Source organism: Vigna umbellata, chromosome 9 (assembly GCF_029865625.1).
Source record: "Vigna umbellata cultivar VRB3 chromosome 9, Vumbellata_1.0, whole genome shotgun sequence".
NCBI classification, from domain to species: domain Eukaryota; kingdom Viridiplantae; phylum Streptophyta; class Magnoliopsida; order Fabales; family Fabaceae; genus Vigna; species Vigna umbellata.
In genome coordinates, this window is record NC_142173.1 from 3,146,330 (window position 1) to 3,207,277 (window position 60,948).

Consider the following 60,948-nt stretch of genomic DNA (forward strand, 5'->3'; position numbering starts at 1 on the left):
TTAGTGGTATCAGAGCAGTTTTGTTCCTTAAAGGAACACTGTAGGTTATGAGCATACTATGCTTTTGCTGTGTGCTCAACGTCCGTTTGATGAATGATTCAAACTCCTTAAAATTTGCTAATAATTGTTTTCTCTGCTTCTCAGAGAACTAATGGCACCAATACCTCCTTCTCAACCTCAACCAACCGAACGTGATGCATCTGATCACAATAGGCTATTGAAATCAGTAATAGGAGTACTTCAACAACAGAACGCTGCATTAGTGCAGCAGATTACGATCGTTTTACAAAGTTTGGAAGCCGCACGTGCCAATTCTGAAGCGACCCAAGAACAGCTGGTGGAGATCCTAGAAATCACTAAGAATATTTCAGGAGCATCCACTTCCTCTGGGAATAAAAGGACCGAGTGGAGTTTGGAGAGTTTCCTTCAACATCATCCATCTAAGTTCAATGAGAAGTGTCTCCCTGGTGAGGTGGAGAAAGTTAATGTATTAGAGAAGAACGTGACAGAAGTGGAACAACATATGAAGCAACAACAGCGGGTAATGAGAGGACCCAAATCTTCAAGGAATATTACTAATTCAAGGAGGACAAGGAGGACGCCTTACGCTCGTACTGGATTACCATCTACTCCTAATGGGTCTCAAGCACAATCGTTAGTTGCTGCCAATCGGTCTAGACAGCAAAGGGCAGTGAAGTGTTTTCAGTGTGGAGGACCACACTACCGAGCATCATGTCCTAAGTTGTTAGGAGTAAAGTTATGCACTCGTTGTAGGAGGAACGGACATCTAGAACGCGAGTGTAATATGGGAGGACGAGCAGTGATGACGCCTCTAGATGCTGAAAGAAATCAACCAAGGGGCGTGGTCGAACAGACAATCGGTCAGGATTAGGCCATGACAGGCGTTGGAACAGCAAGTTTAGGTACATTCAACAACCACACTTACTTATTGTATGAACGGCCTTGCCGTACATTGTTTTAAATTGTTGTGATAAGGGAGTCGTTTGATCCGGAGATGAAAGTATCAACAATTGAGTTAGTTGGATATCTAACCTGTGAAATAGTACTAATTATTATTTTAAGGAGTGTTGTTTACTAGAATTGACTGATCTAGGATATACTCCATAAAACTAGAGTGTCGACGTTCGTATCTATTAAATTAGATCGTTCGGTAGTGAGGGGGTAACTGAACGGTAATAGTAAACATTTGAATTATAGAGTTCTCCGGAAGAGACGCCCAGGCTAGCTAAAAGTTGAATCTCTTTTTGCGCTAATACCAGATGTCAGGTTAACATCAGTAACCTATTGCAAAGTAGCAATTGCGGAGTGGATGGAACTCAATAACTAGTTTAATTGAAGCAAACATTTCGTTATATAGTACTCTCGTTTTCGTGGTATACAAGATGGATGAGTCAGAGTGAAACATGTGAGCATTGCTAGGAATGTTAGGAACAATAAAGAACTAAGGGTAGAATCGTTCGAAGTATGAATTACTGGATAAGCAATATGCAAACACTAAGACGGGTGTAAGCAGTGATAAACCTAAATTTGGGTTTCGTTGAGAGTTTCAGTAATTGATATTATAAGTAAGGATACGAACGTTAGTAGAGAGTGAAACGATCGGTAGAACCGATCGGTAATACGTCTAAGATACTATTAGATTTACTGAGAGTAGATTGAACAAGAATTTTCGCTTTATAGTTATCAGTTTGAGAAGTTAATGATAAGGATTGGTTTCACAGGACAGCAGGGAAGTGGTTGGATTGTTTAGAATACAATTTAGTAGCAATCCAGGTAGAGATTTTCATTTCATCTCTTGGATCTGTGCAATCATCTAAGAGTAAGTTGGGTAACCAGTTGAGGATTCGTTCAACTTATTACTTCAGACGAACGGCCAAACGGATAGGACAACCCAAAAACATGAAGACCTGGAAGTATGCTCGTTTTGAATCGAATTGGGGTCAGAGGTGAAGTCTAGTTTTCTCCAATGACCAAGAAAATCCACTCTCTGCCTAAACCTAAAATGTTTGATACTCCCTTTAAACCACTCGGGAATTCCTTATATTCCCTTCTCCAAACAGTAACTGTCATTTAGAATCAGCCTTATATTTTATTCATTGCGTTTCTTGTGATTAATCGTTCGGTTTTCGTCTGACAAACGTTCTCTTTCTTCTAAACGTTCGGTTATGAACGAACGTTCGGTTCTTTTGGCTGCTGGGTTTCATTCGTTCTTTAGCGTTCGTTATTTATGTCCTTTATTTGGATTAACTATACAAATATATATAGTTCACCTTGTCTTGTTTTTCATTAATAATTCTATTCCACGATATTCAGATTATTCTTTCGGTGTTTCTCTTCTCTGGTTCGCTGTTTCATATGTTTCATTGTTTCACACTCGACTCCAATAGAAACAAACTCCCATATTAATTCTTTTCCTCTTGAAAGACTTGTGACTTTTCTTAATAGTGATTTTTCTCGTTCGGTAATTATGTTACCGATCGATCAACGTTTCAAAGCCATTAATTCCTTATTTAATTGTTATCAACCGTTTACTTACTTCAGAGTTCTTCTGTAGTTCACTCTCTTTCCATAACCATTCAGCCTTGAATATTTACTAAGGACGCGCGCGGGTAGGTAGAGTCGTTCGCCTTAAAAGCTGTTTCTCAAATTCATTAGTATTACCAAATCTTAAATAGAATCTGGCGAGTTGCGTATGAAGATATCATTGCCTCCTCAATTAACGAATCATCATCTAGTTTTCACGCATCACCTCTCTGGAAGTATATTGGAGACTCGTCTAATGTGCTAGATCTAGAAAACGTTCGTATTTAGGAATACCGATTTGTATAGATCCAACCAGTATGTATTGGAGATACCCCAACCAAGTGTTTCAAGAGAAAATCCATCAGATGGGTGAGAGTGGTCTGGAACGAGAGAAGTTGAAGATTTGCAAGCAGAGACAAAGTGTTCCCGCCTTCCCTTTAGTATCCCTTGATTTTCGAGGACGTGTGTCCTATATCACATGGGCGTTTAGGATGAAATTTTGCCGCTAGTGGAGTTCACGTACAACAATAGCTATCAGTCTAACATAGGAATGACGCCGTTTGAAGGTCTCTATGGGAGGAAGTGTCGAACGCCACTCTGTTGGTTCCAAGAAGGAGAGAACGTGCTAACTGGACCTGAGCTCATCCAGCAAACGACCGAGAAAGTTAAGTTGATCCAAGATAGATTGAAGACGTCCCTGAGCAGGCAGAAATCATATGCGGATAGAAGAAGAAGACCCTTGGAGTTCGCTGCAGGAGACCATGTCTTTTTAAGACTTAATCCGATCACTGGAGTAGGCCGAGCCGTTCGTCCAAAGAAGCTATCCCCCAAGTTCATAGGACCGTACCAGATTTTGAAGAAGATTGGACCAGTGGCGTATGAACTAGCCTTGCCTCCTCAACTATCAAATCTTCATCCAGTCTTCCACGTTTCCCAACTCCGGAAGTACATAGCCAACCCTTCTCATATATTGGAGTTGGAAGAAGTTCCACTACGCCAAGACCGAAGGCTGGAGATGAAGCCAGTTCGTGTTGAAGACGTTCGCACCAAATACTACAAAGGAATAGACGTTCGGCTAGTGAAGATGGTGTGGGATGCGAAGACTGGTGACTCAACGTGGGAAGTAGAGGATGCTATGAGGGACTTGTATCCTCACCTGTCCAATCAGATTTAATGCAATTAAACCACTCTGCCGTGCATTGAAAGACGCACCCACGTTATTACTCAGACCATTAAAATCCATTCACATTCTCTGCCACCCGTCCGCCAAGTGTCACGCTGGAACCTTCTGAGTCTGCAGTGGAAAACAGGTGTCCACATGAGAGTGCACGTCCGGTTGACCTTGGGAAGAAAACAAATTTTTCTTAAAATACTTCTCCCACTCTCTGCAAACACCTTCTTCTCCACCAAGACTCTGACCTTTCTTCTTCTCCAACTTCTCTCTAGAAACCCTTCTACTTCTCTCTATTATTACTCATTCCTTTCTACTCCGATCAACTTTCAGAGACCGTAGGGACGTTCACGGACCAGTGAGCTTCATTTTGAACCAAACCCCTTTCGATTCTATAACCGGTAAGTTTCCAAACCATACGCTCGTTCTGGAGTTCCTACGAACCCTATTTCAGTTGCATGCAAGGATATAAACTGAGTTCTCTGAGTTTTCTTTGGTTAGACTTAGTTAAGGAGCGTAAGAAAGATCTTGGAGAGTAGAAAGCCATAGTTGGGCAAATTCAAGTTATACTGTTAGACGTACACTGCTATCCAGGTAAGGGAAGCTTATATGTTTAATTTATACTTGTGTGTTGTATGAAAGAATGTTATGAAGATATGTATGTGGGCTGTTTGAGTATGCATGAACGAATACTGATTGTATGGATGAATATGAATTCTTATTTGGTTGATCCGCATGTTGGTTTGATACGTATGGAAGATGGATGATTAATGTAATGTATGAGTTATTAATGTGATAAATTCTATAAGATTTGTAGATTAATATTGGATGTGAAGTTATGAAGTATGAATCTTATGAAAAATGTAAAGTTAAGATAGTTGGAAAAATCTGAATATGATAATTCTCTCTATGATAAATTACGTTCGTCATCGTACGGTCTTATACCGTTCGGTTTCCCTGACAAAGACTTAGAGTAGAATTCTTTCATTTGGAAAGAGTTCGGTTTGAGAACGAGCGCCTTCATTGAATTACTATGTTTGAGCGTTCGGCTCAGCATAGAGTTGTAGTACGCTTTAAATTAAATAATATTGAATTAAGAAACGTTCGGTCTTATACCGAGCGTTCGTTCTAAAGAGCGCTCGGTCTTATACCAAGCGTTCGTCCTAAATGGCGCTCGGTCTTATACCAAGCGTTCGTTCTAAAGAGCGCTCGGTCTTATACCAAGCGTTCGTCCTAAATAGCGCTCGGTCTTATACCAAGCGTTCGTCCTAAATAGCGCTCGGTCTTATACCAAGCGTTCGTCCTAAATAGCGCTCGGTCTTATACCAAACGTTCGTTCTAAATAGCGCTCGGTCTTATACCAAGCGTTCGTCCAAAATAGCGCTCGGTCTTATACCAAGCATTCGTCCTAAAGAGCGCTCGTCATATTGAACAACCACTTGGATAAAATAGCGTTCGTTCCAACATTTCATTATTTATCCTCTTACGTTCGTTCAAATACTGGCATCGGTCTTTCATATGTAAAATTCTTCACAGAAAAATTCTAAGTGTTATTGACCATCCTTGGTACATTAAATCTGGTCCAAGATCTATATTATGAAATTTTTCTAAGTATCATTATACCTTCAATAAGAGTCCGTTCATTTAACTGACCAAACAGAGAGTCACGTTCGTCCATCCAGTACTTTATTTGGGCGTTCGTCCTAATTCTTCAAAGGACTGAACGTTCGTCCTTTTATGCTCTTAAAGTTAAAGATGAGAATGATGATAAATTATAATAAATTACAGTGCGAACACTATATTGAGTGATTTTGTGATGATGGATTTTGGACGAGCGTTCCAGGGAGGAACGTCTCATATATGTTAAATATTAAATTTGGTAAAGTATGACTGTGGATAAGTTAAGACTCGCTGTCCATCCTGATGTTCCGTGATACTCATCTTCATGTAGAGGAGGGTAGTCATGCGTGGGAACGACAGGAGGTCCTTAGTCCATAAGTTAACATGGGCGACGTAAGAACGGATTAACCTCGAGTGGCAGCTGTGAGAGTATATCAGTTACTACACCACTCGGGTGCAAGGACGCTTGTAACTACACAGATCATACAGTCCGGACGGTCGTCTTACTTATATATATATATATAAAGTTACATGATGTTACATGTTAGACTATGTGCTTGTGTGGAATGATATGTTCATTGTATGTGTTGTTTGTATGAATTAAATTATATAAGCTTACCCTTTCGTTTTTCCTTGTGTTGTCCACTGTTATGTACGTTCGTCCTGTCTTGCAATGATCATCCGTGTGGATGTGAGCAGAAGGTGAGGCCACTCTGGAGGACGTCATTCAAGAAGAAAACTTAGTTGAAGTGGACGTCATTTTGATTAGACGTTCGTTTCGTTTTGTTCTTCTGTTTTGGACGTTCGGTTATTTCTTTTGTAAAACCGTTCGTTCTAGTTTATTTCCTGTTTTTGTGTTACGCTCGTTATCTTGTATCCAAGCCGTTCGGCTTTTGAACCTTAATCTATTAATGTAAAGACTGCATGGTTTTACTGTTAATTGTAATTAATTCTGATTTATGGTAATTACTATATTTTGGGATGTTACACATAGTGATAATCAATTCATATTATAATGATGTCATTTTATAGGGTAATATTGTCATCCTTAATGATGTAAGAAAATAATATCTACATTATAAAAAAATTATTAAGATATTATTTTGTGAAAAACAAATATAAAAACTTTTTATCATTTAAAATTAGAAGTAATAATTTCTTCAAATTTTATTTGCAGCAATAATTGAGTGAAAAGAATTTCTTGTAAAACTATAAAATATAACGGCAGAATAAGTGAATACCAAGAAATAAGACAATTAGTTGTATTCAGAATGAGTTATGTTTTTTTCTATATCATTAAATCCCAATGATTTTACAACAAAAGGAATTACCCGCAATTATATTTATAAAAAATTATTCCAAAAGCATTTATCTATTTCTTTGTATTATTATTTCTATAATAAAAATATTAAAAATAAAATATTTTTATCACAATTTTAGAATATTATTAAGTTTCTTTTAACATGGTAAACATCTAAATATATATACTATTTTCAATAAAATTTATAGTATCCTAAATATTATCTTAAATTATTTTATTAAAATTCTCTACGAAATCTAATGGTAATTAGATATTCTCAAATGATTATATATATTAAAACATATAGTATATTATTTTATCAATTTATCATCATTAACATATCAATATATATATATATTAAAATCTTGTGTTATGAATATGTTAAAACAAACTAATTGTTTATTATAATTAATGTATGTTATTATAAAATTTATATTTTCTAAATAATACATTATTACCAAATAAAATATGGACCAAGTTAATTAGACATAATATTATTGTAAGAGAAGTTAGCTTGTTTGACTTACGGATAACTATTTAAATAATAAAATAAATTTTAAGTTTTTAAAAATTTGAATTTTTTACTGAAGTTCTTTCTTTTAAATAATAGAAATTTAATTAAAATATTTTAAAAATGTAAGGAAAAAACCTTCAAATGAAAATTTAATTAAAACAATAAAAATTATAAAAAATATAACACATAATTAAATTAATAAATAAATATTATATTTCATGAAATCAAATATTTAATACCATAAAATATATTTAATGAATATATCCTAAACACAATTTTTTTATATTTAATATATATATATATATATATATATATATATATATATATATATATATATATATATATATATATATATATATATATATATATATATATATATATAAAAGGATGTTTTGATGGAAAAAATTTTCTATTAATGATACTCTTTGATTACAACTATAGAATTTGAAACAGAAGATAATAAACTTTTTAGCACATATTTCTTCATCAGTATTAATTATTTTTAAAAACGTTAGATCTCTTAAATAATATAAAAAACTATAAAATAATAATAATGTAACTTCACACTATTATTCTAATGGATTTAAAGGTTTCTTTTTTTTATGATGTGCAAATAAGTTAAGGTATGTTACATGTTACCATAGTCAGTTTTAATTGAGTCTGAATATGTTATGTGCCAAGTTATCCTTAAAAGGAATTTAATCACAGCATAACCTGTTAAATATAGTTTTGACCTAAACTAGACTATTTTACAATTTATAAAATACTAAAACTATTAAAATTGTCACCTTAATCAGATTACACTTTTTGGATAAAATTTTGTCTTAAAATACTATAATAACTCGGAAGGGATGTTACATATTCATAGTTTTAATTCGTATTATATCTCAATTATCTTGCTCACACACCTTAAATATCACTATTTTTTGTTAGAATATTTTGTAATTTTCTTTCTTAATGGAAATTTTATGTTAATGTTGTTAAAACAAATTTTTTTATTTTATTAATTTTATTAATACTCAAGTTTCAATAGTACAAAGGAAGACATAAAATGGAGGAAAGTAGTTACACAATAAGTATAAAAATAATTCAACATTGATCAAGATTATTTCTCAAAATTGTGTAGGAATATAATTTCTTCTATCAATGTTTCACTACAAAGTTCTTCTTAGAAATTACAACTTTTTTGTACACTCTTGCATGCACGTATTCATCACGTTATTTGCAAGATCATGAGCGCCTGATAAGAAAGTAAAGTCAATGGTTAAAATTATAAGCAATAGGAAAGCTAATTAACAAAGTTATCAAAAAAAATAATTAATAAAATGAAATCTAAATAAAAATGTAAAACTATTGAAACAAGTAAAAATTTTGAGAGAGCACGTACCAGTGTTGTAGGCAACGACCTTCATTAAGTCACAGCTAGTAAAACATTTAAATATAGGATCAAGGGATAATTCATTGCAGTGTGATTCACAATCTGTAAGACATTTTTCATATTCAGGAGAGACTTTAAGTTCACATTTTAATGCACATTTAACACTGCATAAAAAAGCATCATTTTTGCTATTTAATTCAGCATGTGTAAAACTCAAAAGAATCATCACCATAACTAAAACTCCAATAGCTTTTATCTCAACTTTTTCCATATCTCTTATGTAAGTTTTCTAAGGATTCAAAATATGAATAGAAGGAAAAGTCTTTGGTATTGCTTTTCAGAAAGCTAACCATGAATTTATAGAGAAATAATTATTATACTCTTTTCCATTAAAAGTTAATTAGTCAATAAAATTGATTTAAAAATAAATATATTAATAACTTCTTTATTATATAAAGATATAATTACTTTAAATGTAAATTTTGACAATGTTTCATATTTAAAATCCAATATTTAAATATAGAAAGCTAAACACGTAAGGAAAAAAAATATTATACTTTTTCATTCTTAAGTATATTTAGTCAATATAATATATTTTGACTTTAAATGTAATTATTTTGACCTTAAATACATTTAAGATATAATTACTTTAAATGTAAATTTTGACTATGTTTCATATTTAAAATCCAATATTTAAATATAGAAAGCTAAATATTTAAAATCCAATATTTAAATATTTAAATCCAATATATGTGTGTTTTTGTGTATATATATCTATAAATTTATATTACTAAATAAAAAATTAATTAATGCAATATTAAAAAAGTTAAAATATTTAATTTATCACTAGGAGTGTTTTGTTCTAATTTATTTTAGAGTTATTTAATGTGTCTATGAGGTTGTAATATGTAACATCCCAAAAATACAGCAATAAACCATATGATAGAATAATTACATTAATAATAAACCAGATTAGTCTTACACTATAGTCGAGCGTACGCTCATGGCCGAACGGCCTTACAGAAAGAGTTACAAATTTAAGCCGTACATCACTACCCAAAACTATCCGACCGGTTTACAAAATAACGACACCGATCGTTCATACATAAACAAAAGGGAAGGTGAGCGGATGTCCACCTTACTATAACTAGACTATTGACCGAACATCCTACTCTTCGGTCTTGACTTTGCTTTCTTCCAAATTTTCTTCTTCTAGTGCCTTTTTCAGCAGCTCGACTCCTTCTGCTCACATCCACACGGATGATCATTGCAATGACAAGGACGGACGTAAAAAAACAGACACGACAGGAAACACAGGGTAAGCTTATGTAATTTAATTCATGCATAAACATACATTTCAAATAATTCAACACCAGATAAATTTCAACGTACGTATCACACAAGCCTATCACTATACTGACTGTCCGGACTATATGAAATCTGCGTAGCTATAGGCGTTCGTGCACCCGGGTGATGTAGTAACTGGAAAACTCTCATTAGCTGCCACCCGAGGTTAGTTCGTTCCGTCCAAAGTACCCCTAAGGACTAGGACCTCCTGCCGTTCCCACACATGACCTACCCTCCTCTACATGAGGACGAGTACTCACGGAACATCAGGATGAACTGCCAGTATTAACATGCCCACAGTCATACTTTACCAATTCCAATATTCATCCCTGGAACGCTCCTTCAAATCCACATCATTTCATTCACATCACATTCTCTTCCTATTTCATTTCTAATCATTTTCAATTTCATCCTTCATTATTACTTTTCTCAAATTCATCTTTCATTACCAATAAGTTAAATTTCATCTTTGTTCAAAGATTCTTACGGATACTCGATACCGAACGTTCAATCCTCACTCAGAACGAGGACAAACACTTGGAACGAGATAGAGAGGTCTTCAGTTCCAGAATAGAATAAGACCGAGAGAGTTACTTTTGGATTTGAGAAACAAATTGAGTACAATAATATACCATATATGACGAACGTTATTTACCACGTAAATCAGTTGAATGACCTGACTCTCGTGAGTTCAGACCAATACTCAAAGAATAAATTAAGTACGGAGGCTCTAGGCCGGATCCAATGGATGTAGACACATCAAGAAGTAAAAAAACCATACTTGGAATAATTCAAATGTAGAAACCTAATGCCAGTCAATGACAGAACATGGTAAAAGAGATTCTACTGAAATTGGACGAATGTTGTTTCATCAAGATTGATAAATTAAAAACGAGTACGAGCGCTTGGTATAAGATCGAGCACTACTCAGTACGAGCGCTAGGTATAAGACTGAGCACTTATTCAGGACGAACGCTTGGTGTAAGACCGAGCACGTATTTGGGACGAGAGCTTGGTGTAAGACCGAGCACATTTAAACTTATAATAAAAAGGCTTAATAAATAGTCTAAAATACTATCGAAACAGTGTTTACGGACAACAAAATATACTGCTAGATATAGAACTTTAGTTTATCACAGGATACCCGGATACAACTGTGCTTTGCCAAATGCTCAAGCATAGTATTACCACACGAGGACGTTCATCCTCAACTAGGATACTCTCCAAATGAAAGGATCACATTTCAACTATGTTTACCAGGAAAATCGAACGGTCAGAGACCGTTCAGTAACGCTCAAAGACCGTTCAGTAACGCTCGTACGTTATCATAGGGAAAATTCATATTCAAATTCATTTACATTCCAATTCATTTCTCAGTATACAACTTCATAATTCCATACGTTCATATTATAGTACATTTCCTATTCCTCATACAATCCATATCATGTAAGTTTCATATATTTCATACATTATACATAACTCAACCATATTTCATTTCCACTCATTAAATCAACGAACGTTCATTCAATCCAATCATATCAACCATCATGCATCAAAATCATTCAGTCCAATAACGAACGTTCATACAATACCACAACATACAAATTAAATTAAATAAGCTTCCCTTACCTGGATACGTGATTGAACTGCCTAAGAGTAGGTTTTTGGTTCGCCCGACTACAGCTTTCTACCCTCAATGATCACTTAACTCTTCCAACTTAAACTGAACAACATCAGAATCACAAATAACTTAGACTACGCCCCTGCATGCAACCAGAACTTGGTTTGCATGTAACAAAAGATGAACAACTAAGGACAAATACGCTTACCCGCTCAAACTTGAAACTCGTTCGGTTCAAGATGAAGCTTGAGACGCCGGGAATGCTCCTACGGTGACTAAACGTTGATCGGAGCAGAGAAAAGATGAGTTAACATAGAGAGAAGGGAGGGTTTTCTAGAGAGAAGAAGGAGAAATGGAACATCAGAGTTTGGAAAGGAGAAGGTGCATGCAGAAGAGAGTCGGTACGAGTTTTCAGAAAATCACTTTTGTTTTCTGATATGATCATAAATGGGGCAACAATGAAGAGCTTTCAAAGTGACAACAAGCATAAAAAGAGAGTAGAATAGGTTTCCTTTGGGCGTGTATTTGCCTTTTGATTTCTTTCTCTTAGTTCTTGTGAATAATTGCTTATAAACTCTTCTTTCTCTTTAAGAACAAGCAATGTGGGACTATCCATGGCTTGATCTTAAAAAGAAGAGAAGAGAAAGTGAGCATTCTAGGCGTGTAGGAGTTAGTAGCATAGCTAGTTTTCATATTTTGAACTATAGGAGAACTAGTTGCCTTATAAACCCTTTGGAGTGGAGAGAATTGAGCAATGTGGGACTCAAAAGTCCCTAGAAGACCTACAACATCTGCTGGACGGACTACACCCTCAAAAGTCCCACATTTCATAGATCTTACATCTTAGCTCACTCCAAAGGTTATATAAGAAGGCTTAGGGGTCTCCATTTTGGACACCTTACCTTGATTCAATGAATTTGAGTTGATTTACAATTTTGCAATCCTCTTTGAGATAGAATTCTGTCTCCAAAGTCCCAAATTTGAGCAGACCTTATCTTGTTCAAGCAAGTGGCGGTCCTCCTCTTGATGCTTATTTTGGAAGCTTGTTCAAGTGGCGCATCATCAAATCATAAGTTTCCTCTTCCTTAATCTCTTCCATTTTTAATTTCTTTCCCATGCTCTTAAATGTCATTTAGTATATTCTCTCTAGGTATGCACTTCCCCATCATGTGGTATCATGAGCCTTAGGTCTTTGATCTCTTAGGAATTGCATGCTAGAGTAGAATAGCTTAGATATGTTCATTTTTGCTAAGCCATTTTCTGTCTCGCCCAGCCTCTGCTTGAAAATACAGTCAACTTGTATGATTTAGTTTAGCTTCATTTCTAGTTCGTTTTCCATGCAATTTTTAGTTCGTTTTCTAGTTCTTCTGGATGTCTAGTTTCATGTACAATTTTTACTTTGTTCAAATTCGTTCTGTGTTGTTCCCAGTAAAATCTTTTCTCCACTATGTCAGTCCAGTGCTTACTGTTGTGTGACTTCTAATCTGTTTGCATTGTTTGCTTGCTGTTTGGTACTTGTGGTGGCTGAATTTGATCTGTGGACGGTGCTAAGGCCTACCAATACTCTTAAGCAAGGATTAAACACTTCATATCACAGTTTGGAGGTGAGTCCCGTGGCTGTCTAAAGCCTTATCCATGGTGACATTTCTTCAAACAGCAACAATGCTATTGGAAGTCTTCAACAAGTATGTGTCCTTATTCCCTTTTGTGTGCTTGTTCCAGCTTTTATTCTTGTCTTGGCTGGACTGTATATGTCTTTTATTTCTTGTTAGCTTTGCTTTGAGTCATATGTTTGTTCCTCTTTAGGTGTTTTCTAGCACAACATTTCTGAAATTGCATAGCTAAGAGTAAATTTTTGCATCTCCATGCTTGTATGTTGAATCGAGTTTGATCACCATAGGATTTAAGTGTGTGAATTTTGCTTATATGTTCTGTATCAATAGAGGCATTCAACAATTCCAAATTTCATTTTAATCAAACACACTTTCCAGTTTGAATGTGCTTGGCCATGACAAAATTTCCACTGCTGCTTGCTGTAAAAGAAAAAATAAAAAATTCAAGCAATTTCAATACTGTTTGCAATTGTATGAGTCTGGCCGAGCTTTGCTGGATGTTTACAGTGTGTTGATCATTCATTCAAAGCCTCTTTTATCATCAAAACATACCGAATATATAGGTTTGAAGTTTGCCAAAATTATTTCCATCATTACTAGATCTTACTCTTTATATATATGCATAGTATGTTGATGTGCTTTGCCTCTTAGTTGTGTCAATTTTTCTTTGCTGTCTTGTTCATTTGTGCCACTGTTTTGCCTCCATTTTTCTTGGTTTTTTGTCTTCAGAAAATCATTAGATTGTTGCCTCCTTATTGTGTGCCAAGTTTCTTGATTTTTAGGTTCCATTTCCATCATTTGTCTTGTAGTTTTCATTCATATTTTTGGCTTCTACCATGGGCTGTCTTGATTTGGCTCCTTTGCATTGAGGGTGGATTGTACATCTTTCCATTTGCTTTGGACTTGAGTTGGTGCTCTCAAAGTGGACTTGTGAGACACCTTACTATTTTGAAAGAAGAGTGCATGTGAGTGGAGTGATCTTGCTTTGTTTTGGCATAAACACCGTGAGTTTTGAGCCTAAATTTTTTGGTGCTACTGCGAGTGAATCTTGGCTGCTGTTTACTTCAGTTTTGTTGCTGTATTTGGACTGTTTTCTAACCTGTTTTTTGTGTAAGTATTGCTGCTGTTTGCCTTTAGAAAACCATGTCTGCAGGTTCAAGACACTCTTCTTCCACTAAAAGTAGTCATCACAGAAGTGCTTCTAGCAAATTTGATTTGATGAAGGCTTTTCAACAAATGCAACATCAACTTGACTCCATTAGTAAACGGTTGGACAAGGACGCGAAAGAAAAAGAGGAGCAACCTCATGGTCATGATCATGGTTCCTACAGGAAAAAGCAAGAAGCTAGAACCGTAAATGTATACCTTCCCTCACCAAATAAGCATCCAAAAGATAAAGCTATGGACCAAGGCCTTACACTACCAAAGTTGAATTTGCCTACTTTCAAAGGGGAAGCCGAGCCGTTTATTTTTCTAGATTGGATAGCTAAAGTAGACCAAATTTTTGATTTGTATACTAAAAATGGACCTTTGCGTGTAAAGTTAGCTTGTTTAGCTTTAGAGGGATACACCAAACAATGGCTAAATAGGAGATACTTAACTATGGCCTCACCCGCGAGTACATGGGAACATTGCAGGGACATTTTGTACCAACGTTTCGTACCTCCATACTACCATAGGGACCTCTTGATTAAGCTCCAACGGCTTACTCAAGGTAGACGAAGTGTGGAGGAGTATGCTCGCGAGCTCAAAGTGCTCCTATATCATACTAACACTAAAGAAAATGATCATGCAAAAATAGTTAGATTTATTAGTGGACTCAATAGAAACATCCAAGATGTTTTGAAACTCCATGATGATGAGACTTTAGATGTAGTGGTTCATAGGGCCACGAAAGTTGAGAAGAAACTCTTGCAAAAAGAGGCTTTTCACAACAAAATTTCAAAAGATGTTTTCTACAAATCTTCATCATCAAAGGATAAAGCCAAGAATGTTTCTAAGGAACCCACTAACAAATCGTTTCCTCATTCTTCTTCTAACCATTCCTCTTCCCCACCTAAATCTCCTTCTAGACCAAGTCACATTAAATGTTTTAAATGTTTAGGACATGGTCATATAGCCTCTGCCTGCCCCACCAAAAAGGCAACATGCATTGAGGGTGAAGTAATTATGACTAATGAGTCTACCTCTTCCTTAACTTCACCAACCTATAGCTCTTCTTCCTCATCAAGTGATGCCAAAGAGAAGGTCATGCTTACTTGTTTAAATGAAGAAAGAAAAGAAAGAGAGGAGAGAGTAAAAGAAGAGACTGAGAGAAAAGAAAGAGAGGAGAGAGAAAAGAAAGAAAAAGAAGAACTTGTGAGAGAAATGGAGAAGGACAAAGTCTTAGTCAAAAAGGAAGTGTTACTGAAGGCACCATCCACTCCCATCATTCAAATAGATCTAAACCATGACAGGGGAGTTTTTCAATCCTTCTACTTTTCTCCTTTTACTAAGTTTTCTTTCTTTGTTCCAAAAATATTTTGCACAACTTTTTCACCTCCCTCTTTCCTTCTTTCCAACTATTCCATAAACATTTGTGAAACACATCATGAGTTGGTGTTACCCCTTTGGGTCCATTCAACTCAAGACAAAAATAATTTTTTCTCCAAAAATGGTCTCCTAGTTTTCACCACTAAATGCAATAAAAATATCAGGAGACTTTCTTTTACTATTACTTGTTTATATACATTGATTGGTCAACATAAATTCATTCACAAAATGTTTAATGATTTTTGCAGGTTGACATTTGATCCAGGAGGAGTTGCTTTGGTTTATACACGAAATATGTCACTAATCTCTCTTTGTTGCAGGTTTTTCAAGATTCGAGGTTGAATCCTCTCCAACCTGGGGGATGATATGATCATAAATGGGGCAACAATGAAGAGCTTTCAAAGTGACAACAAGCATAAAAAAGAGTAGAATAGGTTTCCTTTGGGCGTGTATTTGCCTTTTGATTTCTTTCTCTTAGTTCTTGTGAATAATTGCTTATAAACTCTTCTTTCTCTTTAAGAGCAAGCAATGTGGGACTATCCATGGCTTGATCTTAAAAAGAAGAGAAGAGAAAGTGAGCATTCTAGGCGTGTAGGAGTTAGTAGCATAGCTAGTTTTCATATTTTGAACTATAGGAGAACTAGTTGCCTTATAAACCCTTTGGAGTGGAGAGAATTGAGCAATGTGGGACTCAAAAGTCCCTAGAAGACCTGCAGCAGCTGCTGGACGGACTACACCCTCAAAAGTCCCACATTTCATAGATCTTACATCTTAGCTCACTCCAAAGGTTATATAAGAAGGCTTAGGGGTCTCCTTTTTGGACACCTTACCTTGATTCAATGAATTTGAGTTGATTTGCAATTTTGCAATCCTCTTTGAGATAGAATTTTGTCTCTAAAGTCCCAAATTTGGGCAGACCTTATCTTGTTCAAGCAAGTGGCGGTCCTCCTCTTGATGCTTATCTTGGAAGCTTGTTCAAGTGGTGCATCTTCAAATCATAAGTTTCCTCTTCCTTAATCTCTTCCATTTTTAATTTCTTTCCCATTCTCTTAAATGTCATTTAGTATATTCTCTCTAGGTATGCACTTCTCCATCATTTTCTCCCGTCCAAACGGACGTTCGCTCTCCTGCTGACACCTGCCTTCCACTATATGATTTTCGAAACTTCGCGGGTTGACACCTGGCGTCCGCTTAGAGGGGTTTTGGGTGCGTTTTTAATGAGATTAGACAGGTGGGGTTTGGGTGGGGTTTTCCAAGGTCTGACATAATATAATTCTTATTCTTTAAGCAAAGTGTTATTTTTATTTCTTTTATTAAATGACACCCTTATAATATCAGTGATATGTGGCAACGTATAATTGTTGCATAGTGGATAATCAATTCATATTATAATGATGTCATTTTATAGGGTAATATTGCATCCTGAATTATGTAAGAAAGTAATATCCAAATTATGAAAAAATTATTAAGAGAATATTTTGTGAAATACAAATATGAAAACTTTTTGTAATTTAAAATTAGAAGTATTAATTTCTTCAAATGTTATTTGTAGCTGTAAAACTCAGATAGAAGAAAAATATTTTTTATTGTTATTTTATAATTTTAAATATGAGATATTTAATTATGGTATGGAATTAGGTGATTAAAGTATTTAGGAGTAGTATAAAAAGTTATTTATTAGTTTTAGTTTTATTTTCAAATTTTCAGAATGGGTTCAGACAAGAGAGTAAGTTATTTTTTATATTAATTATATGATCCTTTAAGTATAGGAAAGAGAAAACTTCTGTTATAGGTAGTCTTGCGCATATATCATGTGCATTGGGTTTGGATGATTTTCTTGCGCTTATTCTTGTGATGGTTGTTTTCAGTGCATTTACCATGTAATGGTTGTTTTACGATACCTTAATGAATTTCAGTTTGCTTATGTATTGAGTGGGGAGTAGGGTTACGGGTTGTAGAGAAATCAATGACTCAAGGTTTCTGTTTGGGTTGCGTTGGAAAAAGAAGGAAAATAGGGTATTAGGTTTCGAGTTTTGATGGGAGTAGTCTCTGGAAAATGAGAAAGATTTGGGAAAAAAGGGGATGGTTCACATGGAGGAGAGAGTGAGCGAGGGTTCATTAGGGGTTTTGGTGGTTCTGCAAGGGTTGTTTCATGGGGAGAAAGGAAGAGTATTCGAATGTTTTAGATAATAGAGGAAAGAAACAGGAGAGAAAGGAGGAAGAAATAAAGAAGAAATAGTGGGAGGAGTTCGGTTTGTATGGAGAGAAAACAAAATTGGATTGATGTGTGGAGGGGTCTGTGTTTAAATGGAGCAAGATGTGAGCTAATATATATGTGTGCGTGAATGATAGAAGAGTGTGGTGTGCCAGTTTGTTTAGGAATTGAATAGAATGGTTGGGATTTAAGGAAACAGAGAAAGTACGACCACATCAGCATGGACTTAACGCCGTTGCTGTCAACTTAACAGACATGACCTTATTCATACACTTTTTATAACATAGGGACCCAATGTCTTCATTTTTAAAACCGGGTACTAAACAAAAATTCACCTCTTAACATGAGGACGAAGTAAGCATTTAAGCCTATTTTATATGGTAAAACCTTGTGTTTGACGAGTTAATATGTATTAGTGAGAAGTGTGGAATGTATTGAGAATATGTATTTATGAGGTGAGCGTTTGGAAGTTAGTGGCATGGGTTGGTGGTGTTTTGGTTAATGGGTTGTTAAGTTGATTTACTTAATTGAATAATTATTTTGAGTTGTGAAACTTTGAAACTGATGGATAAAGGTTATGTTGATAGTACTTATGAAAGGTAATGTGGTTGTGTTATAAATCTTTTAATTGTGGGGAAAGGCACACTACAAAAAAGTAGGGTATTACCGAAGGCCAGAAGCCCTCGGAAAATGCCAAAGGCCGTCGATAATGGGTGTTTACCGAAGGCTTATCGACGGCCAAAAATCCTTCGGTAAATCTCTTGTCGCTAACAATTACCGAGGGCTTTTGCCCTTCGGTAATTACCGAGGGCCAAAAGCCTTCGGTAATTACCGAAGGCCAAAAGCCCTCGGTAATTACCGAAGGGCAAAAGCCTTCGGTAATTACCGAAGGGCAGAAGCCCTCGGTAATTACCGAAGGGCAGAAGCCCTCGGTAATGGCCATTCGAGGGTATTTACCGAAGGGCAAAAGCCTTCGGTAATGACCTGCTTTGGGCATTTACCGAAGGGCAAAAGCCTTCGGTAAAATGCAGAGCAGGTTTCAGAGAAATCTGATTCCTGTGCAACCCACACCTGTATATTAAATTCCAATTACAAACAGACCTGCATATCAGTTTTCAAGCACATACAAACATGCATAATGTGCATCTCAAAGATGCAATCAATTATCAATATCCATTGAACATCAATTAATCGATAGAACATCCATTAAGGTATAGATTATGTAATTATAGTTCAAATATAAAACAATGTAACAAAAGGATGTTCTAACATCCAAAGTCTGAAAATAGATCGAAGTAACACTGAAATGATATCAACTCAAAATGTTCTAATATCCAAATGTTTGTCTAACAAGTAATAAGAAAATGAAACCTAATAATGTACATAACTATCATCAGAATGATTTTCATCATCCTGCTCCTCTATTGATGGCTGGACTGGTGTGGGTTGGACTGATGAGGGTTGGACTGATGAGGGTTGGACTGAAGTGGGCTGCTGAGTGGCAGCAGGTGATGAGGACGGTCGTGATTGGGTGGGAGGGATATTTTGTAAGTCCTGTGAGGTTTGAGGCAAGACAGTCATGACCAGGGCCTTAAAATTTGTAAACTCTGCTCTGAGATCAGTGAGCTCCTGGTCACGTTGCTGGAGTTCCTGCCTGAGTTGAACAACCTCTTCAGCAGCAGTACTGGTGGAAGAAGAAGGCTGGTGCTTCAGAGTACCTCCTCTAGATGCTGTATAGTTTGCTGCAAGCTGTCCCGCACCATACACTCGTCCCTTTTTCTTCCCACCAACGGTGTCGATCCAGCACTGCGTCCTACGGATGTCATCATCTGCATTACTGGCATCATCCGGTGTAGGAGCTGACTCATGTTCAGATCTAACTTGTGAAAGTCTCGTAGAAAAGTCTTCCTGTTGAAACATTAAAAGCAATGTCAGGGAACGATAGTATAACATAAATGAACAATTAGTAATAGTGTTATTTGCTTACATGAGTCTTCCGAGATCTTTCATCAACAAATTGATTAGTTCCCTTCCGAACATGAGTCTGTGCAAAGACCTCATCAACATGCACCGCCCGTCCTAGAGCCTGTGCCTGTAACATAATTAAGAATTACAAGCGTACATATGAAATACAATATACATAACTTATTTATGAAAGAAAAAGTTATGTAATGAGATTATACCATACGAATGGCATGCTCATGAATGGTGATCGACCCACCAGTATGCAGGGTGCCACCCCTTTCAGACGCTCTGTTCCGCTGGGCTTTGGCACACTTATTGCGGAACTCTACTGTATTCCAATGGGCCAGTAAAGAGTTCCAAATGTGCTCACCCAGCCAGTTAGGGCGCTGTCCTGCATTCCGGGCATCCCTAAACATCTCTGAGAGCCGATGAGATGCTTTCATGTGGAAATTTCTGTGTATCTGAGTTTCATGTTCAGGTTTCCACTGCACCTTCATCTGTAACATTAAAGAGAACAAACATTGATTACAGAACATACTAAAATAAGACGGACAATTAGTTTAGTGGATTGGTCACCTGAAAACGCTCCCAGAATGGCTTTCTGTCGTCGTGAGGTATTGCTCCCCAAGTAGGCCATGGAGTTAAAAACTACTGCTTAATTGAACGTGTGATGGCCTGGGAAGCAACCCTAGATGGAATAATATTCAACACAATTCAAAAGTGATTTTCAAAACTTGATCTTCTATCCACCTTTCCTTCTCAACACAATTCAAAAGTGATTTTCAAATCTTTTAAAATTGTCTATCAAGAAATAATATTCCAGTATATGATATCTCCAACTCAAACTCCTCTTATGGGGATTGCTCTTGCAAGGTTAGTTTTTCTCACACATTTCCTTTTGCCCTCTTTTTTCAGCATAACTAAAGAGTTCCCCTGTTGAAGAGGGGGTGAGAAAAGGAATCAGGAACTTCTTATTTGATGTTACATACACCTCACTGAGCATTACTCCCTGCTGAAATATACTCGGTCTTATGAAAGTTATTCTTCTATAATGTGCAATAATAATTGATTCTAGATTTCATTTTACCAAATCTAATTCTGGTAACAATCTAAGGCATGCCTTGTTTTGATATGATGGATGACCTCAATGATGAAGGTGGTTTCTCTCATGCTCCGGAATATCTAACATATGGTGTTCACATGAAACAAATAAGGTGGTGTGGCATCCTTCAGGTGATTTTTATAATTTTTTCCACCTCATTTTCTATTAGAGTATATTTTAGCTGATTAGTCTGATACAAAAGTATGGTTCTGGTTAATTGCAAATGTTATATGCTTTTGAACATTTAGTTGTTCAAATTTCAGCCTAGTGGGGGCTTCCATACTTGCTGTTTACTTGGCTTTACTTTATGGAATGTATGTTCCAGACTGGCAATTCACTGTCCATAATCCAGACAGCATATACAATGGAACAACTTTAACTGTAAGCTTCCCGTTGGTTGTCTCTGATACTCTCTGTACACTCATGAAGGGGGAATACAAATTAAACACTATTCATACTCTCTCTGTATACAATCTCTCTTTTATCCTTCTACATCAATACTTTTATCCTTCTACATCAAGTAGTAAGATTAAGGGTAAATCAATCCTAAGTTCAGTAATGTGCTTAATTCACTCCTTCTATTGTATCAATTATTTGTATTAAAAGAATTACATTATTGAGGTACTATTATTATTAAACAGAGAAATAGCCATGACATGAATGAGATGTCCAGCAAAAAGAGAAGGAGCAAAATTGCATTTATTTGTTTCACTTTCCATCATACAAAAAACTAACACTTCTAAATATCATACAAACATTACCCAGTAGCAAATTTCAGCAATCACTAAACAAGTAACTGAAAACCATACTGACAAAGACGAAATGAATGCATGAAATTAAATTTGTGATGACTTGAGGAAGTAAGTACCTGGTTGAGGCTCCAACACCTGTTTGAAATAAGTGCAGAATGATTGTGAAAACTTAGGCAAACTGAACAACTCACTATGCTCCACCACCAGCTGCAAGAGCAAATCACCTACAAGTATTATTGTTGTTGATAGCCATCACTTTCCAGACCAAATCAATGCACTAGAACAAGTACCAAGAGAGTGAGGTGTTGGGTTAACTTCAACAACACTTTTAAACCATTCAATCAATATCAAACTTCATTTCTAATAAACACTTTTAAGTAAATTAAAAACCACATAAGCTCTACAACCATACAATTCAAATAAGTAATGAGAATTGAAAATGAGAATCAATTAACAGTTAGCCAAACAATATGTTGAAACATATTTTTTTGGTGCAGGGAGAGGAACTGAAGCTCTTCTTCCTCTGCTCCAACTCTCCACTTCACTAAGGATTGTCACATTCTTTCTTTCACAATGAAGAAAGCATCAATTAATCTCTGGCAAAGCAATGAAACCAGACATGTTGTTATCACTTCTCTTCCTCTGGTTGCATAGATTTTTACTTATATGTCTACTTTGACTAAATCCAAATAAGAAAACAAAGTCCTGTAGACTAGTTGCCTTTCAATATATATATATCCCTCCATAACTTTTGAACCAACGAAAACACTATTGGTTGCTTAAGTAATAGAAAAAAACCTCTTCCTAACATGACATACAATTCTTACTACCCTTGTGCATGTTATGATCTTTACTTGAGTGCATACAATCTGTATAAACATTTTTTTGGACTAATCTTAATTGCTCAACTTCCTGCATTTGGTCATCTTTTATGAAATAACTTTTATGAATATTGTACTAATTTAATCCATAATGGGATCTCTAACATTCTTCGTATATATGAATATTCTAATTAGGCAAGGGCTATCAATCTGATGCACTGTATATGGCCTAAATTTTCAGTGACGAACAATGCACCATCACACTTCAACCTAATATCTCTTCCTTCCACAAATACACTACATTCTGTTCTTAAACCTTCATAATTCATGTAAATCATTCATATAATTTGGTTGATCAACTTATATTATACTGTATATATATATATACATATATATATATATATATATATATATCGATATAGACGTTACAATGTGCAAAATGACTCAAAAGAATGAAATAGATTACAGAGGGAAATATCTATAAATTCTCAATCTTTTCGGTACTCAGTTAATGTTCTATTTGACCTTTTCTTTCTGTCCCTATGCCATTGCAATTACTTGTATCCTTTTAAGTGCATATTTTGATCTGACTTTTCACCTCATACACGCATTTTTAGTATGTAATTCCAAGCTAAAAGAGAAAACTGATTACTCTGACAATATAATTTTAGATCAAGTTACCCTTTTGTTGGGTCATGATTGGTGCTAATCAAGTCATCCTAAATAGTAGCAATTGCAGCATTTCAAGTAAACTATAGGAACCTACTGTTACCTTAACCTGTTATTATGCATGTATTCTCCTTTTGAAAGTTGTATCTTTTATAATAATAATAAGCATCTACATATGGCTTAACAAGGTGTTTTCAATTATTGTCTTTTAAAGTTTTCGGGAATGTTGAACGATCTCTCCATTGAGGCGTGGCTCTGAGAACGTAGATCCTGATGCTGTATCAATTTGTTGAAAGAAACTGCAAGCGAGAAGTAGCACAAATGTTGAAAGAAACTGAGAAATCAGATATTGAACTCAAATCAGAGGCAAGAAGAAAATCAAGTACTGTTTATGGGTCCTGACAGAATTGGCAAGAAGAAAATCCTCACTGCAAATGGTTTGCCAGAGGACCTCAGGTACCTCTCCAAGGATGTGAGAGAAGAAACCCTAAATTCAGGATTGGTGGAGGTGGAAGAAGAAGATGATGTGTCAAGCAATTTTTTTTTTAAATTCAAAATTGACACGTCACCATGCCACGTAAGAGAAAAAATGAACAGCTCATCAAGTTTAGTCCAAAGGAGCAGTTTCATCGTTAAATATTTAACGCCGTGACCAAAAAGGATTTAATTGTACACTTTTTTCACAAGTTGGGACCACATTGAACTTTTTAAAAAAGGTAGGACGGACTTGAACATTACCCCCCTAAAGAGGGACCAGAGGGACCAAAAGAGGTATTAAGCCTTTTATTTATTACCGCTGCAATGATATTTTTTTCTTACTTAGCAATTGCATTTCAAATGGGTCATTAGTTTTTTTAATTATTTGTTGCATTCAAATGGATTCACGCACTTTTGTATTTCGTTTTATTCTAGCTGCACGACATTTTAAGTGTTTCAGTTTACTGTTTTCATTCACTATATTGTCTACTATGTTCGGTTTATTGTTTTGGTTCGGTTTATTTATCTTCTTGCATTTTCAATTTCCTCACTTGCATCGTTCGGTCTTCATGCTTTATTCATTTATTTCAATATTTTCAATTATGTTTGATTATATTTAATTTCTAGTTTTAATTTAGTTCATTTTTAATCACAAAAACACTTTTCAAACCCCCCCACTACGTGTTTGACCTAAGACTCGAACCACATTTGGTCCTTGAGAGACGACCTAGGAGTCACTTCCTAGCACTATACTGCATTCTTTAATGCACAACAAATTTGATGGGCCGCGACAGCCGCATCAAGTAGATCAGGTTATGTTCTTCAAGTTTAGATAGCAGTATTGGGTATCTAACTAGAAGTATTAAGAACAAAAAACGTCTTGATAAGAGTAGTGAGAGTGCACACTCATGACTCGATATTATAGATGATTTTCCTTTCTTAATTAATTCTGAAGTTTTGAGAAAGAAAAAGTTGTGAATCCAGTGTTGTTGTTTCTAGTGATTTTTGGCATGTTCTTTTCTTTATGGTAGTGTTTGATGTTCTATATTGGATAAAATAAAAATATCTTTTATTTTTATTTTATAATTTTAAATATTAGATACTTAACTATGGTATGGAATTAGGTGATTAAAGTATTTAGGAGTAGTATAAAAAGTTATTAATTAGTTTTAGTTTTATTTTTAAATATTCAGAATGGGTTCAGAGAAGAGAGTAAGTTATTTTTTATATTAATTATATGATCCTTAAGTTTATGAGAGAGAAAACGTCTGGTTTAGGTAGTCTTCGTGAATCAAGATAAAATTAGTTTTTAATGTATCTTTTGCCCATTAAAGACAAAAGTGTTATCACTCCGGCAAGTGTACCAAATCGTATCAAGTAATAATAAATGGTAAGACCAAGTGTCGTTTCCCAAGAGACTCACGACACTAAACAATATGTAATCGCTTAACTAATTAAGACTTAAGAACAATTTTTGAGGTTTTTGAATGCAAATGCAATAAAAATAAACATGAATGCAAATTTGATCAATTAAGGCTAAACACAAGAATGAATGGATGAAGTTGATGATATTGTTGTTGGGTTTAGATTTCACCTAATTTACTCTCATGCATATATGAATTCATCTTCTTCATTAATGTTAATGTCACTTTCTAATTTACCTTAAACCCGATGTCTCAGTGAAGAAAGCCTACTCCTAATTACTAGTTCACAATGTCTTGTCTCCCTAGCAATTAATCATGCATTACATTCGCATAGAAATTTAAAGGGAACCAACCCTCCTATCCCTATGTCTAGGTAATATTGCTTTTGAGAGAATTTTCCCAGTTCTAGATTTTCCCATATGTGTCCATATCGACAAAATCAATAATCATGCAATTGAATGAGTTAAACAAAGCATGCATAGAACATAGAGGAAAAACCCTAACAATTAATGAAGTAAAACATTTATAAAATAAATCAATTCAATACATGAGAGTTTAGAGGTTACATCTTCCCCAACAACAAATAAAATTTAGTTCACCATAATCATGGAGAAACTAGATGAACAATGGAATGAAAGAAATAGAAAAACCCTAGAAACTGAAGAGGAGACTCCTGCATCCCCAAATCTGCCTCTAGAGGAGCAAAATGTGTGTTTCTGTGCTTATGCCATCAAAAGATACAATCCCTAGAATGTGCAAGTCCTTAAATAGCACATAAAAATAACAGAAAATGGGTCTAAGCCCACGAAACTGGCGCTCAATGCCCCTAGAATGTGTTTTGGTAAACAAGTTTGGTACGACAAAAGTTCAAGAAAACAACATAACCTTGTATGTATGCTTTGAGTTATGAGTTGAATATTGTGTTTTTAAACTGTGGCAAAACAACAAGTTCTAAATCGATTACATTAAGTGTAAATCGATTAAAACTCATATCTTTGTAAACATATTGTTGAAATGTGTTGTGATGAGTTTTTGAAGGGAAAAAGTTTTCAAAATCTGTTTAAGTGAAAAGCTTAATCGATGACACTCGTTAGGTAATCAATTAAGTCTGTTATAATTTGAAAACTGTTTTCAAGCTTAGTCATATCTGTAATAACGATCATATTTTTAAATATGTTTGACTAACATTTATTGCAAATCAATTACAGTAATTGTGAATTCAATTAGAAACGTGTTAGTTGTAATTCTGTTACATCTGCTACTAATGTAACCGTTTGATGGGTGTGTCGCGGCCCATACAAATTTGATTTGCATATAAAATGCAATATAGACTAGGAAGTGACTCCTAGGTCGTCTCTCAAGGACCAAATGTGGTTCGAGACTTAGGTCAAACACGTAGTGGGGGGCTTTGAAAGTGTTTTTGTGACTAGAAATGAACTAAATTAAAGCATGAAATTAAACACAAGAGACTTAATTAAAAACGCTGAAAGATAAGTGGGAAGCATGAAGACCGAACAGTCTTAAAGTTAGACCGAACGGTTGTAAAGCGGAGACCGAACGGTCCCTAAAGAAAGGAAATGGAAATGCAGAAAATTTGGAAACCGAACGGTAAAACCAACTTGAACAACAAAGGAAGAGGCTGAACGGTCTCTAACAATGAAGCATGTTAGAGACCGAACAATGTTATTGGAAAATCGAATGGTACTTCAGTAAAGGAAGAAGCAGTAAACGTGCAGAATTTAAAACGCAGTGCAGAGGAAACAAAACTCAAATGCAAATTAGAAAATGAAATCAAATGGATTCAAAAACTGAGAGCGTAAATTAAAAGCATAAACTAAATGGTTCAAAATCTGAATGTCAAAACGGAATTGGAAATGAAGTGCAACAATAGATGCATCAATAAACGCAAACTGAGATTGAAACAGCAAGTGCAGCACAACAGCGAAATGCAACAGTAAAAGTGAACAATAATACGTGAAATCAGAAATGCAGCACAACATGATGATGAATAGTGAAAATTGCAACAGTGAAGAGGACAAAATGAACAGTAGAACGGAACAATGAACAACAAAATGCAAGAGCGAAGAAGACAATGAACAGTAAAATAAAACTGAAAAGTGAATGCAGCAATGATTTCAACTCTTAAATTGCACTGTAAACAAGATTCAATACATGGAAATGCAAAAGAAATAAAACCTAAACCTTCCCAAAGGGGGAGGAGGAAGAAAATTCTCCCCAAGAACAGGTACGTAGTGGCGGCTGGGAGACTTGCAGAGAAATCTGCTTTTAGGGTTGTTATATAACCAAAAGACCAACAATGCCCTCCTAATGGGCTTGTCCTACAAAATGACCTATAATTGGGCCCAAAGTCTTAAGGTTTGACCCAATGACCTTCTAAAACGAAATTAACTACACTACTAACGTGGGCACCTTCTTGAAGTCCAAGAATGTGCTTCCAACACTGCTTTCTCAGGTGCATCTCACCGTTTGGTCATTAAGGGCTCAGACCGATCGGTTAAGAAGGGCTCAGATAGTACTATGTAGTTCTCACGAGACCGTTCGGTCATCCACTTTCAGACAACAGTTGTTTGTCGTTCGATTCATTAATGTTCGACTATTCTGTTGAACGGTGCTCAACTGGTATCTAACCGTTCGGTGGAGGCTTCCAGCAAGGCTTTCTCAGCTCGTTTGGTGCAGATTTCAATAGACCGTTCGGTGATGTAGTGCTCAGTTGGTAGCCTACCGTTCGGTTTGTAGTGCTCGACCACTTGGTTCAGGCTTGCAACAATCGTTCGGTCAAGGCTTCAGCAAACTGTTCGGTCAGTTCTTGAACAGACCGTTCGGTTCAGAGCAATACTTCCAAATCTTTTCTCAACCTCAAACAGTGATTGTCCTACACATAATGATTGAAATAATTAAGCCCAAATAATTCAAATTAATTAAAATAAAAATTAGTCTTGAAATTTAGCCCAAATAGTGAAAATGCAACAATAATTGAGAATTAAGCACAATTCACTAACAAAATATGGTGCGGAAAGCTAAGTGAATGATACAAAATAGTGACTCATCACCGTTTACATTACTAACATAATCGTTTGTTTTGCGTTTGTCAGGAGGAAAACTATAAATTGACGCATTACACAACTCTGTAATAGATTGATCATTCAAAACTTTCATATCTAATATCTTTGATTTGAGAAAAGTGTTACAAGTGTTAAGACGCTCCAAGAAACAAGGTTCATAGAGTTTGAGACATCTTGAATATTAGAAACAAAGAAGCTTGTTTCTCAACACCAAGAAGAGGGGTTGTTGAATTGGTGATTTATAAAAACGTGCACTTTTCAATTCTTTTGGTAGAATTAGAATGATCTTTAAAACTTTCTTGCGCTGTAAGTAAAGTGCGTATGCAATGAAATGTAAAAAGATAGAGAAAGAAGATCAAACATAGTTTTTATCTTTGTTTGACCTCAATGCCTATATTCAGTAACCCTTCCAATGAACCCTTTGATTGAAGGATATTTCACTATAATTATTGAAGAATTACACCAAAGGTTTTACAGTAAACACACTCTCACAATGTATACACCTTTCCCACTGAAACAATCAAATATAGAAACGAATACACTTGCACACACAGAACCACATGTTCTTGCTGCAGAATCCCTTTGACAATCCCTTCTCAAAGTCCAAGATCTCCTTACTCTATTTCCTGGTGCACACGAACAAGGACCCTGCACAATCAACAAGTACGAAAACCTTTTCTGATCACAACAAATACACCTCAGCAGTGCGGATAGGATCAACAATCAAGCTCTCAAATTTCTTGTCAAGAATCCTTCGAGTTTCTTCAAGATCTTTGCTTCTTGATTCTTGGAGCGTCCATGTAATACGTAAAAGTTTCTGATATCAAAATTGTCAGATATGTGTATAAATGATCAAGTGTAACAGAAATACAAGCAATGCGTCAATTTATAGTTTCTATCATAACATATGCAAAGTAATCGATTAGGTAAGTAATGTAATCGATTACATAATAAAAACCAGATGTAACAAAATTACAACTAACTTAACTCTTAATTGACTTCACAATTAATGCAATCGATTCTCATTTAATGCCAGTCAAACATATTTAAAAACATGACCATTAAAGCATTTTTGAGTAAGCTGGAAACAATTTTCCAAAGATAACAAACTAAATTGATTACATAAAATGTGTAATCGATTAAGCTTAACACTTAAACAGAATTTGAAAACTTTTTGTCTTCAAAAAATCATGACAACTAATTTGAAAATGACATATGCAAAGACACGAGTTTTAATCGATTCACCAACTAATGTAATCGAGTCTAACTTGTTGTTTTGCCACAATTTAAAACTTAAGCTTTTGTGCTTGTAGTTTTCATCACTAAAAAACATACAATATGCATACAAAGATATAATCACATCATAATCACAGTAGTATGTAGAAGCAACAATATGTTCAACATATGCATTCATCAACAATAAGCATTTATGTATCCACATATGTATTAAACACAGAAAACACATTTCTGTTATGTCATGACAACATCTGTGTTGTTAAAGTCAATGTATTGTCATCATAAAAAACAAACATAGGAGTTGGGTTCAGCACTCATATGGCTCCCCTATCAACAATCTCCCTTTTCTTTAATGATGCACAACCATGATCAATAAAACAACCATGATGTATAATGCACAATCAGAAATTGTTTGACACAGTTTCAAACAGAGACATACAAATACATGTATGTCATATACATTCAACTATCTCATTAAATATTCAATTATTTCTCTCCCTTTGGGCATTAGCAAAAAAGGATTTATAGCACAAAGTAATTGAAATACAAAATAATAATGCTCCACCTGTCAACAATATGTAATTCACATGATTTTAATTTCTTCCCCTTTTAACATGTGAACAAACATGTAATAGAATATTCTGCTCCCCCTATCAATATGCATTATTTCATAGTAGAGACTCAAACATTTTCAAGCAACATATCAAAAGATATGACAAATATAAGAGCATTTCATATACAACTTGAAGCTAAACAACTTAGTGTTATCGACCATAAAGTTAAAAAAGATTCACTACGGATTATAAATAATGAGATTTATGATGAATGAACATATCTGAAATCAGAAGACATGGTTTAAAGAAAATTATTCAATAATTAAGAAACTTCAAACTAGATTGACGAAAACTTAATTGATTATGATTCTTCCTTAATCGATTCAGTTCTACAGTGTACTGAAATTCCATTTTAATGTAGTAATCAATCAGCAGACCTGCATAAGCTTTTCTTCTCAACTTGGTTAAGCATTAGTCCAGATACAGTGTAATTTGAAATAAACATTATCACAGATCAAGTATGAATATGCAATGTAATGATGTAATAGTCAAAATTTTCAACTTGCATTCATACAAGTGAAATAATCGATTCAAACAATTCAATTAATCATTCATAGTTCATATATTGTTTACCAAAAGATAATTTCATTGAAATTGAAAGATGAGTACAATATGAACCAAAAGATGGCTTAATAGCCACGATAGCAAAACAAAACATTAAGGAAAACTAAAGATAGTCATAGCTAAGACCCTAAAACTCCTACACTGAATCTGATATCTCTATAAATTCTTCGTCTGTTTTGTCCTCTTCACTTCCAAATTCATCTTCAGAAGTTCCTCCAAAAGAACTAATTCTTAATGCATAGTCCAATTTTCTATGTATACTAGAAAGGGACTTTTGTAGCTTAGACAACTTATCTTCCTGCTTCTTCAATTTATCAACAACAAACTTTTCAAACTCTGATTTGGATTTGAATTGATATTTGAACATGTCAATACCAATAGATTCAACTTCCTCTATTTTAGGAAGATGTTCATCTTTGAAAGGCCAACCTTTTTCATCTCTTCTTAAGCCCATATGATGTAAAGATATCTTCTTAATCATATTCTTCTTTGAACAACTGAGAGTGATTTCATTTGAAACATTCACTCCATAATACCACATAACCTTACTAATGAAGACAACATAAGGAAGATGGTATATTTGTTGTCTAGTGATCTTAATCATGTGATGACTCACTTTAGAAATCCAGTTTGTTGGTATCTTAGCTCGTAACGCATGTAGCAAATAAAAAGCCTTAGTATTTAGCTGTGCGAAATTTTCATTCCTTGGGAGTAAGATCGTAGCAATCACAAAAGCACACAATCTTTCATTCGTTTTCAGACCGAAAACCCTAAATAGAGTGTGGTCCCTTGGCTGCTCAGAATTTCTTAGACAATCCTTATAGATAGCCACTTTATTTATGCTAGATATACCTTGATGACATTTCTTACCCCCAGGATGAAATCCTACAATTGTTTTCAAAACAACTTCATCAATGTAGATATCAACACCCTTTACACGAGAGAGAATATGACTGCCTTCAACCTTTAAGTTAGCATAAAACACTTTGACGAGCTTAGGATAGTAATCTCCTTCCAGTTCCACAAACTTAGTTAGTCCAGAGTAAACCAACCGTTCCTGAAATGTGAACCCTTCAATGCAAAAGTACATAATACTCAACCATCTATGCCTTATCACTTCCTTGAAACCCAAAAAACATGCGAAATCAGTTCGCTTTTCCTCATCACTGAACCAACCAGTTGAATTATCCTCACTTTCAATAGGTGTAGCATTTTTTCTCGTCGAGAAGATGAAGAGGCCATTTCAGATTTTGGAATTTTAGAGATTACTTTTGCTCAGATAGGGTAAAGAGTCAACGCAATGAGTACACCACAAACTTTCAAAACTAGTATTTATAAAGGCGCACATCAGAATATATTTTAACAACAGGCCCATTTATAATTTCAGATATAGAAAGCCCTGATGAAACATTTTAATCGATTTTATTAATCTTGAAACCGGTTACTTCTTAACAATTTTACACAAAATAGAGAAGCATAGAAAAATAGTCTAATCGATTTCACTATTAGCACAATTGGTTAAAGTTCGTCAAGACTGTTTTTCAAATATTCTACATAGTAGATGAGGAAACAACATTCACACACATCAATACACATTCACAAACAGAAACAATGATGCATGAATACATGAATTGATAGTAGATGTTACCATAGAATACTACTCAAGAGATTTAGATATGTTTCATTGAAATTCATCCTTGAGTGTTGTCTAATGCTTGATCATCTTACTTCCCTACAAAACTTTCAAATGGTTTTGTTGCAGGTACTCATATGAACTTGGGGCCTTTCTTGTTAGTTAGAGGAGGTTTCTCTTTGGGAATCCAATTGTATTTTCCCTTTGGAACACCTACCTTTCCGTAATAACAGTTTCTTACAATATGCCCAATAGTATTACAATAAAAACAGGTATTGGAAGCAGGTTTATTCAATTCCATGAATCTTTTAGAATTTACTCTTTCACTTTTAGCTTTATAACCAATTCCCTGCCTATTTATTGCTCTACCTTGTGATCCTTGGAGCGTCAATGTAATTTGTAAAACTTTCTCAGATAAAAACTGTCAGATATGAAAATGTACAAATTGTTGATAGGGGGAGCCATGTGAGTGGTGAACCAAAATCTTGTGTTTGTTTTTTATGATGACAACACATTGACTGTAACAACAAAAATGTTGTCATGACACAAAAAAAAACTTTTTTTGTGTTTAATAGATATGTGGATATATAAATGCATTATGTTGGACATACTACTACGATTCTGATGTTATTATATCTTTGTATGCATACTGTATGTTTTTGAGTGATGAAAACCACAAGCACAAAAGCTTAAGTTTTGCATTGTGCCAAAACAACAAGTTTGAATCAATTACATTAGTTGGTGAATCGATTAAAACTCGTGTCTTGGCATATATCATTTTCAAATGTGCTATGAAGAGTGTTTGAAGAGAAAAAGTTTTCAAAATATGTTTAAGTGTTAAGCTTAATCGATTACACATTTTATGTAATGAATTAAGTCTGTTATCTTTTGAAAACTGTTTTCGAATTAGTCAAAATGCTTTAACGGTCATATTTTTTAAATATGTTTGACTAACATTAAATGTGAATCAATTATATTAATTGTGCATTCAATTAAGAGCCGACTTAGTTGTATTTCTATTATGTAACCGATTACATTACTAACATAATCGATTACGTTTGCGTCTATTACTGTTGAATCTTTTAGCAAACGTACCAATAGTCAACTGTAGTATAATGATTTTTAAGTAAGAGTATCAATCCCACGAGGAACAACTTCAATTAAATAGATAAATTTATCTCAAACAACATATATACAAGGGTATTCAATCTGATTCATAATGGATTTTGATAATTTATACTACGTTGCCTAAAAGTAAAATAGTAACAACAGATAAGTTAAAGAAAGTTTAATATGAGAAGTTGGGATTGAATTCATCTATCTCACTCGTCTGCAATCTGAATGAATATAAACATATAGCAACTGAAATTACCAATATTGATGCAACACACATAAGTCATTTATACCGATTCCTCGCGTATAAATTTCATAAGATCAGTTCCTTGAATATTGATTCCTCACATATCCAACAAACTGTCCAACATTATATTCAAGTGTTATAAGCAATTGATAAACTAAAATCTATCCCTAGCATCACAGGATATCAAGTATTCTTGTTCAAATCAGATTTTAGAAATACTTTCCAGTCACATCTAAAACCCACATTCATGAAACTATTGATAAAATATAATCAAACACTAAGAGCAGAACACAAATACCAATATTGAATAGAAAAATAAATGCTATATATAAATATCACCATATTACATCCGAGTTCGAATCGATTACATTCAATCCTAAGAGAAAAGATTAGCCACTCATGGTAGCCATTAGCATTCTAAGAGATGAAGAAGAAGATCAACCAACTAAAGTGGAAGAACAACTCTTTCTGTGATATTTTTATCCGTCGCTCTCCCCATCCTTCCGTTCTTTCTGACTCGTGAGTATATATATTGCGCGAATTCTCGCTTAAGCTAGATGATTATCGCTTAAACGAGAAGAAACTTCTTGGAGAAGATAGGTCATTCTTGCTTAAGCTAAATTATTCTCGCTTAACCAAGAATAACTTTTAAATTAATGGCTGTTAGAATCGCTGCAACGGAATTATTAGCATGGAACAAACCAAGAGGGGGGGTGAATTGGTTATATACTTTTATTTTGCCTTTTATTATTTTTCTCTTAATTTTTCTTACTGAGCAGATAATTAAATATAAATGACAGAGTAAGGGAAAGAGAAAAATTGCAGAGGTGATTTTATCCTGGTTCAGATCACTCAGATCCTACGTCCAGTCGCTTATCTCAAACAAGATAAACCTTTTTCACTAACACAAAACAGTTACAAATATTAATCACAAAGAAAAACAATTTGTAAGAGTTTAGAAATACCACCTCTCTTGAAACCACAAGAGACGAACTTACACTTCCTTTGAATCTTCACAAAGGATGAACACCTCCTTCGAATGCTTCACGAAGGATGATTCTCTTCCAGGCACTTCCTCGGATACACCAAGGATGAACAAGCTATTCCTCTGTCACCGCAGTAGCACTTCAGGACTTTGCAGACAAGAGGTTCCTTAGCTTCAACAATCTCACAGAGTTCTCAAAGAGTTCAGAGATCTTTATCACAAGGGAAGAGTTGTTTTTGAGATAAAGAGTGAGCCATTTTATAGACTCAGCCTAATACCCTTCCATTCTTCGAAAACGGGCCATCTAACGCATTTAATCGATTAACACAAGTATTAATTGATTACAATGAGTACAACGGCTAGTTTTTCAAATCTGAAACCCCCAACGGCTAGTGTTAATCGATTATTCTCAGGAATAATTGATTAACTAATCGATTATTATTAGCTTTAATCGATTATTACAGGGGCACTTGGGTTTTCAGAGCCAGCCTCGTTTTAATCGATTAAAACTGGTTTTAATCGATTAAAACAGCTTGTAGATGATTCTCAATAGTAAATAAATCAAATATAAATTACAAGAATCAACCCTAATACATATTTGAGCACTATTACATCAACTTTGATTATTATAAAAGTTTTATAAAATACAGAGATCTTCAATTTGTCTTTATGTATCTTGACTTGTGCAAATCTGTTCATCATCAAAACTTCATCTTTGATTTTTGCTAACAATGGCTTCTTGGACGAATCTTGCTTAAGCGAGATCATTTTAGCTTGGACGAAATTTTGTAGGATTTGTTGCTCTTCTCTATTTTCTCTTCTCTCTTAATTTACCTGGAACATATACAAAATATGGATCAAATGATTTCCTTTTAATCAAAAACTCGTAAACATATGATTATATTTCATCTTTCATAGATTGGGGCGAATTAATACAAATGTACACAATTTAAAACAGAAGTGCCAAAATTTCATATGAAAATTTACTACTTTTTTGCACTTATCAACTCCCCTCAACCTAGCATCTTGCTTGTCCTCAAGCAAAGTAATAAGATCCCAACAGCTTTTCAAAACTCAAACTTTGAACTTGGTTATTTCATAGTCCTTACAAGACAAATTGTGCATTCCAAACTACAGATTTAAAATCAGAAGCAAATGGTGAATCCAATTATCAAATAAAATTAGGATAAAAGTGCAGCAAATTTTTCAAAACAATCAATTGTAAGAACCATTGATTCTAACCATGGAAATTCTCTATTGAATCTAACAAGGATGTGTTTCTCTCATTTTCCACTGAATTTGAACAAATTAAAATTGCAAGTCCTTTTCAATCAAACCACAAACACAATCAACATGAATCTCAAGGACTTTTAAAGGTTGTAATAAGGTTGGGCTTCCAAGAATTACGGTTGTGTAGATTATTGATGGGGGAGCACTGGTTTAGTTGAACCTACAATCTCAGAGCTTCTGGTTTTTGATGATGACAACACATAATTAATAACACATGTGTTATGTGTTACATGTTCATTACTTTCATGATTATGATATATGAGAACATGTTTGTGTTGTTTTTGTCAAAGCATGCAAATTCACTGTGTTTTACATGAGATCTTATCTGTGATGCATAACAAATGTTTTGAAAAAGGAAAACCACATACACTTTTGCTGAACTTTAATTGAGTGTCAAAACAACAATTTTAAGTCGACTTCATTATGTAGTAAGTCAATTAAAACTCGTGGCTTTGCACAAACCTTTTCAAAGTGTGCGGTGAGAAATTTTGAAGAGAAAGTTTTTCAAAACTGTTTTTAACTGTTACAAAGTCGACTATGTGCGCAAGCCATTCGACTAAGTTTGTTATGTTTTGAAATTCTGTAAATGCTTGTATTAAATGTTACAATGGTTATATTTTTAAATATGTTGACCAAGCATTTATTGTGATTCGACTGCATTAATTATAAATTCAACTAACTCCATTGATTGTTGCTAACTACTTTAACTGAATTGTGATATTCGACTCTATTAGTATGGAAAACTATATATAGACGCAAATTTGATTTATGTAGATACTTTTTGATTCTAACGATTTGATTGATTTCTTTCAGACTATTGATCTCTTGTAGAAAGTGTGAAAGCTCCAAGAATTCATCAAGAAGACCGTGGTGTTCATCTTTGGTGATTGCTTCTTGACGAACAAGAATCTGTGTGCTCTTAGTGTCTAATCAACCTGCACTTGAGTGTCTATTTCATGATCAATTTCTATTAATCTTGTGAAGATTGGAGTTGCCCTGTTGTGGCTACAGGAAGAAGACGTGTTATGTTTCGGACTTTGAGGGGTTTCATAAAAGGGTTGAAGACGGCAAGAGAGGGGACATCTTGCTGCTGGTCTTTGTGTGTTGAATGCCTATATTTTGATTAGAGGGTTAGAGAGGTGTTTTATATTTTTGACGTAGAGGTCTCTATAAAAGCCTTGTTGTATAAACCTTGATCATTATAGTGCATTTGCTTCCTGTGGTGGAAGGACACTAGATGTAGGCTTGGTCGAACCAGTATAAAAACCCAGTGTTTGATTTTTCTATCCCTACTCTGTTACATTCAATCGACTTTATTTTTCACACATTCGACTATATTCGGCTGCACTACAAAGTCTTTTTACTTGTGTTTCAAGAAAGCTTTTAAAAGAATCTACTTTGCGAAAAATATTTAAAGAAAACATTGTTTTTGTATTTCACCAATTCACCCGCCTCTTGGTGTTGAAAACTAAGTCATTCTATTTTTAACAATTGGCACCAGAGCTGGTTTTCATAAAATATTTGAAAAACTAGTCGATTACGTTTTCTTTTAAATCGACTGATCCTGGAAAATGGCTTCTGTTTCTCAAACAAGAAGGATAAGTGAATCTGCCTTTGAATTGATATCAGCTACTTGCAATGCAAAATTAAACTTTGTTACTAACGACATCTATGAATATTTTGAAATAGGGATTTCACGAAACAAAGAAGTTTCTTGTGTCAACAAGTTCAGCTCCAGATCACAAAGATTAAATCTGCAGGGTGAAAGATTTACGAGATTTCTCAATATGAAGAAAGAAGACAGGATTCAAAGTGAAAATAAAGAAAATGTACATGAAAGGGATCTCATCATGATGGAAAAATCTCAGACAACAGAGCAATGCTTGAGACAAGGAATGAAAAGCTTCATGTGGTACCTAGACAGTGGATGCTCAAGGCATATGACAGGAGATCCAACAAAGTTCATTAGTATATCTTACAAGACTTCTAGTTATGTCACATACGGCGAAAACAACAAAGGAAAGATTATCGGTATAGGTAAAATCAAAACTCCTTCTTCTTATGAAATTAAAAATGTACTTCTTGTTGAAGGGTTAAATCACAATCTACTTAGCATCAGTCAACTATGTAGAGGATTGAAGATTACATTTGAACCTAAATATTGTCTGATCAACAACGGTTCAACTGATGAGATGTTACTTGTGGGAAAAAGACATAATAACATCTACATAATCGACTTCAAAGATACATCATTCAAGTCTGTCGTTTGTTTGATGACTAAGGAAGATGATGTCTGGTTGTGGCACAAGAGACTAGCTCACATCAACATGAGCCAACTGAACAAGTTAGTATCAAAGGATCTTGTCATTGGTCTTCCCAACATTCGCTACGCTTCTGAGAGATTATGTGATGCATTCCAAAAGGGAAAACAAACTGGGCAGTCCTTCAAGAACAAAAGGAAGATGTCAACTTGCAGACCTCTGCAACTTCTACACATGGACTTATTCGGTCCCTGAAGGGTGAAAAGTCTAGGTGGAAATTCTTATGGATTAGTAATCGTGGATGACTATTCTCACTTCACTTGTACCTTCTTCATCCCTGCCAAGAGTGACACATTCAAAGTGTTTAAGAAGTTTGCTGCTATTATTCAAAATGAGAAAGAACTCAGAATCAAATCGATTAGAAGTGACTACGACAAAGAATTTCAGAATAAAACATTTGATGAATACTGTGCGGAAATGGGAATATCTCACAATTTCTCAGCACCTAGAACACCTCAACAAAATGGTATAGTTGAAAGAAAGAATAGGGCATTAGAAGAGTTAGCAAGAACAATGCTGAATGAAAGGAACATGCCAAACTATTTATGGGAAGATGCAATAAGTACAACATGCTATGTGTTGTACAGAACTGTAATAAGATCAATGTTGAAAGCAACTCCATATGAGCTATTCAAAGGAAGAAAGCTAAATATCTCACATCTAAGGATCTTCGGATGCAAATGTTTTGTACTAAACACTGGAAAGGAAAACCTTGGTAAGTTTGACTCCAAGGCTGATAAAGGAATTTTTATAGGATATTCATTTACAAGCAAAGTTTATCGGGTATACAACAAGAGAACAATGTGTGTTGAAGAATCGGTTCATGTTGCGTTTGATGAGTATGTTGAAACCGCTGTTAATCCTAAACAGACTAGAAAATCTATAGAAGCTGACAACTCTACTGGAGAAGAGGAAGAAAATGAGGAAATTCTAGAAGAAGAGAACTCTGACGACGTAATCGATTCTCCCAGAACAGAATCGGTTAAGGAATGGAAAGTTCCTAAAAATGTCTCCACAGGAAACATAATTGGTGATATTACGAGAGGTGTGTCTACAAGAAGGCAACTGAATCAGTTCAACATGAATGTTGCATACGTGTCTAAGATTGAGCCAAAAAGGGTTGAAGATGCTCTTGCAGATGAAAATTGGATGATGGTCATGCAAGAGGAACTAAACCAGTTTAAGAGGAATAATGTATGGGAATGGGTACCAAGAATAGATAACCTGTAGGTCATAAGCACAAAATGGGTTTTCAGAAATAAGATGAATGATTCAGGTGAAATCAAAAAATAAAGCAAGATTAGTTGGAAAAGGCTACTGCCACGAGGAAGGAATCAATTATGATGAAACATATGCACCTGTGGCTAGACTGGAGGCAATAAAAATTCTTCTTGCTATTGCATCAGTGATGAAATTCAAGCTATATCAAATGGATGTCAAAAGTGCATTCCTAAATGGATATATTAAAGAGGAAGTTTATGTGGAACAACCACCAGGATTTGAGAATTTTGAACATCCAGACTATGTATTCAACCTCAAAAAGGCTTTGTATGGGTTGAAGCAAGTGCCAAGGTCATGGTGTGAGTGCTTAAGTGAGTTTCTGGTAAAGAAAGGATTCTCCAGGCGTAAAGTTGACTTAACTCTCTGCATTAAAAGTTCAAATAAAGATAAATTGTATGTTCAAGTTTATGTTGATGACATTATCTTCGGATCAACTAATCCTACTTTGTGCAAAGAATTTTTCAAGACTATGCAGGATGAGTTTGAGATGTCCATGATGGGAGAGCTTACTTACTTTCTTGGTCTTCAAGTCAAGTAAGCGAAAAATGGCATTTTCATTCACCAATCCAAGTACTATACTGATCTGTTGAAGAAATTCAAAATGCTGGATTGCAAGGAAGCTGCAACTCCCATAGCTACAAACTGCTACCTAGATCTTGATGAAGCTGGTAAGGACGTTGATCAAAAGATGTATACATGTATGATTGAATCTTTGTTATATCTAAAGCCAATAAACCTGACATCATGCACAGTGTATGTCTTTGTGCTAGATTTCAGTCTTCACCTAAAGAATCAAACCTAACTGCTGTAAAAAGAATTTTGAAATATCTTAAAGGAACAAAAAGTCTTGGACTGTGGTATCCAAACTGTACAAATATTTTTCTTGAAGGTTATAGTGATTCTGACTTTGAAGGATGTAAGCTAGATAAAAAGAGCACTAGTGACACTTGTCATCTACTTGGATCTTCTTTAGTCAATTGGCATTCAAAGAAACAAGCTTGTGTGGCATTATCCACCACAGAAGCTGAATACATAGCAGCTGGTAGCTGTTGTGCTCAGCTTCTTATGATCAAGAGCCAACTAGAAGATTACAGTATATTGAAATAAATTTGACTAAAAATCCTGTTCTTCATTCGAAAACTAAGCATATTGAAATAACACATCACTTCATATGAGACCACATCCTCAAGGGTGAAATTAAGGTCGAATATGTAGATACCTTACATCAATGGGCTGATATTTTAAAAAATCATTGAACAAAGAAAGATTTTATACTATTCGAAATGAACTAGGAATCTTAAATGATAGTAGTATAAAGTAGTGGTTTATATTTGATTAAAGTCGATTGTGTTATGTATGAAGTTGAACATATTACTGATTAATACTGCATTCATACATTTATGCACAGATTATACCTGTATTAATTCTTGTATTACAATGATTCTAAAATGTTTGATCTGGAAAAGATCTTGAAAGGTTTTGCAGGAACATTGCTTCTGGATGAACAATTGGAGATTCAATTCAAATGGAAAGTAATGAAATCGATTGCAACAGTGGATCAATCGATTACTGTTTAACAGGGGTTATAAATTCCATGAATTGGAATTTGGTTATTCGGTTTATTGATCACATATTACTAATTGTTTCTTTTTCAATATATCTTTGTTCTATAATTGATTGAAATTACTTTAGATAATATTGAGATTGTTGATTGATATTGTATCTGTGCTACATTGACGTGTTTGCACAATTTCTGATATGATACAATATTGTCACATGCTTATACATGCTTTAAAATGTTTTGTGAAAGCTGCATTGTGCATTTGGGTTTTGAATGTAAAACATGCATAATGGTAGAGAAAGCATTGCATGATATTTTAGATATTCCACATGCGTACACTTAAGGAGGGGAATTTATCTTTTTCATATGATTATCTATGAAAGGGGGAGAATCTATCTCTGTGTTATATTTATGGATGCATCTCTGCATGTCTGATTATCTGAATATCATTACCCATTTGCATACCTTTTTTGCTAATGCACAAAGGGGGAGAATGTTGGGAGAATGTTCTGATATTCATTTTGAGCTCTGATATACATTTTGTTTGCTCTGATATATTCTGATATGAATTTATATGTTTTTGCTCTGAATAAAAAATGAGAAGATTTCAACATTTGCTCGGTACATTTTGATCATTTGTTGATAATTTGCTCTGATACATTTTGATATATGATTTGATTTGTACAACATTGTTGTTTATTAATCATGGTTGTTCATCATCAAAAAAGGGGGAGATTGTTGAGATTGTTGATAGGGGGAGCATTGGTTTAACTAAACCTACAATCTCAAAGCTTCTGGTTTTTTTGATGATGACAACACATAATTAATAACACATGTGTTGATGTGTTACATATTCATTACTTTCATGATTATGAATATATGAGAACATGTTTGTGTTCTTTTTGACAAAGCATGCAAATTCACTGTGTTTTACATGAGATCTTATCTGTGAATCCATAACAAATGTTTTGAAAAAGGAAAACCACATGCACTTTTGTTGAACTTTAATTGAGTGGCAAAACAACAGTTTTAAGTCGACTTCATTATGAAGTAAGTCGATTAAAACTCGTGGCTTTGCACAAACTTTTCAAAAGTGTGCTGTGATAATTTTTGAAGAGAAAGTTTTTCAAAATTATGTTTTTAACTGTTACAAAGTCAACTATGTGCGCAAGCCATTCGATTAAGTTTTTTATGTTTTGAAATTCTGTTCATGCTTGTATTAAATGTTACAACGGTTATATTTTTAAATATGTTGACCAAGCATTTATTTTGATTCGACTGCATTAATTGTAAATTCAACTAACTACATTGATTGCTGCTAACTACTTTAACTGAATTGTGATATTCGACTCTTTAAATATTTTTCGCAAAGTAGATGCCTTTAAAAGCTTTCTTGAAACGCAAGGAAAAAGACTTTGTAGTGCAGCGGAATATAGTCGAATGCATGAAAATAAAGTCGACTGAATGTAATAGAGTAGGGTTAGAAAAATCAAACACTAGGTTTTTATATTGGTTCGGCCAAGCCTACATCCAATGTCCTTCCACCACAGGAAGTAAATGCACTATAATGATCAAGGTTTTTACAACAAGGCTTTTACAGATACCTCCATGGCAAAAATATAAAACACCTCTCTAACCCTCTAATAAAAATATAGGCATACAACACACAAAGACCAGAAGCAAGATGACCCCTCTCCTACCATCTTCAACCCTTTGAGAAACCCCTCAAAGTCCAGAACGCAACACGTCCTCTTCCTGTAGTCACAACAGAGCAACTCCAATCTTCACAAGATTGACACAAAATGATCACAAAATAGACACCTCAAGTGCATGTTGATCAGACAGTAAGAGCACACAGATTCTTTCTCGTCAAGCAATCACCAAAGATGAACACCACGGTCTTCTTGATGAATTCTTGGAGCTTTCACACTTTCTACAAGAGATCAATAGTAATGGATTTACAATTTTACCACTCTTGGTAGTAATTGATTTACAATGCTCCTTGGGATTAGTTTGGGTGTTGGCTGAAACATGACTTGCATGTTGATCTGATAGTTGTTTAGCCAACTATCCAACCTGTGTTTCAAGATTTCTGATTGAAGCTTCTGTATTTTTCTGATTGGTTATAGATGCTTGCATGAATTTTTCTAAAGTATCCTCCAATTTGGTTGTTCTTTCATACACAGATGGATTTTGTTGTTGATGCTGATAAGGAGGTTGTCTATTTGAAGGACCAACATCTTGTTTCCATCCAAAATTCTGACTTTGATTGTTTCTCCACCCTTGTGAAAAGTTATTGTTGTTAGAGAAATCACATGTTCTTCTTTGATTGCTCATATATTGAACTTCTCCTTCTTGTGGACTACTTTGATATGAACAATGACCATTGGGATGGTCATCTCCACAGAAGTTACATCTCATGGGTTGTTGACAGGGAGAAGATTGTACTTCTTTCAACTGCTCAGATAAATTAGCCATTTGTTTGGTTAATCCTTCCATCTGCTGAGTCAGGATTTTATTCTGAGCTAAAATTGCATTTGTAGTACTAAGATCAAGCATACCTTTCTGTTGAATTGTTTTTCTATTATGTTGAGCTTGATGGTCTGTAGATGTTAGTGCCTCAATTATTCTTGTTTCTTACATACATCATTGTTCCTCCAACTGTTGCATCTAATATCATTTTTGTGTCTGGCCTCAAACCCCATTGCAGAAAATATTTAGTTGACCAATATCTTCAAACCCATGATTTGGGCATCTCCTCAATAAAGAATTAAATCATTCCCAAGCTTCCCAGAATGGCTCATCTGGTCCTTGCCTAAAAGTAGAAATCTCAGCTTTTGCCTTAATGTAACGAGAAGGTCGAAAGAATCTATTCAAGAATTTATCTTCTACATCACTCCACTTGTTCAGACTCTGGTTTGGATGTGATTTAAGTCATTCCTTTTCTTTGCCTATCAAAGAAAAAGGAAACAAACACATATATACATGGTCAAGATCTCTTTCTTCAAATCCCATAGTTCCTATCAGTTCATAGAACGTAGAAAGATGAATATATGGATCTTCATTATCCATTCCAGTGAATTGATGAGAACTGATAAGGCTAAGCATAGCCTCCCAGTGTTCTTCTAGGTGGGGTTGGTTCTTCTTCCGCAATATTTTCTGTTTCCAGATGTGTGATGTAAGTATTGGAAGATTTTTCCTTTGTTTTTCCTTGCTTCTTCTTGTTTTTTCCTATATTTCTTCGAGCGGTTTTTTCTATCTCTAGGTCAAATGCTAATTGATCTTTAGAAACCTGACCGCTTAAGAACATAAATCAAAACAACTCAAGAAAGGATTAGTACAAAAGAAAAAACTAAATAAACTAAGTAAATAAAAAGAAATATATTCACAAAGCTGGATGAGATAACTTTAAAAATTCAAAAAGAAAATCGGTCCCCGACAACAGCGCCAAAAATACTTGTTGAATCTTTTGGCAAGCGTACCAATAGTCAATTGTAGTATAATGATTTTTAAGTAAGAGTATCAATCCCACGAGGAACAACTTCAATTAAATAGATAAATTTATCTCAAACAGCATATATACAAGGGTATTCAATCTGATTCATATTTTGATAATTTATACTACGTTGCCTAAAAGTAAAATAGTTATAGCAGATAAGTTAAAGAAATTTTAATATGAGAAGTTGGGATTGAATTCATTGTTGAAACCTCGGCAAGTGTAACCGAATCGTATCAAGTAATAAAACCTGGTAAGACCAAGTATCGTTCTCCCAAAGGACTCACGGCCTAGACAATTATGTGATTTGTTGATTATCTAAGACTTATGAACAAATTCTTGTAGGTTTAAATGCAAAATACTGAAAACTAAATATGAATGCATGCATTGATCATTGGGCAAGAAGAAACAAAACACGTGGTTTGAAATATATGAATGAATATGATGTTGGGGTTTATCAATTTCATCCTATCCACTCTCATGTATTCAAAAATTCATCTTTCTTCATTAATGTTAATGCCACTTTTTAAATTACCTTAAACTTGATGTCTCGGCGAAGAAAGCCTAATCATAATCACTAGTTTACAATGTCTTGTCTCCCTAGAAATTACTCATGCATTATAAAGCACAGAAGCTTAAAGGCAACCAACCATCATACTCCTATGTCTAGGTTTATACTACTATTGGGAGAGATTCCCCAGATCTAGATTTTACCGTATGTGTCCATATCGACAAAATCAATAATCATGACATTGAATGAGTTTAACAATGCATGCTTAGAGCAAAGAGGAAAAACCCTAACAATTAATGAAAGAAAGCATATATCATAAAGATCTTGAAGAACAAATTCAATACATGAGAGTTTCAAAGGATTACATTGATTCCCCAACAACAATAAAGGTTTAGTTCACCATATTCATGGTGAAACTAGATGAAATACAATGAAAGAGTGAAAGATAAAACCCTACAAAGGTGAGAAAGCAGTTGTAGCATCCAAAATCCTCCTCCAAGGGGTGAAAGAGTGTGTTTCTGCTTCGTTCCAGCCAAAGATCACTGACCTAGGTCGACTAAAACCTTATATAGTATTCTAAAAATTACAAAAAAGTGAGCCCAAGCCCATAAGAATGTCGCTCAGCAGTAAGTGCATGACTTCTATTATGTCCCTCAGCTGCAGTTTTACCCCTCAGCGGTGACTGCAGGCCTTCAAAGTGCTGCTCAGCGGTAAATGGCGTTGAGCGGTACTTGCGGCTTCTTCCTTTTATGGACTTTTTCTTCCTTTTTTGAATCCAACTCTTAGCTCCTTAACCTCTTTCACTTAATTCATCTTAAAACCTGCAAAAACAAGGAAATGAAGCATAAAACCTGTCCAACTCTCTTATTTTCAAAACTTCAAAAAAAACATGATTCCAAGCTAGTTTCTAAGTCATAAAGGTTGTCTTTAAGGTCAAATTTAAGTATAAAAATAACAGTTTTTCAACTGTTATCACAACCCCAACTTATAACTTTGCTTGTCCTCAAGCAAACAAGATGTAACTCAATCTTCCATCAATCCATACAATGGTTCACTGATAACAGTTGAAAAACTGTTATTTTCATGCTTAAAATTGATACTAAAAGCAACCTTTAACACTTAGAAACTAGCTTGGAATCATGCTTTTGTTTATATTTTTGGAAATAAGAGAGTTGGACAAGTTTATGCTTGATTTCAGTGTTTTATGCAGGTTTTAAGGTGAATTTGATGAAAGAAGTGAAGAAGGATAGAGATGGAATCAGAAAAGAACTCAAAAAGTGCAAAGGAAGAGAAGCCGCAAGTACCGCTCAGTGCCAGTTTACCGCTGAGCGGCACTAATGAACACCCGCTGGCTCCGCTGAGGGGTGAAAGTGCAGCTGAGGGGAAGAATTCAACACACGCACTTACCGTTGAGCCGTAGTTTACCACTAAGCGCCATTATTTTGGGCTTAGGCCCACTTTTCTGTAATATTTCGAATAGCATATAAGATTTAGGACTTCCTAGGGTTTGTATCTTTGGCAGAGTACGAAGCAAACACACACCTTTACACTCCTTAGAGGAAGATTTTGGATGCTAAGGCTACCTACTCAACTTTCTAGGGTTCTATTTTTCACTATTTCATTGTATTTCATCTAGTTTCACCATGAATATGGTGAACTAAACTCTTCTTGTTGTTGGGGAATCAATGGAATCTTTTGAAGCTCTCATATATGGAATTTTGTGTTTAAACATCATATTTATGATACATGCTTTCTTTCATCATTAGTTAGGGTTTTTCTTCTTTGCTCAAAGCATGCATTGTTTAACTCATTCGATGTCATGATTATTGGTTTTGTCGATATGGACACATACGGGGAAATCTAGAACAGGGGAAATTCTCCCAAAAGCAGTATTGCCTAGACATAGGGATATGAGGGTTGGTTGCCTTTAAGCTTCTGTGCTTCAGAATTAATTATTAGGGATGCTAGGAATTGTATGAACTCATAATTAAGGATATGCTTTCTTCGCCGAGACATCAGGTTTAAGGTAATTTAGAGAGTGGCATTAACATTGATTAAAAGAATGATGAATTCCTAAAATATATGAAAGTGGATAAGATGAAATTGATTACCCCAACAACATACTCATCCATATAATTCGTTCAGTGTTTGTGTTCTTCTTTCCCATTGATCAGCACATGAATACATGTTTACTTTTTGTCTTTTGCATTTGAAACTTATAACAATTTGTTCTCAAGTCTTAAATAATCAAGAAATCATATAACTAACTAGGCCGTGAGTCCTTTGGGAGAACGATACTTGGTCTTACCGAGTTTATTACTTGATACGATTCGGTCACACTTGCCGAGGGTTAAACAAGTTTTTGGTGCCATTTTTCGGTGTTCATAAATTTGTCATCATTCACCACATTGAAAACTTCTTTTCTCAAGACAAGTAATTACTCAAATTAGCTCATCATAAAGACTTCAATCAAGATGTGCATATTAATTAGTGTTCACACAATCACATAATATCCAACAAATGCTACTTTCATGAATGATCAATCAACTAAGCATATATGTTCTTATGTGTTCATGGACTCTTTCCTCACTAGATAAAGTGTTTCACTCAAACACACAAGTGTATAAGAGGTCACTCATCCACTCTACTATCACGATGTCACATGAATTAACTTTGCCTTTCATTTTTCCACAATAAAAAACATTCACAAGTAAGTATCATCACAAGGACTTTTCTATGGCTTATAATGTGGCTGGACTAACAACAAAATTAGTTTTTCTAGATTACAAAATCCTTGAGTCAACTGAATCATCTAAACAAAACCATTCTTCCTTCTTCTCAACTTTCTTTTGCATTGAGCCTTTCTCTTTTTCTTTCTTTTCTTCCTTTTTCTTTTGATTTTCACATGCTTAGCTCTCGGCTCAATGCTTGTTATTTTCCCTTTCTAGATTTCCCAACAACCCCAAACTTGAACATTTATCAATACCATAAAATATTCTCAACTCAACTCAAGGTAAAGCTTTTCAAAAAGGGTTTTCAAATCATGTTCATGGTTAAAGGTTCAAAGGATAGAACACATAGTGTTCTCTTTTAGTGGGCTAAAATCATGCATCTTGGCTAAAAAGGGTTACCAACAAATGGCCTTAATCATATGACACATACAAGTAAGTGATTTAATTATAGAAAACATGGGCAAAGTCATTCATGCTTTCAATCAAAACTCTGGATCTCAAAACCTCACATATAGGTTCATTTAACCATTCCATATACCCATCCTGCTTAGCATCATAATCACAATCACAACATCATGCATTTGTTCACAAAGCTTGTGAACCACCTGTATCTCAGCATATAATGTGCACATTCTCAACATCAGTCAATATCAAAGCATCATCAAGCATTACTTGTCACAAAAAAGTCAAAAGCAAACCATCATAACAGACACAGTTTCAAATTGAGTATATCAAACCCTATTCTATTAACCGAAGCAAATAAGTTTAGTAGTACAAAATAAAAGATAGAAAAGATCATGCTCTAGTGCAGATAACATCCATCAGTAAATGCTATCTCAGCTCCTCATCAGCTCGTGAGGGAGTGATCTTGTTCTTTCTTTCACCATAAAATTGTGAGCCTTGAGCCATCATTTCTTGGTGTTTTAGAGTGAACCTTGGCTACTGTTTGCACCACTTTTAGCTGCTGTTTTCACACTAATTCTAACGTGGTTGTTGTGTTAGATTGTTTCTGTTTGTGCCTTTTTAAAATGTCTACAGGTTCAAGCCATTCCTCTTCTAATAGAGCTAGCCATCATGGAGGTCCATCTAGCAAGTTTGATATGATGAAGGCATTTCAACAAATGCAACACCAACTTGATTGAATTAGTAAGCGGCTGGACAAGGACGCGAAAGCAAAAGGGGAGCAACCTCGTGGTCATGATCATGGTTCCTACAAGAAGAAGCAAGCACTTAGACCCGTAAATGTATACCTTCCCTCACCAAAGAAGCATCCAGAAGATAAAGCTATGGACCAAGGCCTTACACTACCAAAGTTGAACTTGCCTACTTTCAAAGGGGAAGCCGAGCCGTCTATTTTTCTAGATTGGATAGCTAAAGTAGACCAAATTTTTTATTTGTATAGTGTAAATGGACCTTTGCGTGTAAAGTTAGCTTGTTTAGCTTTAGAGGGATATGCCAAACAATGGCTAAATAGGAGATACTTAACCATGGCCTCACCCGGGAGTACATGGGAACATTGCAGGGACATTTTGTACCAACATTTCGTACCTCCATACTACCATAGGGATCTCTTGATTAAGCTCCAACGGCTTACTCAAGGTAGACGAAGTGTGGAGAAGTATGCTCGCGAGCTCGAAGTGCTCCTACATCATACTAACCTTAAAGAAAATGATCATGCAAAAATAGTTAGATTTATTAGTGGACTTAATAGCAACATCCAAGATATAATTGAATTCCATGATGATGAGACTTTAGATGTAGTGGTTCATAGAGCCATGAAAGTAGAGAAGAAACTCTTGAAAAAAGAAGCTTGTCACAACAAATTTTCCAAATCTTCAAGAGATGTTTTGTACAAATCCTCTTCATCAAAGGATAAAACCAAGGATGTTTCTAAGGAGCCCACTAACAAATCTTGTCCTCATTCTTCTTCTAACCACTCCTGTTCCCCACCTAAATCTCCTTCTAGACCAAGTCACGTTAAATGTTTTAAATGCTTAGGACATGGTCATATAGCCTCTGCCTACCCCAAAAAGGCAACATGCATTGAGAGTGAAGCAATTATCACTAATGAGTCTACATCTTCCTTACCTTCACCAAATTATAACTCTTCTTCCTCATCAAGTGATTCAAAAGAGAAGGTCATGCTTAATTGTTTCAATAAGGACCTACACGATAGAAAATAGGAGAGAGTAAAAGAAGAAAATGAGATGAAAGAAAGAAAGGAGAGAGAAAAGAAAGGACAAGAGGACCTTGTGAGAGAAAAGGAGAAGGAAAACGTCCTACATACACAGGAAGTGCTACTGAAGGCACCTTCCACTCCCATCATTCTACAGGATTCAAGCAAATTTAGGGGAGTTTTTCCATCCTTCCACTTTTCTCCAATTATTAAGCTTTCTTCTTTTCCTCAAAACTTTTGTGAAAATATCCCACCTTTCTCATCTCTTATTCCCACTTCTTCACACACCATTTCCAAACCACATCTTGAGTTAATGTTTTCTTTTTTAAACTTAAATCAAGACAAAAATAAATTTTTTTCTAAAGTGGGATTTTTAGTTTCCACTAAGAAAATAAATCCAATTTCAAAAACCCATTCTTTCACTATTCCTTTTCTATATACATTGTTTGGTCAACAACAATTCATTCACAAAATATTTGATGTTTTTTGCAGGTTAACATTTGATCCAGGAGGAGTTTCTTTGGATTATAAAAACAAATAAGTCATTCAACTCTCTTTGTTGCAGGTTTTTCAAGATTCGAGGTCGAATCCTCTCCAACCTGGGGGATGATATGATCATAAATGGGGCAACAATGAAGAGTTTCAAAGTGACAAAAACACAAAAAGAGTAGAATAGGTTTCAAAAGCTTGTATTGCCTCTTTGATTTCTTTTCATTAGTTCTAGTAGAATAAACACTTATAAACCCTTCTTTTCCTTTAAGCACAAGCAATGTGGGACTCTCATGGCTTGGTCTTAAAAGAAAAGAAGAGGAAGAAAGGCGTCTTAGATGGAAGTGCAAGGTAGCATAACTTTTCTTCTTTGTTTTGACTTTAGGAGAACTAGTTGGCTTATAAACCCTTTAGGATGAAGGGAATTAAGCAATATGGGACTTAAAGCACCTTAGGAGCTGCTGGCCAGCCTTGAGACTAGAAGCCCCACATCTCTTAATTCCACTCTTTAAACTCACTCCAAGGGCTATATAAGAAGGCTTAGGGTCTCCTTTTGGATTAACTTTGAAATTGAATGAATTCTTTGAGTTGAATTGCAAATTTGCATTCCTCTTGAGATAGTTTTCTGTCTCTAGTCCATTTTGGGCAAATCTTATCTTGCGCAAAGCGAGTGGCAGTCCTTCTTCGACACTTATCTTGGAGTCCTCTCTCAAGTGGCGTGTCTACGAGTCATAAGTTTCCTCCTCCTTTCTCTTTTCCGCTTATATTTTCCATTCATTCTTTTAAATGCCATTAGTATACTTCTCTCTAGGCATGCACTTCCCCATCAAAAATTAAATGACACAAAACAAAAAATAAAAAATAAAAATAAAAATAAGAAAAATAAAAATAAAAAAATAAGGTCTAAGTTAATCAAGAATCATACAAATAGAATAGTTTAAACCGTGAGTCCACGGCAACGGCGCCAAAAACTTGTTAATGGATTGGCAAGTGTACCAAATCGCACAAATAATATAAAATGGTAAAACCAAGTATTGTATCCCTGAAGACTCTCGACACTAAACAATTATGTGATAACTTGATTAATTAAGACTTAAATAAAGCGAAATCATTGATTAAAGATCCAAAGACAGAAAATTAATATGAATGCAAATTGATCAATAATAGAGTAACACATAGATGAACAGAGGTTGTTTATAAAATGAGATGATTATGTTGTTAGGGTTTGATTTCACCAAGTTTACTCTCACGTATATAAGAATTCTTCTTTTTGCATTAATGTTAACGTCACTCACTAAATTACTTAGAACCCGAGCCCTCGGCGCCAAGCCTGCCTTAATTCCTAGTTCGTGCAATTCCTAACGTTCCTTGAAAATTAAGTCTGAAGCTTAAGACGACCAAGTACTCATACCCTCATCCCTGAGAAATATTACCCTTGGGAGAATTCAACAAGAACCTGAATTGTAAGGAACCTCGCAAAGTTTGGGCGCTTTTACTTGAGGATATTAACAATAGTGTGGTTGATGGAAGTGATGCAGAAAAGGCGATATGGTGGGAACAAGAACGGAAAGTGTTTCATGGAAGGGCAGAGGCATTCATTGACAACTAACGATGTACTAGGAGGATAATAACACACACACACACACACACATACACACACACACACACACACACACACACACACACACATATATATATATATATATATATATATATATATATATATAAATAAAAGTGTGTGTGTGTTTTTTTTCCAGCCTTAGAAAATCATGTAGCATTGAAAAGGCTCCAATAAATTAGTATGCATAAAAAAACAATTACATTTTCTTCTCCTAAAAATGTTTCTAAAATGGTTTTAGAAAAGGCTATTTCAGTGGATCAATGACAACTCAAGGGAGTTTCATAATATATACATTATCTATTCCCCGCATGTGGAATGAATCCAGGAAGAAATTACGAAAGATCAAGGTCCCTGCCATGTTTCTTTTGAGGAATAATTCTCTTTGTCAATCGATTTCACAGACCTTTCAACTTTATTGAGATGTGCTTTGTTAACAGTCCACAATCACACTAAATCCTTGTACCTAAGGTACAATTTATACTAAGTGTTTAATTTGAAATAAACTATATTATTACTTAGGTTTAATGTATTCGGAAATCCTTATTTCTGCGGATTTGTATCAATTGGGTCCTCGTATTCTAAAAGTTCTCAATTGGGTCCCTATTTTGGTAAAATTGAGTCAATAATGCCCTTGCCGTTAATTGCTGTGGACGGCGTTAACTTTCTTGTGATGTGGCATGTTGAGGTGTCCTTTAATTACGACGTGACACAGGTTAACCAACCAGAACATACCACCTCACGCCTCCTGCCACGTCATCTATATCTTCTCCACAGAAACCTTAATTTCCAAACCCTAGCTACTATGCGCCGCCACTGCCATCTCGCCGGCAGTTGTCCCCTTAACCTTCGCCGTGAACCTCCATGGTCGTCGCAAGTCCTCTGTCACTTTCCTTCTTCGTCGATCGCAAGCAACCTGCAGAAGATCAAACCACAGAACCCAGAATCGGGCATCTACAACTCGCGCGAGAATCTACTCCATCATCTTCTCCATGGCAGCCACGCGAATCACACATCAACTCCATTGAAGTCGCCACCACGAAATCGCCACCGAACTTGCATACCAGAAATCCCCACCAAGCGCCGCTGTGAAAGTGCCAATCGCGAGTTTTTCCGTTCGCCAGACCTGCAAATCCAAAACCACAGTAGAAACCCAAATTGAAAACCTAATGCCACAACCATGGTTTCTCAATTGCGGCTCTAGCGAACCTGAAACACAAATCAGAATTTGTGGCACGACACTACTTCAGCACCATTAACTCGCACCTTCCAGAGAAAACATAGAGACCCAAAATTAGAGAAAATGCAACTGCAATTGAGCGCGAGGTCGCCGTTCAGATTGCTTCTTCCTCATCATTTTTAGGCAATTACATCCATGGAAATTCGCCTTCGTGGAGGAAGTAGGTGCGAACAGAACCCAAAAAAAAATCCCCAAACTCAATACCTTAACATTCTCAATCCAAACTCTAACCCCAATATCACAACAGTGAAACTTCAAAACGCATTTGTAGAAAAGAAGCACAACAACCATCCCAGTTCGCAAAAATCAGATACCGAACAATAACCCCTTAAACCCAATCAAAATCAGAAAAGGAAGAGGGGAAGGAAGCTTCCTCCTTGCCCCACGAATCAGAACGGAGGGATGAAGAAGAAACACGCCCTTGCCGCGTCTAGCCGCGCCTTCGCCAAGCTCTCGTCGCCTCTATCGTCAACCACCGACTACGCTCTTCCAGCGTATTTTAAAATTTAAAATTATATAAATATCCATGTAATAACCTCATACTGTGCCACATCGTAATTAAAGGACACCTCAGCATGCTACATCACAAGAAAGTTAACGCCGTCCACAGCAATTAACGGCAAGGGCATTATTGACTCAATTTTACCAAAATAGGGACCCAACGGAGAAATTTCAGAATACGAGGACCCAATTGATACGAATCCGCAGAAATAGGGATTTCCGAATACATTAAACTTATTACTTAAAAAAAATATAATTAGTAACAAATGTCAATGTAATTTTGAAACAAATCATCTCATCCCTAACCTCAACGAACTCAGTAATTATTGAAGGAAAAGCCATTTTCCTTCAATACATTCAATTGATCAAAGAACAAGCTCAATAGTTAAGTAATTACCTGGCCATGTATTTGGCACGTTCTTCCTCATCCCAAGCCATTGTTCGACTTTCTAGAGGACTCAACTTTCTAGCTAGATCTTCAATCCTCTTGCAGGGGCTTGTTGATCCTCTTCCTCTTCCTTCTCAAGTAATCATGCTCCTTCTGTGGCATAGGAGCTGTCAGTCTTAAATCATCTGCGTTTGAGTTTCTTGGTCTGTTTTTGGAGTGACTTTTCTCTCCTCCTTTTGAAAATAACACAAGCCACTTTTGTGCATCATCCCACTTAGAAGGTGTTAAACCCTCGGCAAGTGTAACTGAATCGTATCAAGTAATAAACCTGGTAAGACCAAGTATCGCTCTCCCAAAGGACTCACGGCCTAGACAGTTGTTTGGTTTACTGATTAGTTAAGACTTGTAAAACCGATTGATTAAGATTTAAATGCAAATACTCAAAAGTAAATATGAATGCATGGATCGATCAATGGTAAGAAGAAACAAAGCACGTGAATTGAAATATATGGATGATTATGTTGTTGGGGTTTATCAATTTCATCCTATCTACTCTCATGTATTCAGGAATTCATCTTTCTTCATTAAATGTTAATGCACCTTTCTAAATTACCTTAAACTCGATGTCTCGGCGAAGAAAGCCTAATCATAATCACTAGTTTACAATGTCTTGTCTCCCTAGCAATTAATCAATCATTATAGTGAACAGAAGCTTAAAGGCAACCAACCATCATACTCCTATGTTTATGTTTATACTACTATTGGGAGAGATTCCCCAGATCTAGATTTCCCCGTATGTGTCCATATCGACAAAATCAATGATCATTACATCAAATGAGTTAAACAATGCATGCTTTGAGCAAAGAGGAAAAACCCTAACAATTAATGAAAGAAAGCATGTATCTTAAAGAAGATTTTGAAGAACAAATTCCATACATGAGAGTTTCAAAAGGATTACATTGATTCCCAATAACAATAAATGTTTAGTTCACCATATTCATGGTGAAACTAGATGAAATGCAATGAAAGAGTGAAAGATAGAACCCTAGAAAGTTGAGAAAGGAGCCTTAGCATCCAAAATCCTTCTCCAAGGGGTGAAAGAGTGTGTTTCTGCTTCGTCCCAGCCAAAGATGTCTGACCTAGGTTAACTAAAACCTTATATAGTATTCTAAAAATTACAGAAAAGTGAGCCCAAGCCCATCAGAATGTCGCTGAATGGTAAGTACCGCTCAGCGGTAAGTGTGTGTCCTCTATTCCACCCCTCAGCTGTAGTTTTGCCCCTCAGCGATGTCAACGAGTCTTGAAGAACACCGCTCAGCGGTAATTTCCGCTAGGCGGCACTTGGTTCTTCGCTTCTTGTGCACTTTTTATGTCCTTTTTTGATTTCATCTCTTTCCTACTTCATTTCTTTCATCAAATTAATCTCAAAATCTGCAAAAACAAGGAAATCAAGCATAAAACTTGTTCAACTCTCTTATTTTCAAAAACTTAAGCAAAAGCATGATTCCAAGCTAAATTCTAAGTCATAAAGGTTGTTTTTTTATATCAATTTTAAGTATAAAAATAACAGGTTTTCAACTATTATCACAAGCCCAAACTTAGAACTTTGCTTGTCCTCAAGCAAACAAAATGTAAATCAATTTTCTACCAATCCATACAATGGTTCACCATATTCAAAATTCCTTCTTCCAGGACAAATAAATACTCAAATTAGCTCTTCGCAAAGACTTCCATCAAGATGTGCACAGGCTTTAGTGTTCATGCAATCACATAATATCCAACAAATTCAATTTTCATGAATGATCAATCAACTAAGGGTAGATGTTCTTATGTGTTCATGAAATCTTTCCTCACTACATAAAGTGTTTCACTCAAACACAAAAGTGTATTAGAGGTATTCACTCATCCACTCTACTATCACAATGTCACATGAATTAACTTTTCCTTTCATTTAACCACAATAAGAAATACTCACAAGCAAGCATCATCACAAGGACTTTTCTATGGCTTATAATGTGGGTGGCTAACAAGAAAATTGGTTTTTCTGAGTCACAAAACCCTTGAGTTAAGAGAATCCTCTAAACACAACCATTCTTAATTATTCCCAACTTTCTTTTGCATTGAGCTTTTCTTTTCCTTTTTCTTTTGCTTTTCACATTCTTAACTTTTAGCATAATGCTTTTTATTTTCCCTTTCTAAACTTCCCAACAACACCAAACTTGAACATTTATCAATACCACAAAATTTTTTCTACTTAACTCAAGGTAAAGCTTTTCAAAGAGGGTTTTCTATCTTGTTCAAGGTTACGGGTTCAAAGGATAGAACACATAGTGTTCTCTTTTAGTTGGGTTAAAATCATGCATTTGGCTAACAAAAGGGTTACCAACAAATGGCCTTGATCATATGATGCAAACAAGAAAATAATTCAATCATAGAAAACCTGGGCAAAGTCATTCATGCTTTCAGAGTAATAACATTCAATCACAACAACTCTGGAGCTCAAAACCTCACATAAAAGCTCATTCACATTCCGCATACACTTCCTGCTTAGCATCATAATCACAATCACAATATTATGCATTTGTTCATAAAGCTTGTGAACCACCTGTATCTCAACATATAATGTGCATATTCTCAACATCAATCAAGATCAAAGCATCATCAAGCATTACTTATCACACAACAGTCACAAGCAAACCATTATAACAGATAAAGTTTCAAATTGAGTATATCAACCTTATTCTACTAATAGAAGCAAATAAGTTCAATATTACAAAACAAAAGATATAAAAGATCCTTCTCCAGTGCTGATAGCATCCATCAGTAAATGTTATCTCAGCTCCTCATTAGCTTGTGCTGTCATCTGTATCTTCCTCCTCTTCATTATCTTCAGCATCCTCAAATGCGTCATCATCATCATCATCATCATCATCTTCATCTTCCTCATAGTTGAAGCTTCAGCTGCTCCAGCTCTACTACCCTGGGCGTGCTCCTTTGGCCATGCCACCACGTTATGAAACTCATCCATGGTCCACCTATGTGATGGGGTGTATCATACATCACAATGATCATCTCAACTGTGGCCACCTGCCCTCTGTGGATGGATTGCATCTGGGCCTCTATAAGAGACATGTACATGTCCCTCATCTGAAATGGTTCTACCTCATGAGTCCCTGCATATGCCTGACTCTGTGTTGGTCCTCTCCCTCTGTGAGGACGACGTGGTGGAACTGGCTGAGCTGCCTCCTCACCTCTGCAGTACTGTCTGTAGTAGTCCTCATCAATAGCCTTCCTCGGCCTCTCAAACGGTGGGGTAGAAGTATTCACCCCAGCTACCTCACACAGATGCGTAATTAAGGAGGGATGTCCCAAAGGTGCCTTGTTGTTCATAGTGTTGGCACACACCTATATCTCATTGGCTATCACTTGGACAATAGTAATGCTCATATCTCTGATCACACAGTATAGAAGAAGTGCCCTGCTAACAGTGATATCTGAAACATGGGAGCATGGCTGAATATTGGCATGAGAGAATTCCATCTAATACTTTGCTAGAGGAGTTAAGTCAGTCCTCCTAATGTTCACCACTACCATTTTTGTTCCTCTAGAAGTGTCCTCCAAGTACACATAGAACACTCTCCACGTCATCAGAATCAGTTCCTTCCTCCTTGCATTGGTGTAAAATTCTTTCACCACTGCTATGTTAGCTGGTGTAGGGTATGTGGCTAATCTCCTCTAATTTCTGTTAGAATCGCTGCAACGGAATTATTAGCGTGGAACAAACCAAGAGGGGGGGGGTGAATTGGTTATATACTTTTATTTTACCTTTTATTATTTTTCTCTTAATTTTTCTTACTGAGCAGATAATTAAATATAAATGACAGAGTAAGGGAAAGAGAAAAATTGCACAGGTGATTTTATCCTGGTTCAGATCACTCAGATCCTACGTCCAGTCGCTTATCTCAAACAAGATAAACCTTTTTCACTAACACAAAACAGTTATAAATATTAATCACAAAGAAAAACAATTTGTAAGAGTTTAGAAATACCACCTCTCTTGAAACCACAAGAGACGAACTTACACTTCCTTTGAATCTTCACAAAGGATGAACACCTCCTTCGAATGCTTCACGAAGGATGATTCTCTTCCAGGCACTTCCTCGGATACACCAAGGATGAACAAGCTATTCCTCTGTCACCACAGTAGCACTTCAGGACTTTGCAGACAAGAGGTTCCTTAGCTTCAACAATCTCACAGAGTTCTCAAAGAGTTCAGATATCTTTATCACAAGGGAAGAGTTGTTTTTGAGATAAAGAGTGAGCCATTTTATAGACTCAGCCTAATACCCTTCAATTCTTCGAAAATGGGCCATCTAACGCATTTAATCGATTAACACAAGTATTAATTGATTACAATGAGTACAACGGCTAGTTTTTCAAATCTGAAACCCCCAACGGCTAGTGTTAATCGATTATTCTCAGGAATAATCGATTAACTAATCGATTATTATTAGCTTTAATCGATTATTACAGGGGCACTTGGGTTTTCAGAGCCAGCCTCGTTTTAATCGATTAAAACTGGTTTTAATCGATTAAAACAGCTTGTGGATGATTCGCAATAGTAAATAAATCAAATATAAATTACAAGAATCAACCCTAATACATATTTGAGCACTATTACATCAACTTTGATTATTATAAAAGCTTTATAAAATACAGAGATCTTCAATTTGTCTTTATGTATCTTGACTTGTGCAAATCTGTTCATCATCAAAACTTCATCTTTGATTTTTGCTAACAATTTCTGCTCATCAATTGCTCACCAAACTGTGGAGCAAAGTTAGAAATCATTCCAGCTTTCCTTTCCATCAGGAGCCTCCTATCTTGGACAATCTTAAAATCCTTCTCATGCTTGCGAGAAAGGAACCTGCTAGAATGGGTGTGTTCTGGTTCCTTATCCTTTCTCTTGGAAGTTGTAGTCTTGAATCTTTTGCTTGAAGAGGAGGCCATCCCTACATCAAACACAAATCACAAAACCACAAGACATGTTGTTAACCATTAGTAAACCATAAACATCATACCAAAACCATGCCAAACCACCGCTGAGGGCAAACAGAGCATGGTTGTTTAATCAGTTCCAACAACAATTTATTCATCAAATTATGCATAAAAATCAAAATCCCTAAACAACCATGTTCATGCTTTCAAGAACCCTAGAATGAAAATTTCTTGACTTACTTGGGTGGAGATGTTAAATGAATGATGAATACTCTAGCGATTTGAAGAAATCAGCCCCCAATTTCAGTGCTCTCACCAAACCCCAAACTTAGATGGAAACCTAGTGAGAAAGTGAGTGGAAGAGAGGTTTTGTAAAGGGGGAACAGGAAAAGTGGAGATAACACTTAGAAAAGTGCTTGAGAGTGTGTGAGAAGAGTGAGATCTGAAAATAGAACCAAAACCGCACCCTAGGGTATAAAAATACCTAAATGGGCCTAATCCCGCTAAGGGCAAATAGTCCAACCCAAGTCTGCAGTGATATCGCTCAGTGGAAATTTCCGTTGAGCGACATGATAACAGTTGAAAAATTGTTATTTTTATACTTAAAATTGACTTCAGTTACAACCTTTATGACTTAGAAATTAGCTTGAACTCATGATTTTGTTGAATTATTGGAAATAACATAGTTGGACAAGTTTTATGATTTCCTTGTTTTTGCAGGTTTTTGTATGAAATTAATGAAAAAAGTGAAAAGGGATAGAGATGGAACCAGAAAAGGACACAAAAAGTGCAAAAGAGGAGCAAACGCAAGTACTGCTCAACGCCAATTATCGTTGAGCGACACTCTCAAAGACCCGTTGGCACCGCTGAGGGGAGAAAAGCCGTTGAGGGGAAGAAGTGGTCACGCGTTACTACCGTTGAGCGGCACTTTTCTGGGCTTGGGCCTACTTTTCTGTATTTTTTAGAATATTATATAAGCTTTAGGATGTTCTAGGGTTTATATCTTTGACTGGGACGAAGAAAAAACGTACTCTTTCACCCCTTGGAGGAGGATTTTGGATGCTAAGGCTCCTTTCTCAACTTTCTAGGGTTTTATCCTTCACTTTTCCATTGTATTTCATCTAGTTTCACCATGAATATGGTGAACTAAACTTATTTTGTTGGTGGGGAATCAATGTAAGAAACTCTCTTGTATGGAATTTGTTCTTCAAGATCATATATATGATACATGCTTTCTTTCATTAATAGTTAGGGTTTTTCCTCTTTGCTCAAAGCATGCATTGTTTAACTCATTCGATGTCATGATTATTGGTTTTGTCAATATGGACACATACGGGGAAATCTAGATTTGGGGAATCTCTCCCATTAGTATATTACCAACCTAGACATAGGAGTATGATAGTTGGTTGCCTTTAAGCTTCTGTTCACTATAATGCATGATTAATTGCTAGGCTGACAAGACATTGTAAACTAGTGATTATGATTAGGCTTTCTTCGCCGAGACATCGGGTTTAAAGTAATTTAGAAAGTGGCATTAATATTAATGAAAAGAATGGTGAATTCCTAAATACAAGAGAGTGGAAAAGGATGAAATTGATAAACCCCAACAACATATTCATCCATATATTTCAATTCACGTGTTTTGTTTCTTCTTGCCCATTGATCATCATATGCATACATATTTACTTTTCAGTCTTTTGCATTTGAAACTTTCAACAATTTGTTCTCAAGTTTTAATTAATCAATAAATCACATAACTGTCCAGGCCGTGAGTCTCTTGGGAAACGATACTTGGTCTTACATGGA

At 35.4% G+C, this 60,948-nt stretch overlaps 1 protein-coding gene, 1 non-coding gene and 2 pseudogenes across 2 annotated transcripts; all 4 read left to right on the forward strand.

Annotated features, from left to right (window-relative positions):
• The first annotated feature begins 14,251 nt into the window (after positions 1-14,251).
• Positions 14,252-15,855, forward strand: LOC148192326 (uncharacterized; annotated as a pseudogene).
• A 24,178-nt stretch (positions 15,856-40,033) lies between these two features.
• Positions 40,034-40,539, forward strand: LOC124846517 (secreted RxLR effector protein 161-like). Its single transcript, XM_047323793.1, has 2 exons — positions 40,034-40,100; positions 40,160-40,539. The coding sequence occupies exons 1-2, from the start codon at positions 40,034-40,036 to the stop codon at positions 40,537-40,539; spliced, it is 447 nt and encodes a 148-aa protein (XP_047179749.1).
• Positions 40,540-43,730: 3,191 nt separating this feature from the next.
• LOC124846519 (small nucleolar RNA R71) lies at positions 43,731-43,836 on the forward strand. Its single transcript, XR_007029544.1, has one exon. It is a non-coding gene; the product is annotated as a small nucleolar RNA R71 (small nucleolar RNA).
• Positions 43,837-48,760: 4,924 nt separating this feature from the next.
• LOC148192327 (uncharacterized) lies at positions 48,761-50,579 on the forward strand (annotated as a pseudogene).
• Positions 50,580-60,948: the final 10,369 nt, after the last annotated feature.

Excerpts from the sequence above, each read along its gene's own strand:
- LOC124846517 (XM_047323793.1), top strand. The coding sequence starts at position 40,034 with ATGCTGGATTGCAAGGAAGCTGCAACTCCCATAGCTACAAACTGCTAC. Across the intron at positions 40,101-40,159 it reads CCTAGATCTTGATGAAGCTG|CCAATAAACCTGACATCATG; the intron begins GTAAGGACGTTG and ends TTATATCTAAAG.